This window comes from Melospiza georgiana, chromosome 2 (genome assembly GCF_028018845.1).
Source record: "Melospiza georgiana isolate bMelGeo1 chromosome 2, bMelGeo1.pri, whole genome shotgun sequence".
Taxonomy (NCBI): Eukaryota; Metazoa; Chordata; class Aves; order Passeriformes; family Passerellidae; genus Melospiza; species Melospiza georgiana.
In genome coordinates, this window is record NC_080431.1 from 942,885 (window position 1) to 1,013,416 (window position 70,532).

The 70,532-nt window shown below is 48.5% G+C and overlaps 1 protein-coding gene across 2 annotated transcripts; it reads left to right on the forward strand.

Moving 5' to 3' along the window:
• The first annotated feature begins 1,428 nt into the window (after positions 1-1,428).
• On the forward strand, positions 1,429-39,023 carry HUNK (hormonally up-regulated Neu-associated kinase). Of its 2 annotated transcripts, none has more exons than XM_058018663.1 (10): positions 1,429-1,665; positions 13,202-13,494; positions 21,603-21,658; positions 24,685-24,820; positions 25,013-25,140; positions 28,253-28,388; positions 30,743-30,911; positions 31,407-31,490; positions 35,105-35,285; positions 37,468-39,023. In XM_058018663.1, exons 1-10 carry the CDS (start codon positions 1,429-1,431, stop codon positions 38,109-38,111), a joined length of 2,064 nt encoding a protein of 687 aa, XP_057874646.1. In that variant the 3' UTR covers positions 38,112-39,023. The 2 variants fall into 2 exon arrangements, with proteins under 2 accessions (XP_057874646.1, XP_057874648.1); XM_058018665.1 differs by having other exon boundaries at positions 35,222-35,285.
• Positions 39,024-70,532: the final 31,509 nt, after the last annotated feature.

The window sequence follows — 70,532 nt, forward strand, 5'->3', positions numbered from 1 at the left end:
ACACAGGGACAATCCTGGGGCCTTCCCACTCCAGATTTTGTGGAGGAAACACCAGCGGAGCTCTCTCCTGGATGTGTCCTGCCATCAGCTCAGGCAGTGAAATGTGCCTTCAAATATATTCTCCACCTGCCCACAAGGCACCAAACCACCCAGAGGACATTCACACTCCTGTTTTTTGGTGGCCACGTGCTGTAATGCCTGTAAATGTACCCAGAACATGCACTGAGAGGACATTTTTCAACCCAAATCATTATCTGTGGGCTCTGAAGCTCTCCCTTCTCCAGTTTCTGCCTGCTGGGGCAGCGCTGGGTTTCTGTTTTTGTTTGAAATTTCATCTGGAGACATGGATTTCAGTGGAGCATGGTGGTGTGGAGCCAGCTCCAGGGCTTCCAGCCCTGGGAATGTGTTTAGCCACTGGGAAGTGAGAGGTCAGTGGGAGATGGAATGTGGTCAGTGGAGACAAAAATCCACGTTAAATGGACAGCAGAGATGCAAAATCAGATTTACATTTTTAAAGAGTTAAAAAAGAGCTTAAGAAGCAGGGAGAGCTGTGTTCACTGGTGGGAGCAGGAGATGGGATGGGATGGGATGGGATGGGATGGGATGGGATGGGATGGGATGGGATGGGATGGGATGGGATGGGATGAGATGGGATGGGATGGGATGGGATGGGATGGATGGGATGGGATGGGATGGGATGGGATGGATGGGATGGGATGGGATGGGATGGGATGGGATGGGATGGGATGGGATGGGATGGGATGGGATGGGATGGGATGGGATGGCATGGGATGGGATGGGATGGGATGGGATGGGATGGATGGGATGGGATGGGATGGGATGGATGGGATGGGATGGGATGGATGGGATGGCATGGGATGGGATGGCATGGGATGGGAGGGATGGGATGGGATGTTCTATGATGCCGGGCAGCGGGGCTGTGCAAACCTGCCCGGTTCATTCCCGGCACAGGGATGCTGCGGGATGCCGGGGGGGCAGCGGGGCTGTCCCGTTCATTCCCGGCACAGGGATGCTCTGTGATGCCGGGGGGGCAGCGGGGCTGTGCAAACCTGCCCGGTTCATTCCCGGCACAGGGATGCTCTGTGATGCCGGGGGGGCAGCGGGGCCGTGCAAACCCCGGCTCTGACCGCGGCCGCTCCCGCCGCCTGCGAGCGGATTGAATTACGGCAAATTCGAACGGCGCTGGCCCTGCCTCCCTCCCGGCCTCCCTCCCTGCCTCCGTCCCTGCCTCCGTCCCTGCCTCCCTCCCTCCCTCCATCCCTCTCTCCGCCCCCTGGCCGCCGCCGGAGCGGGGAGCAGGCTCGGCAGGGGCGGCAGCGCGGTCCCCCTGGCTCGGCCGCCGCAGGAACTCGGCGCAGCGCCGCGGGCAGCCGGAGCGGAGCCGGGCCGGGCCGGGCCGAGGCGGGCATGCCGGCGGCGGCGGGCGACGGGCTGCTGGGCGAGGCGGCGGGCGCGGAGGCGCGGCGGGCGGCGGCGGACGGCGGCTCCCTGCTCGCAGCCTGGCTCGGGGCCGCCGCGCCCCGGGAGCGCCTCCGCGACTTCCAGCACACCAAGAGGGTCGGCAACTACCTGATCGGCAGGAAGCTGGGCGAGGGATCCTTCGCCAAGGTCCGCGAGGGGCTGCATGTGGTCACCGGAGAGAAGGTACGGCCGTCCGCCGGGGAGAACGCGGGGCGGGACGGGGCTGAACGGGGAGCGGGCTGCGCTCCGTCCCTGCGGCCGGGAGGGCGAGACCCCGGCACGATGGAGGGGCTCCTCCGGCTGGATGGAGGAGCACCCGGGCAGGATCGCGGAGCTCCTCAGAGGATGGAGTAGCCCCCCGGAGGATGGAGTAGTACCCCCGGAGGATGGAGAAGTTCCTCCGGCAGGATGGAGGAGCCTCCGGGAGGATAGAGTAGCCCCCGAGGAGGATGAAGTAGCCCCCAGGAGGATAGAGTAGCCCCCAGGAGGATGGAGCAGTCCCCGGGGAGGATCGTGGAGCTCCTCCGGCAGGATGGAGCAGCCCCCCGGCAGGACGGAAGAGTTCCCTGTGAGATGGAGGAGCCCCCGGGCAGGATAGAGTAGCCGCCGGAGGATGGAGCAGCCCCCGGGGAGGATCGTGGAGCTCCTCCGGAGGGTGGAGCAGCCCCCCGGAGGACGGAGCAGCCCCAGGGATAATGGAGGAGCCCCCGGGATAACGGAGTAGCCCCCGGAGGACGGAGTAGCCCCCGGGATAATGGAGGAGCCTCCGGGATAATGGAGTAGCCCCCGGAGGACGGAGGAGCCCCCGGAGGACGGAGGAGCCTCCGGGATAATGGAGTAGCCCCCGGGATAACGGAGTAGCCCCCGAGAGGACGGAGGAGCCCCCGGGAGGACGGAGGAGCCCCCGAGATAATGGAGGAGCCCCCGGGATAACGGAGTAGCCCCCGGAGGACGGAGGAGCCCCCGGGATAGTGGAGTAGCCCCCGGGGGACGGAGCAGCCCCCGGGATAATGGAGCAGCCCCCGGGATAATGGAGTAGCCCCCGGGGGACGGAGCAGCCCCCGGGATAACGGAGGAGCCCCCGAGAGGACGGAGGAGCCCCCGGGATAATGGAGCAGCCCCCGGGGGACGGAGCAGCCCCGTGGCTCCGAGCGTCCCGAGCCCGCCCGGCTCCAGCCGTGCCCGCCTTCCCGCGGGGCAGTCCCGCCTTCCTCCCGCGCTGCTTGACCTCCCTTTTTTTGCTTTTCCTTTAATTCTAAATGTTCATCTTCCCCCCCCCCCCGGTGTGTTTGCTCACTTTTCCTGGCGAGAAAAGCGGGGTTTTGGCGACTCTTGTGTCGCGACATGTGACGTGCGGGTACCTGGCCGTGCGAGATGCTGCGGGAGGGGGCACGCTCCGGTCCCGAGTTGCTGGTGCAGCACACGGCAGATGTGGAGATGCAGCCCGGAGGGTTAACCCCAGGGTGCTGGTTTTTGGCAAAGTCCGTGCGGGGGCTCTGCTTTTTGGTTTTTATCCGGAGCCTTTCGGCGGAGGCTCTCAGCCATCAGTAGAACGGGTGACAGCGTTATCAGGGGCTGGGCAGGGCAGAGGGTGCAGCAAGGACGAGCTCCCGACAGAGAGTTGTGCTGCTCGCGTTTATCCACACAACTTCTGAGTGCTGGCAGGAGCGGCCGGGGGAGCTGGGAAGGGTCTGGAGCCCCAGGAGAGGCTGAGGGAGCTGGGAAGGGGCTCAGCTGGAGAAAAGGGGGATCGGGGGGGACCCTGTGGCTCTGCACAGCTCCTGCCAGGAGGGGACAGCCGGGGAGTCAGGGACATGAGGAGAGGGAACGGCCTCAGGTTGGACATCAGGAGCAATTTCCCCATGGAAAAGGGTTTAAAACATTGTCAGGGGCTGCCCAGGGAGGTTTGGAGTGCCCATCCCTGGAGGTGCCCGAGGAAGGACTGGAGGTGACAAGGAATGGGAAGGGGGCACAGCCTGGGCTGGGTGATCTCAGAGGGCTTTTCCAGCATCAGTGGCTCTGGCATTCTGTGAGCTCTGGGGTTCTGCCCCTCGTGTATCCCTCACAGAGGGTTCCCTGCCGGAGCAGGGGGCTGTGTTGGTGCCATTCCCTCCCTTTGGTGTCGTTCCCTCCCTTTGGTGTCGTTCCCTCCTGCTCCATCAGGAACGTGCCGCTGTGGGTGATGGCATCCCTGCACTCCCGGGCAGTGATTTCCTCATTCCGGTAAATTTGTCACGGAGAGGAATTTAATACGTGGCTCTGAGAGTCCCATCGTGTGAAAAACGATAAGGTTTGTGGATATTGTCATGTAGGAATGCATGAAGAAATGAAATAAATAAATGCTGCTGTGCTCTGTTACCAAGCGTGCGCTTCTCCTTGGTAACAGAAACATCCAATGATCCTGCAGTGGATAAAAGGCACATGCACACACACGTCCTCCCCACCTCCACGTTTTGGGCTTGCTACATTTATCTCAGTCTGTTAGGAGGGGAAAAAAATAAAAACGATCCACCACACCCCCCTGCGTCTCAGCTCCCAGGTCTGCTGCTTGGTTCGGGGCTTTTTTCTCCCTCCGTGGTGTCTCGAATAACACACGCAGTGACAAAGTGACAAGCAGAAACTCAGCGAGTCACCCTTCCTTCCTTCCTTCCTTCCTTCCTTCCTTCCTTCCTTCCTTCCTTCCTTCCTTCCTTCCTTCCTTCCTTCCTTCCTTCCTTCCTTCCTTCCTTCCTTCCTTCCTTCCTTCCTTCCTTCCTTCCTTCCTTCCTTCCTTCCTTCCTTCCTTCCTTCCTTCCTTCCTTCCTTCCTTCCTTCCTTCCTTCCTTCCTTCCTTCCTTCCTTCCTTCCTTCCTTCCTTCCTTCCTTCCTTCCTTCCCATCCCTGGGGCAGGCAGGGTGACATCCCAGCTCTGTCTGTCCCAATCCTGCACTCTGGCACTGGCTCAGGACCAGTCACACACTTCCAAACTGACTGACCCAACGTTCACCTTCCCAAGTCCAGCTAATTGTGGATAAACTCCAGTTAATGGGTGGGAGAGAGGAGTTATTAATTATTTGCTTCAACCCCTGAGCGAGGCTCCTCCTCAGCCCAGGGCTGGATGCTTCCCATCCCTCTGAGGATTCCACCCTGGTGGACCCTCAGCTCTCCTGGGCACCTTGGCTGGTGTGGAGCTGACATGTGCCCAAATTGGCCCACGTTCTGTAGGATTGCCCTAAAATCAGTGTAAAGCAGAGTCTTGCTCGTGCTGAGCCTAAATCCAGTAGGATTTCCCTAAAGCAGAGTCTTGCCCCTGCTGTCTGGAGCTGTTCTGGCAGAGCCCAGGCCCTCGGGGTCACTGAAATGTCACACTGCAGTCGGGGGGGCCCCAACAGGTTTGGATTTGCAGCAGACTTTAGCAACTCTGGAGGAGTTAATGTCTCAGAAAGTGGAGTGTTTGGGGATGAAATCCCTGATTAATGAGCCCCCAGGCAGGCTGGGGTCCCTGGCGCTGACTGGAGGCATTGTGCAGGCTGCCAGAAATGTGCCATTACCTCAGGCTGGCATTTCTGGGGCTGCCAGGGTGCTCAGGAGGGAGGGATGGCACATCCTGGGGCCAGGCCCCTCCGGCAGGGCAGCTGCAGGGGCTGCCCTGGTGCTGACCTGTGTGGGATGGGGCTCAGCAGCTCCTGCCAGCCGGGCAGGGTGAGCTCAGGTGAGGCTCTAAACCTCCCCTCGCCAGGTTTCTACTGCTGGGCATTTCATTTCATTTTATTTTATTTTATTTTATTTTATTTTATTTTATTTTATTTTATTTTATTTTATTTTATTTTATTTTATTTTATTTTATTTTTACTTTATTTTATTTTACTGGCCTGTCGTTGTTTTCTGTGCTTGGAAAAGCCCTTGGTGCCATCAGGAGCAGGAGGATGTCGGGCAGGTTATCCCTGCCGTGGCTTAAAATATATAAATAATATATTTATATTTATAAATAATTTATATATTTATATATAATATTAAATGATATTAAATAATATCATTTTTATATATTTATATAAATATTATTACTTATATATGTATATGTTTTATATTCCATATTTTTATATATTATTTATATTTATACATTTTATATTCTATATATTTATATATTATTATTTGCATTTATATATAAAAATTTACATTTTTATAAAACCTCATCCTCATGGGAAGGAGCCACCACATTCCCCCAGGGAAACCACCTGGGAGAAATGAACAAAAAATAAGTGTCTTTTATAAAAATACACTTATTTTTTGCACTCTTAGTGAGCTGAGAGTGCGTTGCCATCACTGTGCTGGGGTGATGTGAGGCTCTGTTATCACACCCTGTGTTATCTGTTTGTTATCAGCTGCAGACCCCGGTAACTCTGCACAGCACTGTGCAGTGACAGCTCACTGACAATCCATTGTTCCTGCAAACAGGAACAAGATCCAAGATTTTATTTAACTGCTTTGCAGTGTGATCTTTGGCACTACAAAAAAAAAAAAAAAAAGGCAAATTGACTCATTTGCTTTCTCATCTAGGGAAAAGTTTGTTTATAATTTCCCTCAGTGCCATTGTTGAGCAGGAACAAGGTTCGTTTTTAGTTACACTTAGTCAAGAGCCTTTCAGCATCAGTGGGAAGCAGTGGCTAAAAATACAATTTACCAGCTTTGCTACGGAGGCAAAGCAATTAATATTAAAAGTGGCCTTTTCACAGAAGATTTCACGTTCAGAATGCATTTCCTTATTAAAGAGGCAGAGGAAAACCACAAAGAAAAGGCATGTTCGAGCCTCCCCACCACGAGGTGCAGGGGTGGGTCCCTGCAGAGGCCTGGAAATGCCTCTTTGTGCCACAGAGTTCATTTTGCCAGGAGTAAATTTGCCATTTCCCTGCCTGTCCCACCACAGGCTGCAGGGAATGGAGACTTGGTGGCTTTTGGGTGCATCCCGTGCTCAGTTCTGGGATCTTTACCTGGGTCAGCAGGTTGTCTCGCTGCGCACAAAAGTTGATTTTCCGGGCTGTTTGCAGGTGTTTCAGTCCAGCCTTTTCCTTGTTCCTCCCTCCCAGGCATTGTGAGGTTGCAGGTAAAGCTGTGAGACCTTCACTGCTGTCTGGGCATCCGAGGGTTAAAGCTGCAGGATTGTGGTTGGAAATTTGATCTGCTATTTTATTTTTTTTTAATTTACTTGCATATCAGTTTCCTGGGTGGGTTTGTTCTCTCACTCACATTTAGTCATTTTATCCTTACCTGCTCCTCAACATATTTTCAGATTTTATCTCCATCAAAAATTTTTTTTTTTTAAGCTTATTTTGAAAAGTGACTCCTCCCGACTGTGAATCTTTCTCCAGGATCTGCTCCCCTTTATTAACCAGCTGCCAGCTGTTGCACCTGGCTGGATGTGCCACTCCTCATCACATGCACCGAGGAAACAGAGCCAGGCTGTTCCTGCAGCCTGCATTTCTGACATTTTCCTCCTTCTAGGTGTTTGCTTTCGCAGCTTTTCTTTTTTTGGTGTCACAGTTTGTGCCGAAGCCGCTGCAGGCACACTTCTGTCAGCGTGCAGCCCTCCAGGAAACGTTTTGGAGAGCAGAATTGTGCCTGCAGGGAGCAGGACCAGCCTGGGGTGTGTCACTGTGGTGCTCCACAAGGTGCTGTGGAGCTTGCAGGAGCTGGAGCAGAAGGCAGGGTGGAGGTGGTGTCTGAAATTGGAGAACAAACAGGTGAAAACTGGGTATGAAGCCAAACTCTTCACTCTGTCCCTGTCCACAGGAACGAGCTGGGTTCGCTTCTGCAGAGCACACAGATTCACTTCACGCTCCCCATTGAGCAGCTCGTGTTCTGCAGCGAGCTCAGTGGGTGCACATGGGGCAGTTCCTTATCCCCTTGGGATAATCTGCCCTCAGCTCTGCATTCAGCACTTTGGAGGATGCCTCCTGTCAGCAGTGTGCTGCTTTTCTTTCCTTACCCCGGCAGGATGGGGTGAGGTTTGGGTGGAGCTGACACCGGGTGATGCTCACATCTTGTCCCTGAAAGTTTTGTGGGTTTAACTTGTCCCATGGCATGGGAGGCTGTGGATGAGCAGCACAAGGATGTAACCCTTGTTTCTGGGTATTTCAAATGCCAGGAGGGTCTGCAGGGGCTCCTTCACCAGTATGGAAAGAGTGAACAGTAGAAGAAGTCAGAAATGAGCTTGCATTGCTTTCAGTAATGAATTGAAATGCAAACTGAAATCTAGAAAAGGTTTCAGGTGAACTGGGGCATGGCAGAGCTGCTGCTCACCTGGCACTGTGGGGCACAGGTGCTGCTGCTTTGGGCATGCAGAGCCAAGGAGAAATGTGTTTTATGGGGGTTTCTTTTCAGAGTGGCTGGGTAGGGGCATTGTGTCACCCCACTTGTCCAAACCATCTCCTGCTGGTGGCTGAGCTCTAGCACAGAACAAGATCAAACCTCATCCTCATGGGAAGGAGCCACCACGTTCCCCCAGGGAAACCACCTGGGAAAAATGAAAATCTGCCCAAAATCTCATTTTTCTGTCAGCGTTTGCGCCTTTGGTGCTACACCCGTGCTGCTTCTCATTTGCCATGTGAGATCAGAGGCACACTGAGGAAAACCACTGCAACAAAGAGAACTATAAAAAGCCAAGTTATATAAAATAAAGTTCCTTTGCTCTCTGTCTGTTGTGGAAGATTGTCATGGAAACATTTTTTTTTTTTTTTCAGAGAATAAATTCGTTTTCTGTGAATAATGTCCACAGAGCTGAGGGAGAGAGAGTGTGTGTTATTTATCTAGAAAATCTTTACTGGAGACACCTTTTTTCCTGGCTCCTGACAGTTGTAAATGCTTTATCTGCTGTGTTTTAAATCACTACAAAGGAGGGTTTTACCTGGGCCTCAGGAGCAGTAGGATGGGCTGGTTGGGTTTTTCTCTTCCCTAAATCCAGAGAGCTGAGTTGGCATTAAATCAGGGCCTTCTTTAACTCCAGTTCTAAAATGTGAAACAGGGGCTGTTTAATGGGAAGCATATCCCACAAGAAGATGGGAGATGGGGAGATGCTGGCTGCTGGAGTAAGGAGGGGGAGTTATGGATTATTTTCCCTGAGGAAAGTTTTCCCTGATAGCTGCTCCCACCTGGAGTTTAGAGCTTTCCCCCAGGGCTTTGCCCTGTCAGGAGTGAGGGTGAAAAAGCCCTTTTTGTGAGGAAACAGGGAGATTTTGGGCAGCAGGGCTCTGTTTTTGCACGCAAAGCCGTCTGTGGCAGGCGCTCAGGGACAAAACTGCTCCTTGCAGGAAATGTCCCCGGCCTGGGGGCTGCTTTTGACAGGGATTTCTCTGGGAGCCTCTGAGTGCATCCTCGTGGATGTCTGTGCCTGCCTTGCTGCCACACCGCTTCCATCAGCCTCTGCACAACCTCTCCTGACTTGTGCAGATATCCTGAGAGGCCAGCCAGGTGGAAATGGGAAATGTGCAGCCCTCCCTCACATTAGCTGGCTGTCCCCTTAACGAGCTGACACTGAGAGGGTGCTGGGGGTGGTTTCTTTCTGCCAAAGGCCAGACAGATCCCCTCTGTGACGCCCTCAAGATAAGCCATGGATCAGGTTCCTTCCCATGGATGGGGCTGTGCTGTGCTGTGCTCCCCAGGCCGTGTCTGGCGTCTGTGCCTGCTGCAAATGCTGCTGCTTTGGACATGCAGAACCAAGGGAAAATGTGCTTTGGACATGCAGAACCAAGGAACAATGTGCTTTGGACATGCAGAACCAAGGAACAATGTGCTTTGGACATGCAGAACCAAGGAGAAATGTGTTTCATGGAGGTTTCTTTTCATATTGGCTGGGCAGGGGCACAGTGTCAGCCCCATTGCCCCCAAACCATGTCCTGCTGGTGGCCGAGCTGTGAAAGCCTGGCTGTGCCAGGGATGCTGAGAGGTCAGGATGTGTCTGTCTGTCTGTCTGTCCTGTTTGAGCAATGAGATGGGAGGGAAAGGGCAGCTGGCTCTGTGGAAACAGCAGAGCAGAGCTCCAGGGAAGGAAGGATAATCTCAGTTGCCTGTGGAACATGGCACAAAGCTCCCCATAAATATGATGTGATGTTGAAGAGGAGTAGCCTGAGTTTGCCCAATTTACCTTTTGGGATGTTCATTTTAATTTTGTTCAAGAGCTTTCTCTTATCAGAAATCTTTGCCCCATGCAGGTGCTTGCAGGAAACCATGGAGTCAGTGCTCAGCATTCTCTTAATTAAATGTTTTGTAATGTCAGCTAATCCAACAAGCAGTTCTTGGACCTCAGACTGCTCTGAAGCTCTTCTCAGAACTCTTTCCAAAACTTCAGCATAAATTTTTAATTACATAATTTAATTAATTTATTCTAAGAATAGTCCCCAGTGCCTTGGACAGGTGTAATTAATACCTTTTCTTACTCACCAGATACATCCTGCTTATGCTTTTGGGGATTATGTTTAAGTTGGCTGTGCCACCAAGAGGCTTTAGGTTCATTTGCTTATCTAAAGCCCTCCTGAGTCCCTTTCTAGCCCTTTCTGTGTGTTTGGGCTGTAGGGAATTGGTGGGATGCTGGTTTTACCCCCTGGCACTCAGATCCTTTCCCTGCAGGCCAAGTACACGAGTGAATGTGCTCAAAGTACACGAGCGAATGTGTTCTGAGCCATTCTCTTGTCTGGAGGAGTTTCTGTGTCTTCAGGGGCTGATTTCCAGCTTTCCTGGCTGCCTCTGGCCCGAGGCATCCTGCCTGCTCAGACATTTATCCTGGGGCTGTGCATGGCTACACCCCAAAATCTTGGCTTTGTCGGGAGGAAAGGAAGCATCTCAATGACTCCTCCCCACCTTTTTGATTGCTGATTTTACTACAGTTGGAGCAAATGCTGGAACACCCTTGTTCTGCAATGCTTTATTTCCCAGGATCCTGGAACTTGCTGTATAAAAACCCCACATTCCTTTACTGAGCTGTAAAATTTGCCAAGCTGTAACAGTTTAGAGAAAAGAATAAACCCTACCCAGAGAATGCAATTGGCATTTTCTAGTCCTTGGAGTTGGTTGTGATGAACAACTTGTTCTGTGCCTGGCTGGGTGGTTGCCCAACATGAGATGTCCTTGAAGGGGTTGGTTTTGGGGCTGTTTAATGGGATTTGAATTGGCCACCCAGACCCACCAGCTGCTTTTGAAAAGGGAGCTCAGATTCTTGTGGTGAGAACAGTGGGGAATACAAAGCAAGCTGCAAGTGAAGCCAGACAGCCATGGCTGCAAACAAGAGAGGAAAGAAACTGAATTTATTGCTGCCTTGGGCACAGCAAAAAGAGGAAAAAGCTGGAGATGGACTTGCAGGAGTGATGGCTGCAAAATACCTCCATGGTCTGGCTCTTTGCCTCATTCTCCTGGCTGAGGCCACAGGGGACAGTAAAGGTTTGGGATTTGCGCTTTGTTTCTCCTCCCGGCCCTTCCCTCACCTGTGTCCCGTGTGCTGCAGCCCGTCCTGGAGGGGTTTTGGAGAGCAGCCTACATGTTGCTCATAGGATGTGTCACAGCAGAACCTTCAGGAAAAGGAATTCATTCCAACAGTGTGATTCTAGGACTCGGGAACCAAAAATATGGGCTCTTACTCATCTTTGTATCTCATAACACAGAATAACCTAAAGCATTTACCTATTTACACAGCACGGCCTTAGCCAAAAAGCAGAGTGTCGAGAGCTGCTACATATTGAGAGTAATTACTTGCTTTATCGTTTATTTTTTTTATTTCTGTGCCCGTGTTGGCCAGGAACTCGAGTCAGGGGCCTTGAGCTGGGCTGATGCAGGGACCCAGAGCCCCTCCTTGGAGCTGGGGAGAGCAGAGCTGAGTGACTGGCGTGTCTTGAGTGGGCTGTGAAAGCTCCAGCAGCGTGTTTGTTTGGTGATTACCCAAGAGCCACAGTATTGTCTCCACCAAATGCTTTCCCCCTTCTGCATGAATGGAATTTCCAGGTGCTTGCACACACATCCACCCTGCGCAGGAGGCTCTGTGTGTTGGGTGTGTCTGGGCACATTTGGTGCTTGCTCCACCTCTGGATGAACTCAGAATCAGGGATACTCAGCTAAGTCAGCCCTGGGGTGACTCTGTGCAGAGTTTGATCCCTAGAACGGGGTGTTTCTGGAATAAATCTGCTCTTCCCACCTTGCTCAGCTCTGCAGGGGTTCTCCTGGGCCTGAGGGAAGGGGGAAAGGTGGCTCAGAGCTGGGGTGAATCCCAACACTGCCCTGCTCGTGTGCTGGCATTGCTGGGGTGCCTGCCAAGGCACCTGTCTAAATTAGGGGAAAAGTTTGTCCTGAAGGCACAGAAACCTCACTCTTGGTGGTGGTGGAGGAGTCCTCCAGTATTCCCATGGCTGGATCTGTGTTATGTGGACATGTATAATGTGATTTTTGTGTAATGTGCTTTTGTATAATGTGTTTTTTCCTCTCAGTGAATTAGTAATAGATTGCTGCTCCATACTGCTACCTCTCCATGCTTTGTACCTTGCAGCTGTGATAAACGCCAGCTTTTAATTTATTTTTTATTTAACTTTAGCAGAGATTGTGTTGTGCTGCCAACGTACAGTGTGCTGTCTCCTGTTTGTGTGACCTGTGCATCTGTTTGTTCTCAGCAGAGTGACTCCTGTGCTTTGCTGTCTAAACACTCCTCTGTGCTCAGCTCCATCTCATCAGCTGAAAGAATGCACTAATTTCAGTCTGTTTCCTTGGTGAATCACCTGGGGCTCTCAGAAGGGCTGAAATCCAGCTCTGATTTACCTGTTGTTTTACCTGATGGCTGAATGGTGTCTCTTTGGTGTGAGCAGTCAGCAATGCCAGGTGTTGTGGTCCTGAGGCAGCTCTGGAGCGTGTGTTCACCTCACCTCTTTATCAGGATGATTTTTCCGTGGCAGGAGCACATCCAGCCAGCAGCACACTCAGCACTGTTGGCTCCTGGCTCCTAGCACACACTAGGAAACCCAAATTCCTGCAGTTTTACCCTCCAATTCCAAGGCATTCATGTTCAGATGACCCTGAACATTTCCAGGCATGGAGCAGCCACATCTTCTCTGGGCATCCCGTGCCAGGGCCTCCCCACCCTCACAGCCAGGAATTCCTTCCCAATATCCCACCTAGCCCTTCCCTCTGGCAGTTTGAAGCCAATTCCCCTTGCCCTGTTCCTCCAAGCCCTCTCCAGAGAAAAAGCAGAAAAAAGAAATGTGCCAGGAGAGTGGTACCACAATGGGTTTGTTTTCCACGGTGTGCTTTGATGCAAATCATGCAAAGCCAACACTTGACTGTAGTTTAAGGAAATTCTAATGAAAGGATATCATCTCCAGTGGTGTACTGGAAGGCAGAAAAAGCCAAAACAGCCCTTAAAAGTTGTAAACACCATCCTGGAGGCTTTCTGAGCGAGCAGCTGCCATAAATGCCCAGCCTGAGATGTGTCAAGTGTTTGTGGGTGCTCAGTGGGATTGTCCCCTCTCCTTTGCTCCTGATTTCCTTGCAGGGATTTTGGAGTGTCACTGTGCAAGGAAATAAAGGGAGGAGCAGTCAGTGGGGCTGGAAGAGCAGCTCTTCTCCCTGTGAGCTGTGCAGCTGTGCCCGAGATGCTGCAGAGCTGAGAGGGCACATCCTTGTGACCTCTGGTTGTTTCTGCAGCCTTAGAGCAGCAAACCGTGGCTGTGGCAGCTGACAAAGCTGACAGCCCCCTGTCCCGCTCCCTCCCCAGGTGGCAGTGAAGGTGATTGACAAGAAGAGGGCCAAGAAGGACACCTATGTCACCAAGAACCTGCGGCGCGAGGGGCAGATCCAGCAGATGATCCGGCACCCCAACATCGCCCAGCTGCTGGACATCCTGGAGACTGAGAACAGCTACTACCTGGTCATGGAGCTGTGCCCTGGGGGCAACCTCATGCACAAGATCTACGAGAAGAAGAGGCTGGAGGAGCACGAGGCCCGCAAGTACATCCGGCAGCTGATCCTGGCCGTGGAGCACCTGCACCGGGCTGGGGTGGTGCACAGGTGAGATGAGATGGGGGCTCGGCTCCTCTCGGGGTGTTGGTGTGTGCTGGGGGATCTCCTGCTGCTCCCCAGTGCTTGGTGGCTGCTGCTGGTGCTGTTTGGGTGCTGTGCCCTTGGGCTGTGCCTGCAGGAAGCGCCAGCAGCTCCACGACCCTCCGTGGTCCTCGTGGATCCCTTCCAAGCCAGGATTGTCACCCTGATTTTTTAAGATTTTCTAAGCCTTCTGATGTTTACATTCTTGTAGTGAACTTTCTCACACGCTCTGTGTAAATAACTCATTGCTTTGCATTCTGTTATGGTGGAGGAGAAATTTGGTGGGGTGTTGGTTTGTCCAGTGCCATTGGAGAGGTGGCACTTTCCAATCCACTGTCACTTCTGGAAATCTATCACTATTCGAGTTAAATATAAAATATATATATAAATATATAAAATAAAATATATAAAAATAAAAAAATATTAAAAATATAAAAAGCTTTTACCTTAGAAAGAACAGCATTGTGTTGTTTCGTGTCCTGTAGTGACACAAATATCCTACAGGATATTCTGTGGTTCTGTGCCACTAAAGAGAAGGTACAATCCAAAAGCAGGGCCCTCTCACTCCCCAAAGCTCTGCCCCAGAAGGAGAGCAGGAGGAAATAATGAATTATTCACTATTTCTTGGAGAGGGTGGTTGTGCAAGCCCCTTGTGCCACTGGTGGAAGTGCAGCAGGGTAGGGGCTGAGCTGGTTTGCCCAAAGCCTGGCAGTGCTTAAAGTTAAATAAAAAATCCCCAGCAATCCCTGGCTCCTGCTTCCCTGCTCTTTGCACTTCTGCATCACCTCAGCAGGGTGGAAATAGCCAGAGCACCACCTCCTTTCCTTGGCACCTTCATCCACACAATCACAGGATTGCTGAGCTGGAAGGACCCCCAGGGATCAGCCCAGCCCTGCTCAGACACCCCAAAAATCCCACCCTGTGCCTGGCAGCGTTTTCCAATGCTCTGGGCAGAGTTAGGTGATGCCACATCATCCAGTTTGCCCAGAGTGCCACAGGATTCCTCATTTGGTACCTGCTGTTTGACATGTTGCCTTTGATAATTATTAATTTTAAGCCTTTTCCAGCCACTCCTTGACTCTGTGCATGAGCATCTCCTGGCAGGGGATGCTGTGGAGCTCACCTGGGCTCAGCAGGGAGGAAGATGATGAATACAGAGTGGCTGAGAGGGTGCAGGTGGAGATGTCACCGGTGCCTGTCCCTTTGTGCTCTGTGCTGCCATGGAGCCGGCAGGGCGGTGGGCAGGCTGGGCCTTTGGAGCCAGCACCTCTCCTCCCCTGTTCCTGGGTGTATTTATAGGGAGCTGTGCTAAGAAGGAGGCTCTGCTTGCTAAATTTGGCCCAGCTGGTGCTAAGTCTGGCCTCCCACACAGTTCCCATCCGAGGCTGAGCGAGATGTGTGGGCCCCATCCATCCCTTCTCCCGGCTCCTGTGGGCACGCTGCAGGAGCCAGACATCTGAAAATGCTCCTGGGGAGCTGCCCACAGCCAGCCCCTCCAGCTGTGCCCAGCTGTGCTCTGAAAGCTGCTTCTCCTTGCCTTGGGGCTCTGTGTGCTCCCCGGGATCCACCAGGGATAACAAACTGCCTCTGCTCCCACCTCCAGCTGCGTTTCAGGTGCCACTGCCACAGAAACATTGGAGCGGGCACCAGGATCTCTGTCAACCTCAAAACTGCTGATCTCTTTCGATTATTAAGCCCACAGCTTGAGGCAGGGATAAGGAAGAGGTTTTACAGCTTTCAGGGATCAGCTGATACCCAGTGTTTAGACAGAGGGAGAGATAAAGGAAATAAATCTGTTAAAATCTGTAAATCAAGTTTCTGAGATGGGCAGAGGAAAACCAGGCAGGAACAGATGAACATGATGAGGTTTTAGGAGCAGGATTGGGTGAGCAGGAGCAATTCCTCTCCCTGCAAAATTCACCTTCTGCACAGTGGCCAAGGCATTACAGGGGGCTGGCAGGCTTGCCTTTGGTCCTGCTCTCTTCCAGAGAAAGACTCAAACCCACATTTGGTGCAGAAATAGCTTGTTCCCTCAGCACAGGCTGGAATCAACAGGCTGCTGTGGTGAGAGGGAGGCAGGGTTTGGGGCCAGGGAGAGCCTGAGTTCCTCTGGGGATGCTGAATTTCTGTGTGGATGCTGAGTTTGTGTGTGGATGCCGAGTTCCCCTGTGCAGATCCTCAGTTTCTGTGTGGATCCTGAGGGGATGCTGAGTCCCCTGTGGATGCTGAGTTCCCTGTGGATGCTGAGTTCCTGAGTGGATGCTGAGTTCCCTGTGGATGCTGAGTTTCCTGTGGATGCTGAGTTCCTGAGTGGATGCTGAGTTCCCTGTGGATGCTGAGTTCCTGAGTGGATGCTGAGTTCCCCTGTGGATGCTGAGTCCCCCTGTGGATGCTGAGTCCCCCTGTGGATGCTGAGTTCCTGAGTGGATGCTGAGTTCCTGAGTGGATGCTGAGTTCCCTGTGGATGCTGAGTCCCCTGTGGATGCTGAGTCCCCTGTGGATGCTGAGTTCCCTGTGGATGCTGAGTTCCTGAGTGGATGCTGAGTTCCCTGTGGATGCTGAGTTCCTGAGTGGATGCTGAGTTCCCTGTGGATGCTGAGTCCCCTGTGGATGCTGAGTTCCTGAGTGGATGCTGAGTCCCCCTGTGGATGCTGAGTTCCTGAGTGGATGCTGAGTTCCTGAGTGGATGCTGAGTCCCCTGTGGATGCTGAGTTCCTGAGTGGATGCTGAGTCCCCTGTGGATGCTGAGTTCCCTGTGGATGCTGAGTTCCTGAGTGGATGCTGAGTTCCCTGTGGATGCTGAGTTCCCTGTGGATGCTGAGTCCCCTGTGGATGCCAATCCCTGCCCCACAGGCAGCCTCCTGCCTCCACCCTGTTTCTCAGATCACTCCTTGGGAGGTTCCACACAATGAATGAGCAGGTCTAATTCTGCCCAGAGTGATAAAACCTGACAGAATCACATCTGCCAGCATGTTCTCTGCCTTAACCCATTCAATGAGCTCCCTTCCGCAAGCAAAGAGCGGAGAGGCTGCAGGAAAAGCCCTGGTGGTGTGATCTGGGTTTATTCTCTCTGAGCAAACGAGGGAGGAAAATCAACAATTACCTCAGGAGTTGTCCTTCAGCATCTCGGGCCTCTGGCTGTGGCAGCTCTAAAAACAGGCTGCTCAATCAGCTCCTGAGAGAGGGAGGGAAAAAATAGTGCAGGAGGCTGATTCATCCCCTGCCTGGCTGCAGGGGCACTGTGCTCTTGTTGCTGTTGTTGTTGTTATTTTTGCAGCAGGTAAAAATGCCAGCCCTGCCATGTGAGTGGGGATGAGGGGGTGTTGGGTTTGGCCGCGTGTGCAGCAAAGTGCAGCATCCCCAGCCAGAACAGGGGCTGCTGGTTCTCCCTCTAAATTCTTCCCATGCAACGGGGCAGGGCCCTGGGAAGATTTTTGGTGGCATTTTTTGTTCTATTGCAAACAAAAAAAAAATAAAAAAAAAATCTCAGGTTTTGTCTGTGTTATTTGGGGGGTGGTGTGGATGGCTTAGCCTGTCCCACTTGGGGTGAAAAACCCCAGATTTGATGAAGGTGGCATGAAATTTGCTTGTGTTGCTCAGAAAGCTGCATGGCTTCCAGTCCAGACTGGGCATGGCAGATCACTGCTCCTTGGAGAAGAGCAGGCACCCAAAATTCAGTGGAAATGCTTTTGTTATGAGGCACTGATGTGTGAGCAGCCTGAAATTAAAGCACTTCAAAAAGTCTCATTTTTATTTAGAGCTGTAAAAATACCCCCAAACTCATTTCTGACTGTGTGGATGTGTTTTAAAGCTCTAAATATGTCATCTGCTGAGGTGGGGGAAGTCTGCAAGCTGCAGGGTGCAGGAGCTGCTGCATTTTGCTGAGGGGTGCCCAGGGTTCAGAGCTCCTGGGCTGCTCACTGGAAGCAAAAAGCCACAATTCTATTTATAATCCCATGCTACCATTTGGGTTGCTTTCCCTCTATCAGGAGAGCTGCTAAAAATACGCTTGCCACAAGCTCAGCTGTGAATCAGGTAGGAATATTTATCTTTTCCTCCCCCTGACAGAGGAAAACAGAACCAAATGGCAGGCTCTGGTGGAGCTTTCTCCTGGCAGAGGGTGTTTACACAGGTGCTGGTGCTGTCACAAAGCAGCGTGAGCAATGAGCCCTCTGGGAGCACAGAGACAGCAGGGAAAATGGAGTGAAAGCCTTGGTGCATCCCGCAGGAGACTCTCAGCCACCCTTTTAAAGTGATTTTAGCAGAGCTCAGGCCCATTCAGGGCAGTTACTGTCGCAGGGAAGCACTGGGTGGTGTGTTGGTAGCAAAGGTGGGTCGATGCATTCCCCTTTTCCTGCCCAGCTCAGGATGTGAAGGAGATGCAAAGCCCTGGAGTTCTGGGCATGGTTAGGGGATGCCACACGCTGCAGTTTGCTCAGAATGCCACAGGATCCCTCCTTTGGCACCTGCTGCTTGACATGGTGCCTTTGATACCTTCCTGCCCGTTCACTGTGAGTGCCAGCAGCCTGGCTGCTCACGCAGCATTGATGGCAGACCCTGCTCTGCAGAACAAACTCTCCTTTTGGAGCCTGGGGCTGCTGCCTTCTCTGCTTGATTTCAGATCTCAGAACCACCTTTGGCCATTCCTCCTGGTGAAACAAACTAAACACCATTTTAGTGGGGATAATGGGCCAGATTCCTCTTTTACAGAGGCAGCCACATGGAATCCAGTGGCAGAAGAGTTCGGCTCAATGATATTTGGATATCAAAGCCTTTGAAATGTGTATTGGTACATAAATGTGGTGATGAACCCCAATCTCTGCAGCCTCTCAAGGCCTGAGGCCTTGAGATTTGATGGTTAAAAAGTGATTTTCTGTGATTAAAAATAAGCTTCAGGGGAGAGCAGCCAGCCACTGCTGCTGTGCAGCTGCTTGCTGGTGGAACCCTCCCTCTCATCCTGCCTCCCCCAGACAAGAAACAAAGTGTGAAATGCAAAACTTGCCTTTTGCAGCCCGCCATGCCGTGGGATAAACTGCTCTGGGAGCAGCCCCTGGGGTCACCTGCCCTGGGACTCACTTGTGTTCCTCTCTCTGGAGGCTCTTGGGCTTTCCAGGGTGGTCCAAAGAGATAAACCAGCCCCAGGGACAGCAGGACAGACTCCCAAAGGAGCTCAGCCCAGGGAGATGGAGTACTTTAAATGCAGGCAGTGCCAACTGTGTGCTGCCAGCTCCAGAGCTGAGGAGACAGAAATATCTGCTGTGGGAATGCAGCCTGGCCCTCCTTGCCTTCATTTCTCCAGGCTTTGGGTAATTTCTCCCATAGTTAGACACCCTCAGCATCAGGGAACTGATCCCTTAGGCACAGGTGGCGCTTCTTGTTCCTTTTGCTTTTAATGCCTGACACCGGATTTAAGGTTTTCAGCAATGAATGCTGAGAATTGGCTTATGGGGGAAAACCCATAAAATAATCCTTTGGTTGTGCTGGTTTTTTGGTTTTTTGTTTGTTTGGTTTTTTGGGATTTTTTTGTGGTTTTTGTTTGTTTTGATTTGGGTTATTTTTGTTTTGTTTATTTGGGTAGATTTATTGTTGGTTGGGGTTTTTTTTTGTTTGTTTGTTTGGTTTTGTTTCTTTCTTTGTTTGTTTTGGGGTTTTTTTTATTTTTGTGGGTTTTGGTTTTTTGGTTTTTTGCTTTGTTTTGTTTTGTTTTTGAGGAGCTATGACAGTAAAGGAACCAGATCAGATTGACTTCAGGTGGGGGAAACTGAAAGTGTCCAGAGTTCCTGCTTTGCTGCAGTGGAAAAATAAACAAAAATAAACACACAAAGTGTTTGGAGACCTGCATTTCCTGCAGTGTGTGATAAAGGGTTTGGGACATTAAAAGCAAAAACATTAAAACTCAGTGAAAGGTGGTGAAGGGTCTGGAGCACAATCTGAGGAGCAGCTCAGGTGAGCCTCCTTTTGCCAAAGACAATTTGAGTTTGTATTGGACAGAAGTGGCTCAATAAAGCGTTTGGGATGTTGAGGGATTTGGGCCCTGAAGCAGGAGTGCACCTGAGAAATGTGGCAAAGCTCCTGCGGTGCTGGTGCTGCTCCAGAACCCAGATTTCTGCACTTGGGGCGGACACAAAGTGGTGCAGATGGGCCATGAGATCAGTTACCACTCCGTGCAGATCTGCTGGGAACAGCCAGATGGGCAAACAGCTTTAACCAGCTCTGACTGCACCCTGTGCTGAGGCAATATTTACAGTTCTGTCTCCTTCCTCTGATGGCTTTCAGATGCCCTCTAATATTTACCTTGTGTTCCTTTACCTTGGATCCTTTAAAATGCCTTTTCTGGTGTTTGTGGTCAGCCCCCCTGTCACCCATTTGTTATTCTGATTGCCTGGATGGCTTTTCTCCTTCACTTACAACTGCTTTTTTTCCCCTTTCCTTGCCTTTAAAGTCTTCCTTCTTCTTAGCTAATATTTCATATACTCAGAGCTTCCAATGCTGATTCTCTTTGCTTTGAGGTGCTGTACTGAGCACTGCAGTGCTCCTGTTGATTCCAGTTCCATTTGGGGGTTTAGAGGTGGTGAGGAAGGTTTGTTTTGTACTTTTTTGTCTTTCTCAGACTGGTGTTTTTTGGGGTTTGTTTTTTTTTTTTTTGAAGTCTTTTCTGTTAAGTTCCAGCCCTGATGTTTTCCTGGAGCCCAGCCCCACAGTTTGTGATCCTTGGGGAAGATGTGCAGGAAGCCCTGGGACGTTGCCAGAGGAGGGGATGGAATCACAGAGGGGCTGGAATGGAATCTTGGAGGGGTTTGGGTTGGGAGGGACCTTAAATCCCACCCAGTGCCATGGCAGGGACACCTCCCACTGTCCCAGGCTGCTCCAAGCCCCATCCAGCCTGGCTTTGGACATTTCCAGGGATCCAGGGGCAGCCACAGCTGCTCTGGGCAACCTGTGCCAGGGCCTCATCACAATCCCAGGGAGGAACTCCTTCCCAGAATCCCCCCTCACCTTCTGCTTTTACATTACTTTAAATTAAATCCCTCCTGTGTAGCTCCTTGTGGTCCCTCTGATGAAGTGAGGGTCATCCTTCATCCTGCCCACTCCTCTGCCTCTGCTAGTTTGAAACATGGGCGTAAATTGAAACATTTTCCAAAAAGAGGAACATTTTGGGAAATGCTCTGAGTCTTTCCTTCACAGATCCCTCCCTGTGGAAGTGCTTGCCTTGCTCTGCTTGGGCTCCTTGTCTTGTTTTATTAAGATATCTCCATCTGTGAAGGAGGTGTCTTCCATCACTTCCAAAGGCAAAGCACCATGGGTGTCACTGACTGCCCATCATTACAGCTGATGCCTTTATTATCTGGATTTTTTCCTTTTTTTTTCTGCTGGGAGAAGCATCTCTGTGGATATCCCAGTGTGCTGACTGTTCCAGATATCCCCTGTCTGGATGGGGGCAAAAAATCAGTGTAGTGAAGACTTAGCCAAGTGCTAGAAGTCATGGATGAGCTGTGGAGCAACCACAATTATATTTTTCACATTGTGCTTCATGCTCAGGCTGCACAGCTTGGGCTTTTGGGGTGATTTTATGGGTGGCATTTCCATTTCCACCCCTCAGCCTTGGATTTCACCTGTGGAGCGTGGGAATAGCTGTGGTGAGCTCTGCAAGGAGTTTGGGTGACATCTGACTCCCCAAAACTCAGGTTTATCCTGCAGCTGGGGCCTTTGGCTGTGAGGAGAAAGCAGAAATTGACCTCCAGTTCCCAAAACGTGCTCAAAGTGTTTCCAGTTTGTGAGTTTTCTGTAAACTTCCAGTACTTAGGGAACTCAGAGAGCCTGGTTAATTACAGGATGTACTGACAAGTGCTTGTAATGTCATTTTGTGCCTGAAGAATAGGTGGGAAGCGGAGTGTGAAAGCAGTGTTAATTTTGGGCAGGATGCATGGGGCTCTCTGCTTTCACTGTGGAACTGTGTGTGCTGCTTTCTTTGTACATTTGATTATAGGCAAGCCTTGCACACACACACTGATGAGAGTCAGGCAAAGCTGCTTCATTATTTTGGAGACTGACTCAAAATATTTTCTTTCTTTCAGAGACTTGAAGATAGAAAATCTGTTGCTAGATGAAGACAACAATATCAAGCTTATTGGTATGGAACCAGTTTGGCAATTCCAGTAATTAAAATTGTTAGTTTTATAAAGAGAGTTTTTTGAGGCTTCATAATCCCCCATGTGACAACTGCTAATGTTGCTGCATGGAGGAGCTGAGAGAGTATAGATAGCAATCAAGCTGTTCCTGACAGCACTTTGTGCAAAAAACCCATCCAAATAAATCAGATTTAACTGGGTATGGGAATAATCCTACATCTCAAACCCACATCTTTCGTACTCAAATCGGGAGCTCGGTACAGGATTTAAGAATTGACACCACAGGAGTGCTTTATTTTATTATCATGAGCATTTCTTATTTGCCAGGGGCTGCATTCTGCCCCCGTGAACATATGCTTCCACTGAAGTCAGTGGGAGTCGCTCACATTTTTAGCAGCTGGCAAAATGTGCTCCTATATTTATATTTGTTCCATTTGCTTCCAGCACCCAGGACAAAATTGCTTGAGAGGGCTGGTAAGGAATAAAAAAGATCAACGGTGGAGCCTCGATTGTGTTTAGGTCTCGGCTGTGTGTGGAGCTTGATTCATTCAAGCTGTGCAGGCATTTCAGATTAATCATTGCTGGGGATAGTCTCTCACTGCCTTGCAGAGCTCCCATTAATGTTAATGTGGGCATTGAAAAGAAAATATTCCTCTCATGAAAGAAGTGCCAAACATCTGTTTGTGCTTCTGCCCGTGCCTACACTCAGCAGTGTCTGTGGCTGCGGGCTTCAAAACCCAACTGGCTCTCCTCAAAAAGTTCCTGCAGGCTTAAAAACTCAGCTTGCTCTCTTCAAAAAGTTCCATGGGCAGAAAAGTGCTGAGGAAAACACTTGGCATTCAAAGAGCCAGGTCAAATGGACACTCACTGTGAGGTTTGCAGTACCAGCAAACAGGGGAGGATGATTAGGGAAATGTGAGATACTCAGCTTTTGCCTTGGGAATTCAGGGGTGGAAATTGACCCCGACTGCCAGGGATTGCTGTGCAGCAAATCTGCCTTCTGGGAAGATAAGAGCAGAGAGAACTGTGTGTTACCTCAGCTGAGGGCCAGGAGGGCACTGAGAAAAGCCATGAATCATTCCCCAGGGCTGATGGAGAGCACCCATGGCCCTGATCCAGCAGAAAAGCCAGACCAGATGCTTTGCACCACCGACATCTGGTGGATTTTAAGAACACACATCCCTTCTCTCCTACTTTGGAGCTTGGCACCCAAACCAAGCCCTTCCCAGATGATCTATGCACAGTTAAAACTCATGAGCCAAAATAAAGGCTCCAGCCCTGCTCCTGCAGTTTGCCTTGGCTGCATGGAGGGGTCTCCTCGCAGTGGGTGGTGGGGGAAGGATAAAGGAAAGAGAAGTTTGGTCTTCCAGAGCCTCAATAAATTGTCCTCATGATCTGAATTCTGTCCCTTGCTGGGCTCCTACAAAGGGAGAGGCAGGCAAGGTTATCAGTGCTGGTGGTCTCACTGCTCCCACCGAGATCAGCAGTGCATCCTTAATAAAAACAATAAAAAGCACACTGTGATCACCATGTGCTGACACAGTTTGATAGCAATATCCTCATTTCCATGGCTGTGGAACCCCTGTCCCCAGCACGCTTCCATTTGCACAAATTCTGCATTTCAGCAGGGGGAAAAAAAGGCACAGGAGCTGAAATGAATGAGCTGAACAAGTGAATAAAAGGTTGACAACTGAAGCAAATAAGAGAATGAAAAGCTCTGGTAGAGCACCTTCCCCTGATGCTGGTGAGGGGCTGGTGATTGACCAGCACAGAACACAGCCCTTGTACCCTGGCACTGTCAAACATCACACTTGGAGCTGGCCTGACACAGCAGGCTGAGGACCAGCAACAACTCTATGTGCAGATGTTATTTCCACGAGTTTCTAAAAGTATTTCCCAGCTGACAGAACTCATCTCAGGCCACAGCTAATGAGCACGTTAATTAAGGTAATGGATCCTCTGCAGAATTTGTGGAAGCCCCAGGGATGATTAAGCAGTGCCCAGAGAGAATTGTTTCTCCATCAGAGGCAAATTCTCCCTTCAGTTGTGACAGTGTTCTCCAGGAAAACCCCATTTTAGCTGTGAAAGATGGGATTCCTGTCCCCCTGGGCCTGCAGGGCCCTCAGGGATGCAGGGATCCACACGCAGGGATGCAGTTGCCACCATTTAGCCACTTCCAGTCACTGTGATAATTGCATTTTTTTGGTAGGAGTTTTGTATCTTCACCTGGTTTCATGAGGGAGTTAAGCTTATGTGTCTGCCCTGCTTCTAATCCCTTGAGGAGCTCCTCAAATTTCACCCAGATTTGATTTTCACTGGGGTGAAGGCTAAAGGACAGGCCAGCACTGCAAGTCCAGTGCAAATAAGTGTGCAGGTAAGGAAAAAAAGCCACAAATTAATTCCTGAGAGAGGATATTGAGGAGCTAATCAGGTGTCAGTGGTGGTTTTCAGAGATTCACAGAATATTCTGAGTTGGAGAGGGCCACAAGGACCCACGAATCCAACTCTTAATGAATGGGATTTGTTGTTCCTTGAGCCCATCTGAGCCTGCAGCCACAGCAGGGCTGGAGCAGACAGGAGGGAAATTTTGGGAGCACCCAAAATGTGTTCCAGAGCTGAACCCTCTGTGTTCGTGCATCACCCCAGCAGCCCTGGAGTTTTCCACCTGAGGGCTCATTTATGCTCAGATTTTGAAGAAATCCCCCTAACCTTGTCCCTGCCCAGCATCCTGCAGCCTGAGGTGGCTCAGGGGCTGGGACAAGCTCAGCTCTGGTTGTTGCCATCCAGCTGCTTGTGTATGAAATGGAAAATTTGGCATGTTCTAAGGCTCCTCTTATTGTTTGTTGGTTATTTAGCACCTCGGGGAAGCAAATGGCATCAAATTTTTGCATGTGGATGAGTTGGGTTTTTTTCTCCTCAGGGAGTTTGTTGCTTTTGGGGAAAAAAAAAGTTATTTCTTTTTAACTTGTGCTCTAGCCCAGTTTGAGTGTGTCTCTTTTTCGTAACTGTGTCTCTGTGCCTTTTACAGACTTTGGATTGAGCAACTGTGCAGGAATTTTGGGTTATTCTGATCCCTTCAGCACCCAGTGTGGGAGCCCAGCATATGCAGCCCCTGAACTTCTGGCAAGGAAGAAGTACGGGCCCAAAATAGACGTTTGGTCCATGTGAGTTCCTCCTTGGGTTTGGAATTTAAAGAGCAGGGGCATCTCCAGCTGGATCAGGGGAGATGCTCTCAGAGATGGGGCATCAACCCTGTAATAGCTGGCAGACATTAAAGATGAACTGCAGACTCCAAAACCCAAATTTTCCCTCGTTCCTGATCATTCTGGTTTCTTTTCCTGCCTGTTTTCTTTCAGTGGGGTGAACATGTATGCCATGCTGACGGGAACACTGCCCTTCACTGTGGAGCCATTCAGCCTGAGAGCCTTGTACCAAAAGATGGTGGACAAAGAGATGAACCCCTTCCCCACCCAGCTCTCCTCAGGTAAAGCTGTTCCACGGGATTGTGGCTCCTCAGCCATGCTAATTGGCAAAAGCTCCTTTCTTTTTCATTGTGGCCTCTGCAAGAGCTGCAGGAGTTGATGTAGCAGAATTCCTTTTGCTTTGACTCCTGGGCAAGCACCAAGTTGTGCTGGTTATGAGAGGAGGAGCAAATCTGTGAAATTCTGTGGGACTGTTTTTGCAGAGCAGTTGGTCACTTTTGCACATCCAGGAGGTTCTAGCATGGGGTAAGGGTGGATGGAGAGATTATTTTGGAATTACAGATTCCTGGGCATTGTCATGACTGGGGTTGGGTGACAAATAACCTCAAATAACCTGCCTCAAATAACCTCACATTTATTATGGAATAATGAGATGTGCTCAGAAAGTTATTTTGGGACAGCCACCTGGGATAACCTCTGTGTGTTCACAAAATGCAAAACAGTTGATGTATTAGTATCAGAAATATTAATTCCTGCTTCAGAGCCACGTCACTAGGCAACAGAATCACTTTCCAGCTTGCAGCAAGGCCAGCATTTGGAACAAGCTGGGGTTTATTTTTTCATGCCAAATCTGTTGTCCATGGAGAGCTCCTTCCTTCCCTGGCAGCCTGCTTGCAAAGGGCTTTTGATAAAATTAAAAGATGCTAAATGCAAAAAGGGAACGGAAACCCTTGGGAGTTGAGTCACAAGGTGAATTCTCCAAGCACAGATTCAGGGTTCCACCTCCCTCCCTGTACAAGGCCAGCCAAAAAGATAAAATTGCTTTTTAGCAGGCTTGCTTTTGCTGTTTCACCCATCCCACCATTTGAGTGGAGATCAGATTTTCTCCATTTTCAGCTCACTGTGTCCTCAGGGAAGGCAGGATTCTGTTTATCCTGTGGGAGCCTGGACTTGCAGAGGTGATAGCAAATGAATGGAGTGGATTTAAAGATGTTAACCTTTGCCCAAAAGGAGCCCATCAGTCCCTGAGCCCAGCCCAGGGACAGGGCACAGTGTGATTTAAGGTGACATTTCTCCCTGCCACCTTAGCCTGTGGGTCACTGGGCAGCAACTCTGCTCTGGGAATTGCAGTGCTTGTTAAATTCTTGGGTTTGTGGACCTTTTATTTTAGTCAGGTCCTAATTTCCATAAATTCATCTATAAAGCAGAGAATTTTCACAGTGAAAAATTCCACTTTTACATGCCCAGTGGGTTATCCTTCAATATTTAATTTCCTGGTTACTGAACACACAGGCCCCACCATGCAGTGTTATCTCTGAGCAGGAAAACACTTTGATTTGTGTGACCCACAATGCCGGCTGACCCTGAGCACCCAGAACAACCTGTGCAGCAAAACAGGGACATTTTGGAGCTGCTGTTTGATTTTCCCACTTGGGAGCCTGTTTCTCATGAAGCCTCTTGAACAGCAGCTCTCTGGGTATTGATTTTAGCTGAGCAGAGGTCAGTGGGTGTTCACTTTGCATATATTCATTTTCCTTCATATTTTTTCCCTGGGGAAATCATTTTGCATGATGGATGGATGGAAACTTCCAGGAGGGAATTTTCACCCCAAAATTGGCTTCTCCCAGCCTGAATCTGTTGGTTTGTGGCACTTCACAAGCTTCATTTAATTTGCTTGCCTTTTGGCAAGGGTGGGGGTGGAGAAGTAGGATTTTTTAAAGGAGATTTTGGGTGATTTGGAGACCAAGCATGGTGGTGGTGAAGGAGGGAGTGTGGGTTTGGGGAGAGGGATTTTTGTGGCTCAGAGCCAATGGGATGTGTGAGGTTTTTAACACAGATGCTGGAGCAAGAGGGGATTCAATGGGAGAACAAGGATTTGTTGTTTGCTGGGATGGGGTGAAGAATGGGCACCCCAGGCATACAGAGAGCAGCTTCCAGCAAGTTTGGTAATTTGGATGTAGGCTCTTCCTGCTGCTCTGCCTCATGGCTGCTGCAGGATAATAACAAAAAAGCTGGAGAGTATTCAAATAAAGCATCTCCCTTAAATCAGTGGTTTGTGAAGAGAGGGATCAGGAAAAAACCCAGCCGAACAGGTAAATACAGAGTAGGAAGCCTCTCTTGCACATGTAAGCTTCTTGACACAGAGTTTCTCCAGCTGAAACCTGATTTTTGCAGGGTATTGTACACTGAGGTTGCTCAGGTTGGTGGGTGTTGTCACTTGTTGGGTCTAACCCTGATTTATTTAGGGAGAAACCCTCCCTTCCTCATCCTCCACCCTCCCCATCCTGTCCTATCCCACTGTGGTGTCACCATGAGGTGCTTTATTCTCCTTAAATTGCACCTAGGAGCAGTGACATAATTGATAATTGATAATTTGATAATTGAGGATTAATAATCCTTGATAATTTGAGGAATAAAGACCGGGCCTAGCTGAAACAGAGTTTATTTTCAGCTCAGGGGCTCTTCTTGTGAGCTTTCAGGCAGATCACTTGATTTCTTTGCTCCTAATCAAGTAAGAAGCACGTGGCTTAAAAATTGAGTGTTTCTGCAGGAAACTCAGGAGGAGTGGTTGAATGTCATTGGAAGTTGAAGGTTCAGGAGAAGAATGCTAAGCCTGTTAATTTTGCTGCACTCTTTTTAATTTGGCTAAAACCTTCTGCAGCTGATTGTAGGTGGGATGGGAGCCAGAGAATTTATCCTTGTCACGTCAAGGGGAGCCAAATTTGCTGTGTCTTCCTTCCCAGGTCTGCATCCCCTCCCTCCACTCACCCCTGGTCCTTCTCCTTCTGCTTTGATCCAGGGATTTGTCTCTGACCTGGCTCCAGCCTCTTGCCCTCATGTGGGAATTAAATTAATTAACAGTTGGCTCACCTGCTCTGAAACTTCAAATGAGCTCTGAGCCAAAAATGCCTTTTCTGCTCTCATTGGATATAAAATGAATGCATTAAATAATGTCTATAAATCATTGTGGCTGTAAATCATTGTTTGTTTCAGTTACTAATCCCTTATCAGTGCTCCCATTTTCCCAAGGACACGGGAGCATGCAGTGAGGGAATTGTTAATTTTTAGTGTGCTCTTGCTCAGGGTACACACCTGTGTTAGCTCACCTCCTGTGCCAGTCCCAGAGCAGATGACAGAGCTGATTTTTGGGGTTTTCCCTCCATCTCTTCACAGCTGCCATCAACTTCCTGCGCTCTCTGCTGGAGCCAGACCCTGCCAAGAGACCAAACATCCAGCAGGCCCTGGCAAACAGATGGCTCAATGAGAACTACCCTGGCAGGGCACCACCCAATGTCACCTACCCAAACAGGTACAGCAAGGAGGGGAGGGGAGGGGAAAACCTGCCAGCATTGCCCTGGTGTTCCAGCTCCACTTGTGTCACACAACCTGGGAACTGTGAATCCCATCCTAGAAGTCATGGAGATGGATGATGGATGGATGGATGGATGGATGGATGGATGTCAAGCAGCTTGGATGCCTAGGGGTATCACTGGACCCATCCCCAGAAATGTGGGCCTGTAATCCCCAGGATATAAAGGTGGCCCCTGTAATGAATTGTTTCCCAAGGGATGAGAACAGGCAGAGCCATTCTCTCAATATCACTCTGTTGTATTCATATTTCTAGAGTCCCACACCTTTTCTCAGTGTTTTCTTATGGCTGCAGATCCTCACAGCACAGGCTCCTTCTTCTGCACATGGTTCCTTCATAGCCAGGACTCCTCCAAGGCTGTCCCTGCCTGGCCAAGCCCACCCCCTTTTATCCCAGTTATCTTCATTAGCCACAGCTGCAGCCCATCAAAACAACTGGGACCTACCGGGGCAAGGCCTGTACACAGATATTCAAGTACAATACTGATATTTTACTAGGACTCAAAGGCCACCTCTACTATATCACTCCTCTCCAAATTTAGGGGACATGTGAATCTATAAAGAATAAAAGCCTTTAAAGAGATTCTTTCTCTCATTTAAAAAAAATAATACTACTTTTGTTTCATTAGTTGATGTCCCATGCTTGACTTACCTAGGCTTTGTCATACTGGAGCTTTACAGGGAGAAAAACCTGCAAAGTTTTAAATCTTTAAAGGTGTGGCCTGGCTCCTTTTGAGCTTGTCTCAGAAAGCACCACTGGAGTCAGCTTCCATGGAATTTCTCCAATTTTTCCTTAGTGTGCAGCTATGGATAAGATGTGGTGAAATGGTGTGTGAAAAACCCACTGCTGAATTTGCAAAGGATTAATTCCTCTCTTAATCAGCACATAAGATGTTCTTGCAGTGCCCTTCCACTCCTATGGGGTAACTCCCATTGTCGCCAAGACAGGAGCGTGGCAGGAAGGGAAGAGCATGGAGATAAGGTGGGAGAACAGCAGAAGCTGCATTTTCAGGAGAATATTTTCCCAGGCTTTTTATAGGCTTGCTTTTGTTGAAGAAATTCCCTGAAGGCAAGCAAAATTTTTCCCATTTTGCTGAGCGCTTCAAGTCGAAATTGCTTGGATTTCTTTTGCTGCCCAGATGTCTCACCGTGCAGTGGCCAAGATAAGTTTTGCTTTTGAACTTGTGAAAAAAAGACACAACCCCATTAGGCATTCCTTAGGGGCAGAAGGAGTGTTCACAGGCACAGGGAACAAAGGGAATGAGTTATTTGAGATTTCCCAGGCTGTGTTGGACATCTTGTCTGAGTCCCGTCCATCAGAGCCCGGGCAGGAGTGGGAAAAGTGGGGAGGAATCTTCCAAAATATCACCCTCTGATATTAGGCTCGGTATTAGGAGTGAGGAATATCCTCTAGGAACAACTGGAACCCAGTTCTCTGGAGATGGCTGGGAGCTGGTGGTACCTCTGGGAAGCTGGCCAGCCCATTTAGAAGTCTAAATAGGAGCAGAGCTCTTTGGAAAAATCTGCTTTTAACTCAGGCTGAGCCAATGCTTTGGCATCTCCACAAGACCTCTGTTCTGCTTTTCTCGCCTTGGCTGAGGCTGCTCCAGACTTTAGAGAGGAGAGAGACATAAACAGGGCTGTGACAGCAGGGAGACAGCAGTGCTGCCATTCTGAGCTGCAGGAATAATCCTGTGATTCCCTTTCTCCAGCAGGAAATTCCCTGGCTAATTAGGGCAGGGACACTGCAGCAGGTAGGGAAGGGGGTGAAGCTCAGACCTGTTTGATTAGGAGAAAAGGGCTTTTCAGAGAGCCAGATTTTTGGCTGGATTTTACCTCTTTTCCTTCAAAACCAGCTCATCTTCATGATTTTCAGTGGTCAGGTGTAGGGGAACAAATGGCCTGAGCATCAATCACGGTGCCATTTCCCATCAGGGATGGACAGAGTGAACAGAATTCTGTTCATTCCTGCAGCTCCTGTGCTCCCAGATTATCTGTCCTTTCCCTGCCTGGCTTTCCTGGGTCAAAACATTTGCCCTCAGGTCAAATGCAGTGTTCTCTTGGGGGGTCAGAGCCTGTCAGCACAGAAAGTCTCAATAACCAGGGTTATTCTCAGAAACCAGGGTTCAGTAGGGTTCAAAGTCTCAATAACCAGGAAATTCTCAGCAACCAGGGTTCCAACACCTGCCTGCTCCTGGGAGAAGGGAATTAATCACCCCCAACTACTGAGCCCCTGGGGTGTTCTGCCCTGGAGAGGACACCCCAAAAACCCTGCTGTGCCTCTCCCCTGTGCAGGATTCACCTGGAGGACCTGAGCCAGAGCGTGCTGCTGCACATGACCGAGAAGCTGGGCTACAAGAACAGCGATGTGATCAACACCGTGCTGTCCAACAGGGCCAGCCACACCCTGGCCATCTATTTCCTGCTCAACAAGAAGCTGGAGCGCTACCTGGCCAGCCTCAGGGTGAGCCAGCTGCCCCCTGCCACTGCGGGGGGACGAGGGGACAACAAGGCTGCAGGTGGCCTGGCTTGGTGGCATTTGGTCTCCCAGGATTACAGAAAATCCCAAGGACCGTCCATTAGGAATTGCCCCTGTGCTGGGTTAGTTCTGCTGCTTGGAATGCCAGTAACACAATTTATGGAGTCAGGACATCAAGAAGAAGCTTAAGAGCTCTTAAATTTATTTAGGTTGGAAGTGAAAAGTCAGCTGAAAGTTTTACCTGAAGCATAGCACAGACCTTCCAATCTGACAACAGCATCTCAGTTTTTTCCCTCCCTCAGTCCTTTCCACATTGCCACAATGATATTTACAATGTAATGGACCAAATCCATCATCCCTGTGAGCTGAAGCCCCTCCACTGAATGCCAGGAGTGGGTGCAGTCCATTAAGCAGTAATTAAACCTTGGTGCTCTCTAATTATCTCACATATCTGACTTTTCTGTGCTTTTGTCTCTGCAGAAGGCTGAAGGCCAGGACAGTGTTTGCCACAAGAACCAGCTGTACCAGATAGAAAAATACAAGGCCAATAAAGACTCCTATGAGGTAAAGCTCAGCAAAGCTTGGTGCAGTGCTTTGAGAGCAGATTGAACTTGAGCATCCTTGGTGATGGTGATTAAAGTGATGGGATTGTGGAGAAAAGAAATAGCTGTGGTCTGGCCTGTGCAGGACAAATAAATCCCTTTCAAAGAAAGAAATAGTGACCCCCAAGAGAGGAACTAGAAAGGGTGACTTTCAGGGTTTTTAAAGAAATTAAATGTTTTTAGGTCTCTGTTTGGCAAAATGATGAAAAACACAGGGGGGTCCATAGCTTCATTCTGGGGTGCAAAAATATGAAAACTGAGTGTTCTGGAGGCTCTGGGACCTTGGTGCTGCAGGACAGAGAGCTGGGTGGCAGCCAGGGTGACCCTCTGGTGTCCTGGGCCAACCCTGCCTTGGCTGCCAGCAGCAGTGAGGCTGGACTAGCACGGCACTCTGCAAAGTCAATTTTCTCTGCTCCTTAGCAGAGGGGACGTGGGCTCAGCCTCTGCATCATGAAGGAATTCCCCTGGGCAGACACAAGATTTAACCTTTTGCTCTGTCGCTCTCCAGTCTCCTTGCCTGCAAGCAGAGAAGGTATTTTGTATGAAATCCTGGCTGGATTTCTCTTCCCTGGCTGATTCTTTGCCAAGCACTAAAATTACAGGAGTAATGTGAGCTGTGCAAGTGTTCCCTGCCAGCACAAAGAGCAGCATTCTTGGGGAGGCTGCCTGTTCCAAAGGCTGCTCCTCAGCCCTGGATTGATTATCTAATTGCAGGGGCAGATCTGTGTCGGGGCTGGTTTTGTTTATTATAAAGGCAAGCTGAACTGCAAGCCAGATGGAAATATCAGGGCAAAGCACTTACTCTTTTCTCGAATAAATCAAAACCTTCTTGCTGGGAATGGACCAGCAGTGGGTAGACCAGATGAATGTGACATTTCACAAAGCTCTCACAACTTCCCCAAGCTGTTCCCTGGAAACAGGGGCAGCAACTGGGGGCTGAAGGCTGCAGATCCTGCCTGGAGCACCCTGGCAGGGGCTGGAGATGGGCTCTGGGGTCCCTCTCACCCCACCCTCTGCTCCCACAGGGGTTTCTGTCACTGCAGCTGTGCTCACAGGAGGAATTGGGAGCGCTGGTCCCCAGGGAGCAGAGCTGCAGGTTGCCATGGGAATGGGAGGGGGAGGGATGGTCAGCTCCAGCTCCAGCTCCAGCTCCAGCAGAATTCCTCCCACCTCTCTCCAGCCATGGGAAATGAGGATTTGGCTTCAGGAGGAGCAGCTGGGCAGGCAGGGGGAAAAGGGCAGTGGTTGTGTCCTGCCCCTCTTCTCCTGCTGCAGGGTGGGCAGGGGCAGGCAGGCAGGACTCTGTGCTCTCTCCATCTCTTTATTTGTGGAAGGGGTCTCGGGAGGAATGGCTGTCCCTGCAGGGGAGCTCAGAGGGCTCACAGGTGCAATTTGCAATTTTGAACAGCTGCTGTCCTTGTCCTATCCCCGTGTCAGACGTGGCCAAGGCAAACACCCTTGATCTGCCTTTCAGATCCATTGCTGGGGCTCGGAGCAGGTTTGAGGGTCAAGGTCAGGACAGGAAATAGCAGAGGATGATGTAATTCCCAACCTATTCAAGCGCAGCATACCGGTGCAGCTCCTGCATTGTGGGACACAGCAGTGCAGGGGGAACTTCTGCAACCCCCCTGAATGAAATCTTCCTTCCCTTTCCAAATCCAACTGAGTGGCACCTTGGGATTCAGGTCCTGAGCCACGTTAGCGCTTTCAGAAACACCCCAAGACCATTTGCAGTGCTCATCCAGCGTGAAGAAATTAATTGGCAGCACCGGATATGTGAATTTCCTTTGCCAGGGCTGCTTTCATTGTGTGGAGTGGCTGGCTCAGAGAATGTGCCAGCAGGGTGAGGGCACAGACAGGAGCACTTGGCAGGTGAGGAGCTGCAGCTTGGCTCCTGCGCCATCAGGCTAAAAACACTGCAGGCATGGAACATCCAGAGGCTCAGGATGAGCTGCACACCTTCCCCCTGGCTGCTGGGGCAGGTGATGTAGTGCTTACCAATAATAATAATAATAAAAATCCCACAGCATTATAGCAGTGTTCTTGCTGCTGCTGGTTTTGGTGCTGTTGCCACCTCACCCTCACCAGGAGTGAGGTGCCTGATCCACGCTGTGGCTCCAAGCATGGCTCCAATGGATGGGCACCTCCAGAGGTGGGCAGAGGTGGGCAGCTCCACCAGGGGCTCCTTGGTGGCTGTGGAAGGGTCAGGCAGCTGCAGCCAGCCAGAGGGAGAGGAATTGCAGGGGATGAGGGATGGAGGGGGGCAAAAACACACAAGCACAAAGGGAGGCTCCTCCAGTGAGGAGGATCTCAGGTTCTTCTTCTCCCAAGTCAACCATTTCACTATTAAATCAAAAAGCTTTGGTCTGTGAGTCACTGAAGGTCTTCTTTCCAACTCTGCAACTCCTGAAAGGTTGGTGAGCCCAGCAGTGCCAGACATGGTCCATGCAGGGAGCCAGGCTCCATCTGAGCTGGGAATGTTCATAACAGGTCCAGATTTTTGCCTCTTCATGTCCATCTTGCTTCCAGAGCTGTTTAGTGGTCCAGAAGAATCTTCTGCATCTTTCTTTTCCTCTCTCAGGTGTTTTTATGCACTTCACTTTGAGGGTTTTCATAGACTCCACATCAGTGAGCTTGCAAAAGAAAATCAAGAGTGGCAGTGCATAATTACCAGACAAAACAGGCACATAATTGGGGGAAGGAACTTTCCTTCACTTTTTAAAAAGACTTGTACTTGCAGTGACCTTCTAATCATATGAGCAAAACATGTTGCTTAAATGAGAACTGTGACCAGAAAAACAACCCCAAACCAACCAAAACATTTTTTTTTAATGTGGAATAAGGCTTTGAGCTCCCCTAGAAATCAGTGGCAGGTAAAAGGTGTTAAGCAGTTTGCTGAATCCAGTGACTGAAAGAAGAAACAATGAATTTTCCCTGTAAAACAGTGCTTTGAAAATTGGCTTCCCCTTCAGAGTCCTACTCCCAGGGTGTTTTTCCTGTCATCACTGGAGATCAAACCTATCTTCTTGCAATTCCTCCTCCAGCTGCCTTCCCCATCACAGCCAGGAGTTATGGCTCAGAGAAGGGATGGCTTAATAGTTTTCTCCCCTTCCATCTCTTGTCCAGTTGCAGAGATGCTGTAAAAGCAAGGGCTGGATTCCTCCAGATCTTGTCTGGACAGAACAGAAATGACTCAAAGGCTTTAAACTTCTTTAAAACTTTGCAGCTCACCTTTTTAAATCTCAGAGGGAGTGGAGTAAAGAGAAATCAAAGGGAGTTTTTTGGTGCTTAAGTAGGGTATTTCAGGTATGGAGGAGCACAAGCCTTCACCTGCTTTCTCCAAGAGAAAAGTTTTCCTTTTCGTTTAATTTTCTAAGACCTGCCTGAATGTCAGCGCAGATGGGAGCCATGAAATCATGGCAAACTGATCAGAGGCAAATGAGACATGGAGGATTTAGTTACTCTGAGATAAGTTCCTTGTAAATGCATGGTACTTAATCCACCTTGTAGGTCTGGGGGTCACTGCAACTTCCCTTGAGTAAACCAAACTGTTCTTGTTTGTTTTACAACCTAAAGGACAAAAAACTCAAAGAGCAAGAAAAGAAAGGGGAGATCCTTCACCGTCAGCTCCCAAAGAAAACTGAGAAAAGTCCAGTTTCATATAGACAGCCTTCTTCCTGTCTTATCTCACAGATCCAGAACACCAAGGCTCTGCTGAAGGACCGGAAAGTCACCAAGGCCGGGGATCCGGACAAAGGTCAGTGGGAGAAATGCCACAGTGGGTCTGTGTCTGCATGTGAGGTGTGGTGTTTTTAAACCTGTCCTGTGTGGTGTGGTGGTTTTGAGCCTGTCCTGTGTGCTTTGCTGGTTTTAAGCCTGCCCTGAGCTGTGTGTGTGTGTTTGTGAGTAAAAACTCCGGGTTTGCCTTCCCTGCCGCTCCGGGGGTGGTGTGGGAAAGGAGCCTGGATAATGTCAGCACACGTGGAGTGAAATGCCCTGAGGAATCCATGGTGGTGCTCAGCAGTCAGGAGCCCTCCCTGTCTGTGTTTGACAGGATTCCTGCAGTGCTTTAGCAAGGCAGCTTCTTCCCCTGTTTACACGTCCTCACACGAAATCCTCCGCGCTCACGCTGCTGTTTTGAAAGCATCACCACCCACCCTGGATCAGTGAGGAACCAGAGCTGGTAGCCAAGCTCCTTCCTACCAGCCCCTGTTTTCCTCAGAGGGGGCTAAGGAGAATCCCTGACCTCCCTGAGGGGTCCCTGAGAGGAATGGGGAAGGGCAGCCTCAGGGAAAGGCTGCAGGTGGGACTGCCAACATCAGCATCAGCAAAAAGAGGGGGGAAATGATGAGCAGGGAAAGGAAAAGATGTGACAGAGGAGAGCACAGCATTAATCACAAAGGGCAGCCTGAGAGGGCCGGGTGAAAACTGTTGGCACAGAAAGGAGTGGAGGAAAAGAGGAGTCAGCAGGAAAAATGGGCAATGCAGACCTGGAGGGGACACACTGAGGAGCAGCAAGGTGATGTAGCCTCTGTTAGATAGGGAACTAAATGAGGGGAGATGGAAACATCCACAGTGATGGAAAACATTCACTGTGGTGTCAGGGAGTTATTCAGAATGGTGGTTTGTGATGCTTTCATGCTCATTGCCGTGACTTGGTCATTTATCATTTGTTGTGCTCAAAGTGAGAAAAAATTGTCCAAGTCGTGTTCGTCTGGCAGCATGGGAACCTCTGCTGCAGGGTGGCAGGAGTCCAGAGAGCTGGGCAGGAATGGGACAGAGTTCCTTTAAAAAATGTAAAAAAATTTTTTAAATGCTCATTTTGCTGAGATTTGCTGTTCCTTTTGGGAGGAAGGCACAGGGGGAAGAAAATCTAGTTCATTTTTTTCCCTCTTTATGTTTCTCCCTGCTTTTTTGTTCTGAAAATTATGCAGATCTCAGCTAAAGCATATCTCTGCTTATGGAGACTATATTTTGGCACATCTTAAATAATTTCTGCCAGTTTTAGAAAGAAACTGGACAGAATGAACTTCTTTCTACTTTTCCCAGACAAGTGTGAGATTTCATCCTGTTCATCCACAAGACCATCCCTCCACAAGAAATACACCTGAGATTGTGGCTGGGACCTGAGTGCTGGCAGAGCTGAATTATTTCAGGTCCTTTTTGGATGATTTGAGACCCAGGGAACTGATGGAACAGCTTCCAGTTAATTCAATTAGGGGGGCCTGGCAGTCAGGTTCCTTGGACAGCTTTCCATCAAGGCAGCAGAACGTGCTTGCTTGTGATGAGCTTGGCATGAGGCAGTGCCAGCGTTCTGCAGGAGCTGGGCAGATCTTCTCCACGAGCTGTTTTGTTTGACTGGGCCAAATCCTGCAAAGATTTTGTGCCATTTCTTTCCAGCCCTTGCTGGAGGAAGGTTCTTGCTGAAGTTGGTGCAGCAAGTCTGTTCCAACTGTAACAGGCTGTGCTGGCCAGTGCTGCTACTCCATATTTACATGTGTGAAACCAGGGACAGATTTGGTTCCAAAATGCAAGGAGAGCCTTCAGGGATTAACTCACTGTGCTCCCCTGTGTCTCTAGGTGTGTCAGGGAATACAGGCCCAGCAAGAGCCACACAAAGTGGTGCTGACAAAGGAGAAACGTGAGATTTCCCAGCGTGTGTGTGGTGGTGTGGATATAATTAATACAAACAGCTGGAGACATCTGTGCTTTTCCTTCTCAAGTGCCTGTTTGAGTTTAAGCACTTTTCCTGCCTGTGAGGAGGAGGGCAGATAAATCACCTGGGAAGCAATGGTGTTGGTATTGGGGGTGAGGGAGGTGGGTTGTGAGTGCATCCCAGACTGTTTGCTGCAGCTGGAGCACGCCCAGGTCCCTGTGGCCGTGGGCAGTGCTGGTAACTGCAGTGCGCTCTCCTGCTTCCCTCTCCCCTTGCCTTGCAGACTCCAGTGGCGCCGTGAGCCCTTTCCACGAGCCCCTGGCAGCCAGGACTGGCTGTGTGACCTCCAGCTCCCTGGAGTACCTGGAGGTGCAGCAGGCTCCCCCCAGGACCCCCCGGCTGCTCAAGAGGCAGGAGTCCCCGCAGCCGGAGCCGTCCCGCATCGGGGGCCGCCCCAAGGACTCCCCCCTCATCCTCAACATCGTGCACTCCTTCGAGTCCGTGGACAGGGAGGAGCAAATAGACCAGGTTTCCCCCTCTCACCAGTACAGAATTTTGGGCTCTCCAATGAATTTCCCTTACAAAAGCTCCAGTGAAAGGACACTGTCGCCGCTCTTTCCCCCGGGGAGCACGTCCCCCGTCCACCCCACCCAGGTCTCCTTCACCTATGAAGAGAAAGCATATACAGCAAAGGAAGAGGCTGTGTCCCCTACCCAGCTGGTCCCCAGCAACCCCCTGGGCAGCCCAAACTGTGTGAAAAGCAGGGGCAGGTTCCCCATGATGGGGATCGGACAGATGCTGAGGAAGAGGAACCAGAGCATGCAGTCGGCCAGCGAAAAGCCCCTGGAAGCCAGGATGCCTCAGCTGCAGCAGATGAGCCCCACACAGATTTCCTTCAACACAGAGGCTCTCAGCGGCCAGTGTTAGCCTGACATCCTGGGATTTGCACTGCTCTTCTCTGGGATCTAACCTTTTTCCCCTTTGAGCAAGAAGGGAAAGCCACAGGCACGTTGCTGTCACCCCGCGGTGGTGCAGCACAGGAGATCGGAGGTTTGCTTGAAAGGAAGGCGCTGTCCTGCATATTACAGTTGAAAGGAAAGGGCTCTGCTTGTGCTGTTAAGAAATATTCACATTTGGCACCTGACTGTACAGTAAAACACCCTGCAAGGCTGAGTGGATCTGCATTTTCACTGCTCTCACCTGGGTGGAAGAACCATGAGCACCGAGGTTTGGTTCCCCCAGGGAATCAGTGCCAGGCCAGGATCTGTGCTGAGACTGTCCCTGCTCCACCTGCCTGTGCCACACAGCCCGTGCTGCTGCTGCAGGCATTGCTCCTGGGCCAGGAGAGGGGCAAATGCCAGTACTCTGTCCAAAGTGAGCTTGCTGACAAGCCCTGCCGAGAAGATGGAGGTGGTAGAAAGCTTGAGTAAAGACACGAGAGGTCTAGCTCAGAAAAAGTGGGAATATTGGGATTCAAAGCAGATTTTGCTGTTAATTACATAAAGTAGGTAATAACACAATCATTTTTTTCATTAAGAAAACTGTGATTATTTAAAAACAAGTATCATCATGTGGAAATTCACTGCATTGGTCCCTGTTGCACCAAGGCAGCTTTGGACACACCTGAAGGCTTCTCTGAGGCTGCAGTGAATTAAAGAGACTAATAAAGGACACCTGAGCCTGTACCAAGTCCATTTTATACTCTAAGATTGGTAATGTAGTGGTTACCAAAAATTGGGTATTGTTATCAGCAGTGGAGATTGACTTTCTTAAAAGACACCATGTTCTGTATACCAGTCTTGTTTTTCTAAGTAAATGATACATCTGAGAGGTTGGCAACATCTCTTTGGTTCTGTCTCTGTCCTCAAACCATTTCCTATAAACGAGAAGGTTTAGCCAAAGACAAGGACTGCTCTTTTCTCTCCTTTGTACCACCCCTGTGTATGTGTTATATGTTCAGAGCGTCTCAGCCCACTGAATGGGCTGCTCAGTGCTGGCAAAAGCAGCAGAGTGATGCCCAGAGCATTTCTCTCATCCCTGCAGGTGGGACCTTCCCTCAGCACTGGGCTTTGGCCCTGGAGAGCCCAGGAGCATCCTGGACCCTTCAGTGGGGTGAGGAGTCCCACCTCTGAGGGAGTGTGTAAAATAATACACATGAAAACCCCAATATGATGAGAAAAGACAGCCCTGGAATAGTTGTATCCATTTTCAGATCATTCTGTTTATGGAGAGCACCTGTTCATCCCAAGGGGGCCATTTTAACTCCTTCATTTATAAATGTCAGAGCATTTCATTCTCTTCATGCTAAGAACACGTTTGTGCTGCCAAGCCAGTGGGCAGGGACCACTGAAAAAACAGGGATCACTGAAATCAGGGATCAATGAAATTAAGGACCACTGAAATCAGGGACCACTGAAATCAAGGATCACTGAAATCCCCCCTTTGTGTTCATCAGACTCCCATACCCGAGCAGATGGCAGATGCCAACTTGAATTGCAAACTCAGGTTTATTTGGAACCCAATAAAAGGTTGGAGGAGGCAGGAAAGAGACATGTTTTGGGTTTTTTTTTTTTTTTTTTTTCATTTGTGGAAACACAGGAAATATGTGTAAGGATCAGAATGAAAACAAATGTGAAGTATTTTATTATATTTATAGAGAATATATGAGTACTACTGTGCTAAAACATAACCGTATATTCAGCATAGTCAGTAGCTATGTACAGCCCAACTGCAGTGACCACAGAAGGGACCTACTGAATATCACAGTGGAAATTCCAGGGGGGAAAAGCTGTATTTGGGATCATTATTAAATATATGTACTTTTGGAACAAGATTGCCACAGACTGCTGACTTTGTTTGCCAGGTCACTGCATAGGAAATATAAAAACTCAGGACAAAAAATACAAGGATGGTGCTTGGAGCAGCCTGGTCTAGTGGAAGTTTGAGATCTTTTTTTGGTGTTTGTCTCAGTCTTGGCACCAAACCTGTCATGAATGTGTTTGACAGCTGAAAATACACCTTACACTTCAGGCTGGGTGTTGGGAAAAGAGCAGTTCTGAGCTTTGGAATGGAAACACCTCTGTGGGGCCTTTCTGAGCTGCTGTGAAGCGCTTACAGGAGGGTTTTTGCAAACTGGCTGATCACTGGGCAGCAGTTCAGGAGCCAGAGTGGTAAGAGTGGTTTTGTTCAGGCTCTTCTGCCTGGAAAAACAGGTGTTGGATTTATTCAGTGAGAAGGAGCAGGAATCAGCAGCTGTTGCTGAAGGTGTTGGTCTTTGTGCTTCTCCTGTAAATGGGCTGCTAAATACTGAAAAACTTCACTGCTTGTAGCAGCAAGCTCACATTGGCCATGCTTATCCAGAAGTGAGCAGAAAATCCAGAGGCCCTGCTGCTGTGGCAGGAGTTGGGGTTTGGCATGTCTCCTCCCTGATTTTTCCATCCTCTGTTGCTACAAATGGCCAATTTCCTCCTGTGTATCCCCCCTCCCTTGGAGCTTCACAGAGCTCCTCAATATCTCATCCCAAAGGAAGCCTGTCATAAGATGACTGAGAGAAATCAGAAGAATAATGGGCTTCTGGATAGAGCCTAGAGTGGGTTTGGAGCTTGCAGGAGCATCTCTGGTTCTCCCTGCCAGCTGAGAAGAAAATAAGATGTTTATTGAGTAAGGGTGAGGTGCTAAGCTTGTTTTAAAACTGAAAGAAATATATTTATTAATGTTGTATGAGGAGCACTCTTCTACCTATGCAAGGAAAAAAACTCCAATTCCTTGTATCTCTTACAAGCAGAAAGGACAAAATCCAGAACAAAGAAAGGTCACCAGAGGCCTTATTTCCAGATGGCTGTTGGATAAAATGAGGTTTTTCTCTCCCATCTCTGCTGCTCCCAGACAATTTGCCATGTGTGGAACCATGTTTCCTGTGCATCCCAATGAACTCATTGGAGTTTCCTCTACTTGGTCACCACTCCTCACAAAACCTGGGAAATGTCTGATTTCACTCTCCCTTTGGTCAAAAGCAGCCAGGAGGGCTCAGGCTCTTTTTTCAGGAGGCTGAGGGGTGCTGGGAGGGGATCTGTGACAGGTTCTCCCAGGCATGACTTTTCTGACAGCTCATGAGCAGAAACCCAAGGATTTTTATTTTGTTTAAGCACAAAGGGGATTTCACTTGTGACAGAACTGATCTGCAGTGGGTCTGCCTCAGAATTCCTGGCCCCAGAGACACAAGATTGAGATTTTCCAGCCTGGGAGAAGGAGGACAGAGCAGGCTTGTGCAAAGCTGTCACGCAGTTCTCAGGGACAGGGCTTGGCTCTGTCAGCACACGGTGACAAAACTGTCACAGGCCACCAGCTCTCCTGGCCTGGAAGCTCCCAAGCAAATCTGAGAGGTTTCAATGTGCTGTTGACATTTCTGGAGCCTCAGGGCTCTGTGGGAAGTGCAGCTAGAATTGATGTCTGGGTGCAGAGGCCTGGATGAGAAGAGCTGGATGCTTGTGCAGGGAAAGTGCTTCAGAATGTGAGGCTGGGGAAAACCAAGTGCCTGCAAACCCAGATTTAGGTAAAATGGCATCTGAAAATAGCCCTATGTTAACCTTTCCCCTTCCTAAAGGAGCGGAATGGCGCTGTGGAGAGCAGGCCTCAGCCCTGCCAGCAGCTGTGTCGGGGTTTCTCTGCTGAGCCAGCACTGCCAGCAGCCCTTGCTGAGCAATGTTCACTCTCAGGGCTGCTGCCACAGCTGAGGGATGGAAAGGAGCTGCCAGGGAGGCTCTGTGCCAGGCAGGGCTGCCAGGAGAGAGGCTCAGGCCTGGCCCAGGCAGAGCTGCTCAAATCCCAGGTGCTGTCCCTGAGGGCCTGGGTGCCTGTGTGAGCAGGAGAGGCCCGCACAGAATCCCTTTGGGAGCTGCCCAGTGCTGCTCACAGCCCAAACTGCACCGTGGGCAGCTGTTCCAGTGTGTTTTACTAAGGAACTCCTGGGCCTTGGGGCTGGGCAGTGGCTGCTGCCCTGAGTGAGCACCTGCAGAGATGTCGGGGGAGCAGAGCAGAGTGTCTGGTGCCTTCCCAGGACAGTGGATCACCACAGCCCTCTTCCAGCACTGCATTCCAGTGTTTCACTGCAGGGAAGGGAGGATGTGCTGGGCTCATGGGCTCCTGGGATTGTGGTCCAGACTGGGAGCCCTGCCGTGGGGACCTGAGGTGACAATGGCCCTGCATGGACACTCCTGCAGACCTGTGGTTTCCAGTGATTTCCCTGCCTTTGATGGACCCCCTGAGCCAAGGCTTTACACACGCTGCAGGATTTTCCATGAGGTTAAAACCCTTCATTAGCATGAGGGCTGGGAGACCCTTCAAAAAGCCCAATCCAGCCATTCCTCTGACAAACAGCCCTTGATTCCCACCATGGCAGGGACCTGCTCAATGTCAGAGGGACTTTCCAGCCTCAGGAAGCCCCACCTGTATCCCCACTGCTAGCAGGGAGGGAAGAGCCTCTCCTTGCCTTCAGGCACTGCACACCAGTGGAAAAATCTCCTTCCAAAAAGGCTCCCAGCGCTGTTGCCTAGTGCCGGGCTGAGCCCCTGAGCCCAGCTGGGGCTTGCACAGTCTCCATAGTGATGAATTGCATCTCTGCAGGCAGGCCAGGGTGGCCTGGGCTGCAGGAGCAGGAATGAGCCAGGCAGAGACAGAACCTGAGCTGGGCAGAGCTGTCCTCCTGTGCTCCCACAGCCCCTCCTGCTCTGTGTTCAGGGCCAGCAGGGATGGAGAATTCCCCTGCCACCCAAACAAGTGATTCCATGGAAAATGGGACTTCCCTGGCCACCAGAGCTGATCCAAATGCAGGAGTGATGGGGCAGAGGATGAAAATCCTGCTGGTGTTTATAATGCTGGCAGGAACCACGGACGTGGCACCCACTGAGCCCTCTCAGGGCCTGTGCTCTGGGGTGCCTGGGGACCTGCATCCTGTGGGACTGATTTAGGGCTGCTCAGCCTTACAGGGAAGGCAGGATGTCAGGAGACAAACACTTTCCTCATTTGTGTCCTTGCTGGGAGAGCCTGACGCTGTATGCTCACTAATTCCTTCTTTTCCCAGCTCACTCTTTGCTCAGAAGATTTTCCAGTGAAAGAGAGCAACTTGTGTGGACAGGATCATCCTTATTGAGTTACCTGCAACCCCTTTGAATGAAGACACCAAACCCCAAACCACTGCCAGGCTGAGAACCTGATTGCTTGCTTATTTATTTATTTATTTATTTGGTTATTTATGTACCTGTGCCTCCCATGCTGAGGATGGGATTACACAGCAATTAGGAAAGGTCACACTCACCTCTTCAAAGGGCTGCTGGCACCTCAGAAACAATTCTTACAGGGGCTTCACACTGCCCATCCTCAAATCCTTTCAGGCACGGTGAATAAAACCTTAAAAGGCAACTTCTTCAAGCCATTGTGATTTGTACTTTGTGCTGGGGTGATGAGGGGCAAGAAAGGCAAACTGCGGGCAATTACCCCTGTCACAGTGTCACACTGCCAGCACCATGGTGACAGCCCTGCTCAGGCCCAGGTGCTGACCTGGAAACATGAGACGGCTCTGGGGGGGTTCTCATCTTTGAAAGAAAAAGTAATTGATGCCTTGGAGTGGCTGCTGTGCCTTCAGAAACTCAAAGAGCTACTGACTGTGCAGTATTTTTTAATAACCAGTCATGTAACCCAAGGGTTGCAGTCATGAATTCATGTATTTTAATAGACATGAATCTTATTGCTCCTTAATAGCTGAAAAGCCCTGTGCTCAACTCCCCCCTATTTCTTCCAGCCTTCCCAAAGCAGCTGTGCTTGAGCAGAGGGCTTAGACAAAAAAGAAGTATTAGGGATGGCTTGTCTTGGAAAAAGCAGGACAATGCTTTTGCTATCCTTATCTTTCCCTTTGATCCTCTCTCCAGGCAGTGGCTGATGCTGGTTTTGGTGGCTTAGGTGGGTCTGTGCACCACTTGAGGGTGGAAGGGCTGCTCCTGTCACATCCCTAAAGGCACCACAGGACTTGGCAGGACTCCTGATCCCCAGTGGTTGGTGGCATTCATGTACGTGCAACTTTGTCCTCAAAAACTGTGCCTTCTGCAAAATTGTACAAAGCTTCCTGATTGCTGCTTCCCCCCCTGTAATTTGTGCACATCTGAAGGATAGTTATACTCCTGGGGTTGCATGAAGTTTATATTTTAAAGTTCAAAGCTTCTGCTGAGATGCTTTAGCTAAGAGAAGCAAATGTTGTTGGCTGTGATGGTGAGAGGTACAAGGGGGCAGTGAAAGGAGGCAGGAGGGCTTGGGGCATGGCAGATGTGCTTGTCTGGGGCAGGGACATGAAGGGAAGAGCAGCCACAGGTTGTAAAACCTCTTGCAGTGACAAGCAGGTTGCTAGAGAGCCAAAATGCAGGAGAAATCCGTGGACAGGCTGCTCTGTTGCTAGGTGATGGATCTGTTATCATGCTAATGACAGTGAAGGATGATACTGCCACCAATAAAACATCTTTCATCTGAGAATCACCAAGGGTTTTCCAGACAGCAAGGCTGTATTATTCCCATTTACTAGAGGCACAGACAGAGATGAATTGATTTGCCAAAGGTCACTGACGGATTTCGGAATAAGAAATTGCCCTATTTGAGTTTTATTAGGCTGGGGACTGCCATAAACCCTTTCTTTGCCATCAATCCTCTCCCCTCCCCTCATCCATCACCCCCATATCCCTCTCTCTAGAGGGGACATGCTCCTGCCTTGTTTGTCACTCTTGTCCTGTTTAGATCACAGGATCCCCTGGCTCTCAAGCGTGGCTGGGCAGGGGGTGTGGAGGGCAGAGCAATTGCACGGACCAAGCTCAGATGTTTTGGGCTGCATGAACAAGAAGAAAACAACCATTTCTCCTTGGGAAAATCCAAGGGGCTCCTCAGGGACAGTGCTGTCACTTTGGGGGTGCAAGGCTTTGAGGTTCCCCCCTCAGACACTCACCCCCAGCCCAACCCATGAGAGGCTGAGGCAGAGTGAGGAGAAATGCCAACTCTCCTAAATCCCCCAAAACCATCTCTCCCTGAGTGTCTGCAGGGCTCTTCCCAGTACTGGGAGTTCTTAGGTGTGAATCAGTGCAGCCATGAGTCAGGCATCACTTTTTGTTAGAGATCGTGAGGGAAGCACAGGCGAGCCTGGATTCTGGCACTTGGAGCAAAATAACCATTTGATTGCAGCTGGAAGAGCAGCATTTCCATGCTGATGAGGAGCAGCTGCATTCCTCCATGAGCTGCTGTGGTCTGCGAGGGGAGCAGGGTGGGAACACGGGGAATGCCTGCAGGAGAGGTTTTATCCTTGCCTGGGGTCAGAGCTGGGAGTGTGTCCCACCATGTGCTGGCTGTGTGTCCCACCATGTGCTGGATTTGTGTCCCACCATGTCCTGGATGTGTGTCCCACCAAATCCTGGATGTGTGTCCCACCAGGCCCTGGATGTGTGTCCCACCAAAGCTTGGATGTGTGTCCCACCATGTGCTGGGTGTGTCCCACCAGGTGCCTCCTAAGATGCTTCCAAAGCCACAAACCCAACAGCTTCCCCCATCTCTGAGAGGAACTAGGCAGGAAAACAGAGCTTTTACAACCTTGATTTCCCTTTCTTTGATGTGTAAAATGGGGAAGCATCTCCTCTCTGTCTGTCACTCTGAGAAATTACCTGGTCTTCCTACAATGCAAATTGCATTCAGGGGAGGTGTTAAGCATTTGAATGACTCTGCTCCTGCTTTTCCTGCTTCCCAGAGTACTGGCAGGTCTCCTCAGCTCACTTCAGGGCAGGAGGACACAGGCCCAGAACAACTGGAGCACAGGAGCCACCCAGCAGCTTTGTGGGATTTGTTCAATTTGTGTAAAAGACCAAGACAATTCAAAACCTCGGGGCAAGTCTGTCAAGTGGATCCTACTGGGCTGCCACATCCTCCTAATTGATGTAGGGCTAAGAAAAAAATCTGTGTTAGCTCCAACCCTGAAAAACATGAATTTAATGTTAGCAGGTGCTCTGCTGGATTTGGGTTGCTTCCCTTCACCACGGGAGAAACAAAATCAATCATAAAAGTCCCCAAATCCAAGCCCAGAACCCCAAAATGTGAACTGACACTTTCTGAGGTAAATGCACACTCAGGGCAAGCAGGGATATTAGGAGCAGGGCAAAGTGAAGCAAGGAAAGCCCTCGTGGCCCCCACAGTCTTAAATTTTGGGTTGTGCTTGAGCCTGGCTTGCAGGAGAGCCTGGAAGCTCTGCACTTGATTAACTCCTTCCCAAAAGTCACTTCAAAGCAGGGCCAGGGAGCAGCAGGAGGGAGGCACAACGAGCTGATCTCAGAATTGTTTAAAACTTGGCAGCTGGGCCAGCCTTTGATAATGAAACTCCCACCACTTCACTCTAAAATCGTGACTGAGAGAAACAATGCTTATCTTCAAACCTGCCCTGCAGCCCTGATAAGGGCTGTGTGCAGCACACTTTGGGGCACCAGGAGGAGCTTAAACAGAACAAAACAACCTTAAACTGCCATTTTGTTATTCTCATATGGATAGGAAAAAAATAGACACAAACTGAGCCCGAAACCTAACCTCACCTCAGCAGCAATGGATGGCTGAGCTTTGGATGCTATCCAGAATCACAGGGTTTGGGAATCCTGGCACTGCTTTTTGGGAAGGTCCCACAAGGTGTGGGAAAGACAGAAATTAAAATATTGCTTGCTCCAGTATTTGGAAGGAAACAAAGAGAAGAGGATTTCGGAGCAATGGGCAATGCACCCCTGTCCCAGCTAAGCCGAGTGAGGGAGAACCTTGTTGATTTTATAGTGGCTGGAGAGGAGCAGGATAACAGGGGGTTAAAGTGTTGGTTACTGTGATAATCCTCCAGAAGTGATGTCTGTTGTCTGCAGGCCCTGCAAAAAGGAGCATTTGCATGGGGGTTAGGAGGAAAAGCCTAAATTAGTTTTGCAGATGCTTAGAGGGAAATCTCCCCTCAAATCAACCAATATTCATTTATTAAGCAGGAACTCCGACACTAAAAACATCCCTGGTCAGGTCAAGATCCACCCAAGTAGAAAAGAGCTCACAGCAATAACACAGCCACAAACAAGAAGCTAGATAAATATAATCTATTATATTAATATATAATTTCAGCTATTATATGGATTATAAACCACATTTGTTTCAGTAACCTGAGGCCTTGCACAGCCAGGCTGCCTTGAAAGGGAATGGTTACAGCCTCAGCCTCCCCAGCAAGTGATGGCCCCTGGCAAATGCTCCTGAATCCAAATATCTGCTGTCACCAAAGCCTGAAAAATCCCTCCGTGGTACATTGTGTCTCTGTGTGCCTCTGGCTGGCTTCTCCAAGCTGTCTGTGATTTCTGCTTCACATCCTCATCCTTCCCTGGCTTTGACAGGTGTGATACAGGCGCAGTGACACCTTTGGCTGATTCTGCACTTGACAGGAGCATGCAGGATTGCTCTCTGTGGGCTGGAGGGTTTTGTTATTTATTGTATTTTTGTTATCCTTTTGCCTTGGAGGAGCAAGGGTGACAATTCCAACAGCTTGCTGCAGTTCACTGTTTGGGTTCTTTCAGTCACAGATGAAGGTGGGGGGCTCTGATATTTTCAGATGGCCCTAGAGCAGGGCCTGGCTGGAGGCAGCTCAACCACCAATGCTGGCAAAGGTTTCATTCCCAAAACCTCCCTGGGGAGGAGGTTTCTGTGTGGTCCCCTCCAAGACAAGGAGGTGTTAAGCTGCTGCATGTGAAAGGTTATTTTGGACAGCACAGTGTGGCAGGAGAAAGGTCAGAAGCCGTTTTCAGAGCTGATTTTATGGTGCTCCCCCTCCAAACATCAGATGTGGAAAAGTCATTTTCTTCATGCTCAGCACAGGGATTTTCGTACAAAGTGGATGCTCCTCTATATATAGGTATGTCATGATGCTTGTAGGACATGTTGGCATTACACATCCCACTTGACATGCCCTATCAACGTGGGCTGAGCAATTTCAGGTTGTGTTTAAATAAAAGTGACTATATTTCTCCTGCAAGCACAAGTCAGTTAAAAATATCCCGTGGTTACTGCTTTGAAAATGCCTTCAAAGCAACTTGCTCCTGTCAGGGCGATGTGACAGCCACACTGCAACACTCACTGCAGAGCCAGATTGTCAATGGCAGCAGCCCTTGCCATCAGGAGGGGTGGGGGGCCTTTCCCTGGCCACCACTGCCACCAGGAGCTGCCCCTGCTTCTTGCTGGGCTGCTGGCAGGACATGGCCAGTGAGAGCAGAGACGACACACAGGGCAGATTCTGCCTGGGGACTTTGTATTTTTATATATTTATATTATATATATATATTCATAATTTTTTATTTTTATAGATTTTATAATTTTATATGATCATATTTTATATATTTATATTTTATACATTTTATGCATCTATACATTTATATGTCTATTTTTACATATGTCTATATGTCTATATATTTATATATCCACATCCTGGCAGGCTCTGGAAGCCTGTCCCAGCCCTGTGCCAGCAGGCATGTGACACTGCAGCTCACTCTGACACGGAGAAATTTGTGTGGTTCATGTATCTTCTATGCATACACGGGCATATTGAGGAAAAATGAAAATATGCCCTGTCAGCTTCTCACACAAAGATGTGTTAATTCACACTCTGGCTCTTCAAGCACAGCCAGGGTGACAACTGAACAGCCCACCCCAAACAAAGGATGTCTAGCAGCTCTTTAAAAAAATCACAGGAGTGGCCAAAGCCCCTCATGTCTTTTTATTTCCTCACACACATTGGCAATTTGCACCGGACCGATTGCTTTGACTGATTGATTTCACTGCTTTGAGACAGCACACATATGGAATTATTCAGGAGGCTGCTGTGTGTAACACTATGCTGGAATAATTGTTCCATTTAGCTTTTTTCCCTATGCTTACAAAATCTTTGAGGAACTTCAAATGCTCCTAACATTTGTATGGGCACGTTGGCATGCTTGGTTTGTGCATCTGAATGACAGGGAAAAAATGAATGTAATGCTATACCCGAGGCAGATTCTATACACAGAAGTCAGGAGAATCCAGATTTAATACTCTTGCAGCATTGTTCATATTCTAAAGGTACAGGTCTCCTCAGGATCCACATCTGATATCCTCATTTGGATTCAGCGCCACTTTGCTTGCAGAGTTGACTTGCTGTAAACACCAAGGACTACATCCTGCCCAGTTTGCCTGTCAAAGAGTTAAGGGGAAAAAAACAGTGATGCTTTAATAGACAATGATGTAAAACTCAGCTTATTTATAGAAGAACAGGAAGAGGAAAATACACACAGACCATCTCTCCTGTGGCGAGTTGGGATTAGGTTCTGCACAGTTAAAGAGGAAGGAAAAGGGTGTTTGCTCTTGCTATAGATTTTGTGTGCTGAATGAAGATGATGTCAGGCTGTTTGTTTGGTGTGTGTGTGGGGAGGGAACACAGATCTGAGAAAATAAAAGAAGACAGATCATACCTGTTTGGAATGGTTGGAGCTCCCCAGTTTGTTTGCCCTTTCTTTGGGGCCCAGGGAAATGTGTCTGACCCCCAGACTTCACTGTGGAGGGAGAAAAACTAACTAGCTGGACACCTCAAAAACTAGTGTCCTGAATTTGTCAGAAAGGCCAGCAGATGAGAGGAAAGGCTGTCCATGACAAATCCACTGGCATTTTCAGCACCCAGCACTCACTGTCACTGCAGCATTTGGCTGGGGAAGGCCTGCCCACCATCCCACCTCTAAAAACAGCCCAAGCCAAAAGGCTGGCGTATTTTTAGTTGGACAATAAAGAAGGAATGTTTGTGAAGTCTCTTAGGAGATTTAAATTGTTCCAGCTCCTTCAGCAGCCATGCCAAGAGAGGATGTGCCAAAATGTTGGAGTTTTAAGTGTCCATCACCACTGGAGTTCTGGATTCTTTCGCTCATCCAGAGCTACCCAGTTGTTCTGAGGGGTGACACGTGTCTGTGGTGGAAAGGAATTCATGAAGGGCCAAGGAAGGTCCCTTGTGCCCCCAGTCCATCAGCCCTGTGCCAGTTCAGCTGCATCTGGGTTGGGAACCAGAGGAAAGCCATTATTTGGTGCAAAGTGCATTCCTCATCAAAACCTCATCACCAGAACAGAAGCCAAGCACTCCACAGCCTCCTCACAGCTGGTGGGCTCTCCCACTGCCATCTGATGAAGTACAGGAAAAGGAATTATCCCTTTTCTCCCTGCTTCTATTTCCAAAGGATTTGATTAACATTTAAATAGCAAGTTTAGCAATTGCCCCGTGTTGTGCATCATGCACATCTGCAACCACCTCCTGTGCAAGGCTGTGGACTGCTCAACCTTTTGCCTTTCTTTTTATGGATCTCTTGGTAGCTTCCTTACCTCATTAGGCTTTTGAATCCCGAAATAAAAACTTGATGCCTGACTTCTCTGTCTCACGTTTGTTTTTAAAGCCCCTTTTGAGGACATTAAATCAAGATCAGGGCCAATAACATTCTGGTTTAGGAGCACACAGTGACTATTTAAGGTGTTTGGGACCTCCATGTGATCATTTATCACAACATTATCCCAGTTCAAATGTTTAATTATGGCATATTTTCAAATCCCTTTCCAGGAGCTCTATAAATACCTCAGCAACATCTAAAGACCAATTTAGCTGCCAACACCTAAAACTATCTTTTTTTTCACCCAGCCTGGCCTGTGCTTTCTCTGCTGCTGCAGGAGATTCTGTTTACATCTGTGTTCTGGGAGCCCATTAATGCTGTGTCCCTTCTCTGGCTGCTGTTTGCTGAATATTTTGTTTTGCAGACGTGGCTCTGTGGTTTTGCTCCTCCAAGGGGGAAAACAAAGGTCCTCCAAGGCAGATGAAGGTATCAATCGAAGGCTTCCCACATCCAAGCTATGATCTCCACATCTCTTACTTGTTTTCACTGCTCAGAGTGTGGGAAAACAACTTAAAATAGACATTTAACACATTGGCTAAGTGATATTCAGAAGATTCTGTGCTAGACGGGGGCAGAGACACTTATATATGTATTATAAAATAGTAAATTCATTGAAAAATGTGCCCTCAGTCTTTCTGGAATCATCAGTGTCTTGAGAACTGTCTGTGCTGGTACATTTATTTGGGGAAAATCCATTTATTTCAGAAAAAGATTCCTAAAATTGCCTGAAGGTTGGGAGATGGGAGGCAATTCTGCTCAAGCAAAATAAAAAAGAACTAAATTTACCCACATCCCAAAGAGTCCTTGCAACCCTGAAATGGGGAACATTTCTTATTGCAGATTTTAATGCCCTGGTTTTCTTTTTGTTTGTTTTTCCTTTCACAAGGTCAGAAATCAGCATTTTGCTCAAGCTGAAGGCCTTATTTTGTGCAGAAAATAATGCCTTTTTGAGGGAGTTGAGTTTTTTCCCCTCATGGAAGAAACGAATTTGAAATCTTTGATAACTTTGTACACTTCAGAGGGATTTTGAGCTGATTTGCTTTGTTTGGCAGATGTACTGAAAGATCCCTTTTATTTTCTCAGCCCTAAGCAGCATCCAGCCAGCTCTTCTGAAATGCTCTTTATCTAATCTTGCTATTTGTGATAAAATCCCAGAATGGTTTGGGTTGGAAGGGACCTTAGAGTTCATCACATCCCACCCCTGCCATGGCAGGGACACCTCCCTCTACTCCAGGCTGCTCCAAGCCCTGTCCAGCCTGGCTTTGGAGATTCCAGGGATCCAGGGGCAGCCACAGCTGCTCTGGGCACCCTGTGCCAAGGTCTGCCCACTCTCACAGGGAATTCCTTCCCAAAATCCCATCTAACCCTGTCCTCTGGCAGTGGGAGCCATTCCCTGTGCCCTGTCCCTATAATTTAAACTCTTTATGTTTAAATTTTTCCCAACCTGGAAATGAAAACTGGAGATAGTTTTAGTAAGGAGGTAACATAAAAGGGGATCTTTAATGAAGGCCTTCAGAGGCAGTTATGGAAAGGTAAACCCGGGGGTGAGTACATTTATATGTTTTAGGAAATCAGTATAATTGATAAAAGCACCAATAAGGAAGACAGGTGGTGATGCAATTCCCTCCCAGGTCAAGCTGTGCTGTGCTTTGACCATGAAATATATCTCAAAGAGTTGCTTTCATCCTTGGCTCCCAGGAAGAACCAAGGGCCCCAGGTCTTGGACCTCTGGAATTTGTTTCATCTTTCTGCCAAGGGAAAAGCCATGGAAAAGCAGTGGCAAAAGTAGTCACTAATACAGCAGGCTACAAATATATGTGTGAAGAATACAGAGAAAATGTAAAAGGAAAAAAGGTAAAACACAAACAGCCTCATTTGAAATGTTTTTTTCAGCCCCATGGTAAGAGTGAGTAGTGGGAGGCCCAGCTGGAAATCCATGGACTGGGAAGAGCCCTGCAGGGATACAGGGCACAGCTCAGCTCAGCTGGAATCAGGCTTTGGCAAGAGTTCCAAAGTGCTGCAAAATCCATAGGCACGTGCCCAGCCCCTACTGAAAAAAAAATTAAAAAAAAAATTTAAAAAGCTTCCCTCCTACTTCTAGGAAAATGTCAAGCTGCTCTGCTTAGAACTTCAGCTTTCTGCTGAACACTAAGGGGATGATAGCAAAGCCTTACACCCACCTCACACCAAAATACTTCAAGGTAAGTGTCAAAGCTCAGTGTGTGGGCAGGTCCCACAGATATCACACTGCTTTGTTTTGTGATTCTCAAGACTCTTTCACACACCTTTGGGAGAGTCCAAAGCCAAGTTTCCTCCTGGCTGGGTGGCTTGGCAGGTGTGACACCTCCTCTTGGGCCTGCTCCTGCTCTGTTCCTTCTTTCTAGGAACTCACTGTGATTTTTCTGCACTGCTTTTCCACCTGGCAGGTGGAACACCTCAGCCCACGGATCTCAGAAAACGAAGGAGATGTTTGTGTTGAACTGCAGAATAAAGAGAAAAAATAACCCTTGCTGGAGAGCCAAAACATGAATGTGTTGGAGTCAAGGATGACACCATCTCCTGGCCCTACTTCCACTGGCTCTGCTCCAAGACCACCCACTTTCAGTTCTTGGCCTACATGGTTGGCCAGCACCCAGCAGAACTGCTTTAAACCTCTAGCCCCCTTTTCTGCCCCCCTAACCTCCACCTGACAAATAGTATTAAAATTCCCATCACTAACTCTGCAGTTAACCATAACAGTGAAGGCAGGTTCCCTTTTCCCCATGCATTTGGGGACCTGGAAAGAGCCCAGGTCATAACTCAAGCATTGTCCATTCTGGTGGTCCAGGGCAACCTGGAAATGAGGCCCCCAGTTTTGTTGCTTCCCCAAAATTCCACCTAATGAGCAGCAATTTTCCAAAAGTCTCCACCTTGATATGTGTGTTGCAAAACCTGTTTGGGGTTTAAAATCCTAAAAGAGACTGCAGCAAAGGCAAAGGGATAGATTAGCATCTCATTAGCATATTGCGGTGACTTTGGTATGTACAGCTGCCTGATTGCAATTAAAAGTCATTTCTATTTCTGCTTAAGCACATTCAATGTATGATCAGATAGATACAATCAAGATTCCAAAACTCTGTGGTGACTTTGAAACAACTCTGAGTTATTTGGCTGCTCCAGTGCTCACAAAACTTGAGACCTGTAAAGATACCTGATCTCTGGAACTGCAAACACACCCCTAAAATATCACCAGAATTTATTTTCTTTTTTTTTTCTATTTTTTTCATTTTCTATTATTGTTGATTTAGTATTATTTAATATAATTTTACATTCAGAACACGTATGACTTTGGAGGATTAAACCTCCTGAAGCTGCTGACTGATGAGGTTATTTCCCTTCCTCCCCCTGTTGGCTATTTGATGAAAGTTCTCCTTCAGCTCTGCAATATTTTAACCAAAACTGACTGCTTTTTGGAGTGTTCTTTGTGGGCAGGCAGAGCCCAACACAAAAAAGGGTCTTTCTAAAGTAATGATGAGCAATATTAACTCTTTTGGCATTAAGAGGTCCTTTAGTCTTAAAAAAAAAGAACAAAAACCAAATGTTTTCCTTTTGGAAAACCAGTGTCCTTCTATAGACTTGTCTAGAATTAGAACAGAAAAAAATGTCCTTGTTTTCACCTGAAGTCAATTTTCTGCAGAGAGAAGAACAATCTGAATTAGAGAATAGATAGATAGATAGATAGATGATAGATAGATAGATAGATAGATAGATAGATAGATAGATAGATAGATAGATAGATAAACAGCTGCCATATGGACCTTCAAGTGCAGGAAATGAATGCCAACTCAAACCCTTTTCCTCTCCAATTTCCTCTCTTAATGCACATGAACTGGTTGGAGTGCACAATTAGGAGGAGGCTGCCTGTTTTCAATTAGGTCAGAGGAGAGGACCTGCCTCTCTCCTAAATGAATTGCAGATAAAGCTTCCCAGGAGTGGGCCTCCCTCTCCCAGGGCTGGCAAAAATCAGGGAATGCAGCAGCCTGCAGCTTTCCCCCAGGGAAAGCAGCAGGGTCCAGCCTGCCCACGGGGCTTATCCAGCCCTGGAAAGGCATCGTGGTGTGGCCAGGAGAGCTCTGTCCTGCTTTTCCTCACCATTTTCCAGCATTTTGTGTTTGTGATGATGAACACAGCTGGGTTTCATTCCCTGCCTTGGGTCTGATAGGAGCTGGGGGAGGTGGTCTCTCTCCCAAAGTCCTTGTCAAGAAGATGGAGGTGCTGGAGCCATGTGAAGGGGAAGCTGAGTTATTTTTGTTGACAGGATTTCAACAAGTAACAGTTCTGGCTAATTACACTGTAATTGATTTGGCATGTTAATAGAGACTTCCAGGGAATCTCGGTACTTTCTTGTCCCTTACAAAGGGATTTAAAACTCTGGGCTGGTTTGCTTTAAAAGCAGAAACACAGCAAATGAAATAGAGCAATTGAAGTAATTTGCTGAAGTCCCTCAGGCACAGGGAACAACAGTTACTGCTGAAAAACCAGATACTTCCATAGGAGGAGCTTTAGGAAAGCAGATGACCAGGGCAACTGGGCACTCAGCATTAGCAGAGCCCTAGCAGTCACCAGAGAGATTTTTCTGTCCTTTTAATGCTCTAAAACCTTTGTTCACAACGGTTTTTTTTCCCTTGATGATGTTTAATAGGAGAGAGAAAACCTCTGCATTCATATGGGAAACAAAACCCACCATTTCAAATCTGCATTAAGGGGAATTAAAGTGCAGCCTCACCCCTTCTCTTCCCCCACATGCTTCAGAACTGGGGCCAACTGGTGCTTCAAACTAATGCAGGGAAAAACGATTTCCTTCTATCCACAATGCTCTAAAATTGTCCAGCCCTTGTTCTGCAGCATCTGGCATCGGTCACTCCTTGGAGTCAGGCTACAAAGGATGAACTGGAATATAAAGGAATGGATCAAAAGCTCTGCCTGTATGAGGATGTATTAACATTTTTTCCTATAAACCATGAGCTTTCCAGTGCAGTAAAAGTCCCATCTGAGGGGCTCGAGGTGTTCAGCCTGAGCTGCAGGGACAGGAGCACTTGAGTGCACCATGATTCACACAGACACAAAACAGCCAAGTCACCTCAAACACCTAAGGCCAGGATTATGCTTTCCTCTGATAATTAATGCATTTAAAAATAGGACATCCAAAAGCTGATTTGCAGCATGCCTCACAGAGAACTGTGATTTTAGTGTGACACCATTACAAGTGATACAAGGTGCTGATTTACCTTTTTCCTTAACTGGCACCATCTCCCAAACACTCCCATTTCTTTTGTGGGAAATCTGTGCCCTGAAATTTGTGGGAAGTGCAGGAAAAGCTGCAGCTCAGAGCCCTTTGGAGACCATTTAGTAATGCAAGGTCACCACTTATTGAGATGAGCTGACCCAACACTGTGATAAAGGCATGGATCACACTCCATGGGCTCAGTACTGAGTTAAATCTTACACAGAGTCTCTGGAAGTGATGGATGTAAGGGACAGAAGAGATGATTGGGAGGTTTTTGTGATGTTATGGCTGAGCACCACTGCTAGGCCTCTCTGTTTGAAGGGTCTCAAAGGCTACAAGGATCCTCTGCACAGGGCTGGATTCCTGACCTCTGATTTTTCCCTGACAGAAACAATGACTGGACATGTCCCTCCAAACCCCATGGCAGTGTTGTTTCAGTGGGGTGCACTTTGATAAATTCATGCTATAAATTCTATAGTGATGGAAAAACCTCCATGGAAGGAAGTGGGCTGGGAGCCAGGCCCACAGCGAGGCCTTGTCTGGAGCTGTTACTGTGAGGGTGGATTCTGTAACAACTGTATCATAAAACACTTTACAAAGGAGTCATGAACTCTTGGAAAGAGGGAGGCTTATATATTCTGTTTAAACAGAGTGAGGCTTATATATTCTGTTTAAACACAGGAAGTTGCTCAGTGACTTGGCAGCCAAGCACGACCCCCAGTTATGGGTAACCCAAGCCAAGATCAGAGAAACCATAAAAGCAGAGAGTTAACATCAAGGCTCACATCTTTGCAGCCTGTTGCTGATTCTTGGGAGTATCTCTGAGCTGGATCTAGAGCTGGAGGGGAGGAAAATGAAAGGGCTGTGTGATGAGGGTGACAGCCTGGGCACAGGTTTGTGCAGGCTGCCAGCTCGCTGCTTGAAATTGCTTTTTCAGGGAAATCGATACCCAAACTCCCCTTGACGTCAGTGGGGCCAGAGTTTCCCATTTTTTTGTCTAATAAATGTCAGGGGGGTGAAGTGAAGTAGCTATCACAGACAGAAGGAATGCAAATATAAATAGAGTGGGGGAAAAATTAGTAGCTGACAAATATTCCTTCTTTGTTGCGTGGAAGATCTGGAAATTGAAAAAATCCCCACATTTCTTTGCATTCTGTAAAGAATAAATTAATCCCCAGGTTTCTGGTTTTGGATGATAAATAAATGTCTGAACAAAAGGAAAGAGAGGAAATGAGAGGCAGGAACACATAACTTTTCACTCAGAAGGGTCTGAATCTTGGCTAGGAGCAGGCAACAGCGTAAAATCATTTTCTTGTATTCTTGAGCCAAGGTCTGATGGAATGGAGGCTTTAGTGACAGCACTGCCTTAAATAAATGCCTCTCCTGGCCTCTAATTCCCTCTGCTGAGCAGCAGCACATGGGGTCTGTGGAGAATAAAAGCTCTGCAGGAGTGTTGGGAAGTCATTGGGAATATGGTGATGCCATCAGATTTGCCAGCAGGATCCTTGACCTGTCCTTGCAGGTTCCCTGGGTTTGCCAGCCCTCCTTGTCCCCATGCTCCTGGCCACAGGATGTGGGATGATGGGGGCAGCAGGTTTGGGACACAAGCTGTAATCAAACTCAGCCTGGCATGCAGTGTGTGAAAAACACGTTTTATTCTCTTGTAAAAATTTAAAAAGTTGAATAAAGGACAATAGGCGATAAAGACAATAAAGTAAAGATTATGGTTGGGTGCATCTTGGCACTCAGCCGAGAGCACACTTGCTATTTTGGAAACACTCTTTCTATTGCTTGTTGTATATTAATAAACAATTATGCACAATAAACTTTTCTTTAAACTGGTTATCATGCTTTAAGATTTGTTTAGTATATTTCTTTTTTGGGTTTGTTTTTTTAGAGTATGTGTATTTTTTGACTATGGTTTTATTATTACTTTTAGTTTTATTATTACTTTTGTTTTTAGACAGTGAGTGTTGATAGTTGGTATATCTGTCGTAGGTGCTTTTATAATATGCTTATTGGATGTTATTTAAGTAGGTCTTTTAACACAACTATACTTATATTAGTTATTTCATTACTATATTTAAGTTTAATTAACAACACAAACAAAAACTATCTCTTCATAGCAATGTTACTTTAACACCACAGATATAAAATCCATTTTGATATTTGTAAAAAGCCAATATTGTACTATGTAACTATAACAAGTTCTTCATCCTCCTTTCCTCCCATCCATAAATCCTTTTTCCTGTGCTGTGCTTTCTTCCTCTCCATTTCTCCACCCACCCCTAATGAGTTTTTCTTCACCTGTCCCAGCTTTGCCACCTGTGCAGTGAGTCTGGTGTTTGTGGCAGTGGTCCCTGGGTGATATTGTCCTTGCCTGGGTGATATTGTCCTTATCAGGGTGATATTGTCCCCACCTGGTGTTCCTGGGTGTGCCAACCTGTGCATCTCTGCCCTTGCATGGTCCTAGGGATTCTCTCCAGCTATCTGTGACTCCTGGCCACCCTCACTCAACACCTCCTTGGCCACCTGCAGAACCCAGCCCTTATCTGGAATTTCCCCCACCTTATCTGTCCTTATCTCTCAGGGCCAGCAGTTTCTCATGTCCTGTCCAGCAGTTTCCCACGTCCTGTTCAGTCACCTCAGCTCCAGGCCAGGGCTCAGCCAGGGGCTTTGTCAGCTGCCCACAGCTCCAAAAATAGAGGGAGGAAGAGGAAGATGGTGAGATAACACTTCTCAGTCGTTCACCATCAGCCTGGGAGGCTGCCCTGAGCTGTCCCCACAAGCACTGGGCAGCACAGCCACCTGCAGAGTGGCTTTGCAGGAGAAGTTTGGGTGGTTTAGTGGCTGCAGGATGAACGTGGATCAGTAGTGACCAACTGCTGAGAAGGAAGCACCCAGTGGTGAGAGGCACAGGCAGGAACACCATGAGTTAAGACCAACAAAAATAATCATTTCACACTGCTGGGTCACGTTGTGATGATGTTGGCTGCTCTGTCTAGGTTTAGGGACTGTTCTCCAAGAAGGATGTGAGGTGGGGGATATTTCAAAGGGAACTGGGTCTTAAAAACAAGACCTATGGGGACAGATTGGAGGCAATGGAAGTGTTCCGTCTAAAGAAAGGAAAAATGAAGGAAAAGATGCCAGTATTCTCAAAATGCACAGAGGAAAGAATAAATGCTCTTTCATGTGCTCAGGGCACAGAGGAAGCATTAATGGCCTCAGGGGAAGATCCAGGTTAATTGTGAGGAAAGCTTCCTAATGAGCTTTGGACAAAGATCTGGACCAGCTTGCCTCGGAAAGCCATGGAAAGTTTGGAGAATAAGCTGGAGTAACATCTGTCAGGGGAATTAAGCCCAGCTGATCTTGCATTAAGGTGTGGGATTGGTCTCTTGAGGACCCTTCCAGTCCTGTCCTCAGTGGGCCCATGGGATTCCCCACAGCACGAGAAGAATTTGCTCTGTATTTCCTCAGCCCTTCTGATCTGAGCCATCGGCAGCAATCAGAGGAGAAGAAACTGATGGTGGAACTGGGGACCTGGTGACATAATTATTATTATTGACAGAAACCTGTTTGTTTGGAAAAAACAAAGCTCTGTGTCACTCAGCCCAGTAGAAATCCTCCAGGAGAAGCCAATTTCTTTGCTCACAGTTTTCAGACCAAAAATATCCCCACAGGAGATTCTGTGCACTCCCAGTGCTATGTCAGGCTCTATCTGGTGGGGTTTTTACTGCCTTCCCTTTTAATTCTTTCCATCTTCCTGCCCTTCTCCTGTCAGAGACACCAAGCCTTTTCCTTCCTCTCTTCCCTTTGCATCCCTTTTGTATCCACGTTTTCATTTTGGGAGGGGATGCCTGGTGACATCCCATTCCTTTCTTTAATTGGAAGCAGAAAGCTACTTGCACATTCAGAAAGATTTAATTCAAATCAAACCAATACTATGAATGACTAAAAAACTCCCCACAACCAGTAAAACATGTAACACATGCAGACAACAAGAATGACTTAGTGTTAGTCATGGTTATGAATGATGCTTTAGGTGGAAAATTGTGCAGAGGAGCTTAAAATAAGTGAGTGAAATGAAAAAGAGGTGAATGAAAAATAAGATATTTGTTCTTATGCTGTCAGGTTCTTGAGTTTGCACAGAGTCCTGAAATGATGCAGACGAACTCTGCTTAGACTGGGAAAGGAAAAAACCCACAAAAATCAGCTACAAAGCAGTTAATGTTCATGGCAGATGCTCTGTTTGTTTAACAAGTACTTTCAGGCTTTTTTTGCCTGGAGAGCAGTTGTCTCTTTTTTTCATGTTAATGGCGATGGTTCTTTTAAAAAACACCACGTTAAGAGGCAAAGAATAAAACATATTTATTCTAAATGGAAAGGCAATTACCTCAGTGACGTTCCCCTGGGCATAAAAATCTCCATGCACTGCTCAGTGGAGCTCCAGTAACCACTTTTGAGAGTGCCTGCATGTAGAATTGAGTCGGTTTTAATTGCTTGTTGAATTACCTGGGTTCTAGCCCTCAGCCCTTCCAGCTGTAAATTGGTTACAAGCTGAAGTGGGAAATGCTGAGAAGTTGTGGGTTTCAAAAATAAGTCTATAAAGTGCTTTCCCCTACGTGTAAGGAACTTCCAATTTGAATTGGTGCTCTCCTGTTGGGAAAAAAAAATTGCTGGGGATGCACCGTTCAGACGTCCAAACAGATTTTTCATTCAGGTCTTCCCAGACAGAGGGAGAAGAGCTTTTGGGTAGCTTTGACTTTATTTCCACATATCAGAGACAATAGATTGCCTCAATGCTGTCTGCAGCTAATAGGAAGGAACAGGCTCACACCCACAATAACTACTTGTGTTTGAAAACTTCTGGCACATGAAGGGATGAGATAAAGCAGGATTTTTAATGGGTGGATGTTCTTGAGTTAACTGAGGATCTTGGTTTGGATGCTGAGAATTCCACTCTGCTCCCTGCTGTGACTTCTGGACAAAAATAACATTTTCAGCAGCACCAAAAATGCAATCCTGGAAGCTGGCCTGGGGCAGAAATGGTATCACCACAAAATGTCAGGAAGCTGAAATCCAGCTACTTGGGGCTGAGCTGAACTTCACTGGTTTGTACAGCTCAGTGACTGAAACTCTCACCAGGGCAAGGCACCAGGGGTTCACTCAGCAGCGAGAGCCCTGCCAGGAGGGAAATCTGCTGTGCTGCACCCTGCCCTGCTCTGGAGATGTGGATCTGGCTTCATCCCAAAGCTGCTGGGGTTCTGCTGCCCAGTAGGACAACATCATCCTCATTATTGAAATATCCATTTCAAACAGCCTGGGAAGCTGAGATTCCACCACATTTGTTGTCCACAAGCAACGGGGTTTTTGCAGAGGGTCAGAGTGAGCCCAGGTCTCTGCTGGAGGAGCACAAACCCCACCCAGGGAGCCTGCACAGCAAAGTGCAAGCTGAAGCTGGAGCAGCCACAATCAGGTGCTGAGCTCCAGGCTCCAGAGGGGAAAATCAGAGTCTCAGAGTGCTGCTGGTTCTGCCAAGGCAGCTCCTCCAGCACGTGCAGCACACACAGACCTTCCTGGCCCTGCCACGAGGACTCAGGGAGGGACAGTCCACTCAGCACATGCATTACATCACAATTTTCCTTTTCCCTGGCAAATATTAACTGGCTGGTTTTTTTTATTTTTTTTCCCCTGGTGCGATTCAAATACCAGGCTGAGGAGGTCATTGAGAGGAAGGATTTGCTCTGTGCTTGGCTGGCTGGAACCCAGCCTCAAGCTTCAGGCAGGACAGTGCTTGAGGAGCCAGCCAAGGCACAGAGCAGGGTGTGCAGATGTCCTGCACAAAGCTGAGGCCTCCTCTGCCCTCTGAAGGACACAGGGCATGGGGTTTTGTGCAGACACAACAGCCCTGCAGCACCCTCAGGTCTTGACTTCTGCTGTTCACGCTGGGGCTGATTAAAACCCCATGTGGGTGCTGCTCTCCATCCACATCCCTGCTCTGCACCCAGCCCTGCACAAGTGTCCCTGTGGATGTGACAGCTGGGACATTGCAGCCACAGGGCTGCTTTTAATGCAGAAAGGGGCACTGAAAAATTCCTCTCTCCTTTCTGGTTATGTCTTCCTTACAGGAAGTTTTTGATATGGCTCTGGTCCAGCTGGCTCTCTGAGGAAAGGAGAGCCTTTCCACACATAAACCTGCCGTGAACTTTATGATTTTTTTTTAAAAAAACAACATTGACAAAGTTAAACATGTCAATTGTCAGTTGGTTTAATGGGAGCAGCGAGGGGAAAGGGGTTGTTTTAGGCATGTGAGGCTTCTTGTTCTTTAAAAACAGAATGGAAACTTAAAACCAAACAGTGCTGCAAATGGGCCCAAATGGTCTCTGCAGGCAAAGGGCCTGCAAAGAAGGAGGGTTATGTTAAGGACTCAATAAGTAATGAAATCCCCCTTCAGGCTGGGCTGATCACAAGCAAATGAACACTGACTCCAACTTCAGAGCACACAGCCCTGGGGAAGGCACAGCCCTGCCTGGCTGCCCTTTAGAGGACTTGAGGCCTCTCTGTGAGACTTAATTTGAGGACAAAGGCAATAAAATAGGAAGCACATCACTTGTGTGTGGATGTGTGTCCTTCTGTCACGGAAATCGTTCTCCCACAGGGAGGAAAAAGGGCTCATCTTCACTGGCACAGCAAGGCCTCGCTGCCAACTCTCTCACAAAGGGGCTGGAGCAGATAAAAAGCTCCAAAATCTGTCCAGATCATCCCTGCCTTGGAATGTTTTATGACGAATGAGGACTAGAGAGAGCTCTTCATAAAGGAGTGTGTAGTGCCACTGCCTCCAAAAAAACAAAAAAATTACTCCTGAGGCTGCTTTTGGTGTTGGAAATACTCATTTTGGTCTTGTGCAGCAGGCACAGATGGAGAGGCAACAAAAGGGATCTGGCTGTGACTGCAGTGCACCCATCTGGATTGGCAGTGAGGCCCTTTGAGTGGCAGAAAAAGGGATTTATTGGAATGTGGGCCTCTAAAACAGGAAAGGGCAGCACTCCCAAAAGGGAGCGATGCCTTCTCTCATGGAAACTGGGAGAACATCAAGGGGAGCCAGAGACCTTGGAGACCTTGGAGACCTTTCCTCCACCACCCCAGCAGAGCCAGAGCATTCCTGAGCTCCCCACAAGGCAGATCTGACCTTCTCTGAGCCTCTCCTCTGAGGCAAACCAGCTAATTCACTCTGCAAGTCCAACCCGAGACAGGGAATTTCGTACCTGGATTACACAACAATTCAATTGAGTTTCTGCTGGAGATTATTCCTGGAGTAAACACAATTATCTAGACACGTAACAGGAATTCAGGATGGGCACAGTGTAGGAATTGGTCGTGTTGAGGGATATTCCTGGGTGTTTCTTAGCTGCACACATATGACAAAGATGTCTAATCTAGTGCCTGAGGACTTACATCAATGTCTTCCCAAATTGAGGGCTGACTCTGAGAATTTTCAAGCCATGGAAAGCAGAGACAAATGGACAAAAATACACAATGAGCAGGCTGACAGGAATTTGTGGTAAAGCCAAATTACTATGAGTTCTGTTTTATTTTTGTTCTGCTGCTCTGCAAGTCAGATAAACAAGTTGATAGGCACAGGAAAGCCATTTTTGCTGGTCTGTGTGCAGGTATAGGTATTGCTGTGCACCTACTAATGTACAAAACTTACCCAGAACCTGCTTCTCCTCTGAATCAGCAACCCACAAGGCTCAGGGCTAAGTGCAATTTCTATTGAAGAAAAGGATAATTACAGTTCATTAGCAGATGAGGCACTCAGTTCTCTTTAGAGAACACACTTCAGAGCCTGCCTTTGCTTGCTCTTGAAGCAAGGCAAAATCAGGTTTTAAAAAAAAGGATAATCAAAAAGTGCTGTATAACTCTAAATGCCAGCAAGGAGCAGAAAACCACTTTAAAGCCTAAAGAAATCCTCTTGTTCTTTATATTCTGTGGGTAAAGCCTTGGACTTACAGAAGCCAAAGGCAAGGCTCCCACTCATTTGAGTGGGGCCAGCATTTCAACATGCTTTGTGAATTCTCAGCATGTATGGCTTGATCCCTTCTAAAGAGATTTATAGCAAGCAGGAGGAGCTACAACTCCATAAAACGTTGGTGTGTGCACATGAAGTGAATTGGTAGACACAGAAGATTTGGACACTTCAATTCGGGTTTGCAAACGGAGCCCTTTATCAGCCGGAGCAAATGCAGTGTGGTAAATCCAGATAATTCCTGGAGAATTTCTGAGCCTGGGCTCTCTGTGTTACTCCCTTTGCCTGCCAGGAGCCTGGCTCTGCAGCCAGCACCAGTCCTGTCCCAGTAAGGGCCTGCTCCATCCCTGGGTATTCCATTCCTGCTGCGTTACCTCCACGGACAGCAAGGGCAGATGGCAAACCTGGGACTTTTCTGTAGGGAGCTCAATTGATTCTCCATACAGGAAAACACCCCCTGCCCATCGAAATGCATGAGAATCACACACCTGGGTACAAGGCAGAGTTTTAAAATATCCTGCCATGAATTTTACATGAAGAGGACTGAAGGGGTCTAAAAAGTCAAACTGTGGCTTTTTAAACAAACAGCCCATATTTAATTTAATGTATCTGGGATTCCTCTGGCAATAAAAGATAGGGATCATGTTGACTGGGCTACACAGATGGACTAAAATTAATCTTGGAAAAGATTTTTAAGCAACCTAAATTCCCTCCTTCCCCACCATGGGCTCAGAGCTGGCTGGGGCAGCAGTGGGGCCATGGGCAGGTTAAAATAAAGGTGTTAATCTGCAGGGCTGCCTATGCATTCAGTCAATGCTCATAAACTGTCAGGCTGCAAAAGCAAAATGTTTTATCTAATTCCAAAGCAGATTTGCAGAACCTTAGCCCTCCATCCTGGTGGAAGGAGGACACGGTGTGTGAAACCAGGCTGCCTGATATCCAAAGGCAGAACAGTCTCAGCCCCAGGGTTTGCCACAGCCCTTGTGCTTGGGGCTGCAATTAAACTTTCCAACTTCAAAGAAGAAATGTTTCTGAAAACAAGAATGACCCTCCAAATGATCCTGACATGAGCTAGCATATTTACTTTGAATATTTCTGGGCTTTTCCAAGCAGGGTTCAAAGTGCTGTGAGAAATTTGCCACCTCCAGCACTCAGACCCAGGCAGCGTGGGGTGTCCCAGTGACACTGAGATTTATTTCCTTCTGCCTGTAGCAAATGGGTTTGCTAAGATCCCAGAGCTATTGGAACAGAATTCCTAACACTTTAACAGCCCAGGTCATGCGTTATGTACACCATACTGCCTTGCATGTTTTACAGAGGATTAAAATGAGCAGTAGATGTCAGGAGCTGCTGATACGAGCAGGATGTGCTGCAGATGGCTGAAAGGCACCAGCAGGAGCTGGGTTCTGATTGACCAGAGGGGTCTATCTGCCCTTTTCCCTAAGCACAGTGAAGTACTCTGAGAGCTGAGGAAAGCTTTCAGCCTGATCAACACTCAGGCTGGGACTAATCAATCATTAAATGAACAATGAGGGCAGGAGGAGGAGCTTTGAGTGTTTGGAAGCACCGTGGAGGGGAGGATGTGGAGCTGGACATGCCCTCCTGGAGCTCTCCATGAGCTCACCTAGCCTGTCCACATGCACAGAACAGGGTGGGAAAGGTGCTCCTTCCCCAGAACCCACCTCTGCCTCCAGGGATCAGAGGCTTAGGGAGCACAGCACACAATTTAAATCACAAAGCACGGATTGTCTTTGAAGCTTGCTCTAACTACTTGCTTTCCCCATAAATCCTTCCATATTTTTATTCCCAGGGTACTTCAATAGTTTTCACTTGTTGAACTATTTCAGTTCAATCCGAGTTTAGAGCAACAACTTCTCTGTTGCACTCCACTCCCACTTCTTGCCCTGCCCCATGAGCAGAAGCAAACTGTGATGTTGAGTGCCCCGGGTGCTCTTTCGGAGCATTTTTGTTCCTTGTTCACATGAAAATGAAGGGCAAACCTGCTGTCTGAGGGAGCCTGACCTGCCTTGGGCTGTGTGTTCACCTTGGTGCAAGCAGGGTGTGTGACTGGCCAGTTCATCCACTGAGAAAAGCTGGTTGCAAAAACAGTTGAAACTATTTGGCCTCTTCAAAGTAATATTTCTCCCTGCCCCTGCCAGGCAGGGGAAGAATTATGTTCCCCTTTTCATGACAATTTTAAGAGAAGCTGGTTCAAAGCAAACAGTAAAATGAGCTTGGGGGCCTTCCTGAGTGTGTCACAGGATGCTGTGTGTACCCAGCTGAAAGAAAGAGCTGCAATCTGTAAGAACCAACAAAAACGAAACCCTGCACCTGACAAATCATTTCAGGTTTCCTCAGGCTCCCCCTGCCCTTCCCTGCCTGGTCACACACTACTCTCACAAATTCTCTGAAGGAAGAACATTTTTGTTTACCCCATTTGCAGCATCCCCAGCACAAATGGGTTCCAGCTAAGGCTGGTGGGTGTTGTCATCGTGGAAATAATTGCAAGGATCAGATTTACAGATTTACAGTGGGGCCTCCATAGCTCTTCTTGAGGTTACACAGCAATGTTTCCCTCAGCTCTGCAGCCTGATGTGCAAACCACACTTATTCTGGGGAGTTTCTGACAGAAACTTGGCTTCTGGCAGGCACTTAAGCCCATGAGTTGTTGCTGTTACACTGGACTGAAATGCTTTCTTGAGCAGGGCTGGACTCAAGCCCACACATGCATGTTTTGCTGGAGGTGTTTTTTAAAGTCCCCATCCCTGGGAGATGTGCTGCCCGTCTCACCCCTCTCCAGACCCAAATTTTGTGGTTTTACCCTCTAAATTGCTTCCCCCAGGTGTGAGAGTTCCTCTGTGTGCTCCCGGCCACAGCATCGGTGCCCGTGGGGAGGAAGTGTGACCCCAAGCAGAATGGAGCAAACTTCCTACCCTAGGCCTTGAATTAACACTGCAAACAATTTGCATTATTCATGGAAAACAGGCCTTTCCTCAGGATCCCTTCTGCCAGCAGCAGTGGTGAGGCATCAGCTGCACTCCTCATTGGGATTGTTACTAATCTGCATCACAATGAGAAAACTGCTCCCTCTTCCTCATGAACAGAGAGGATCCAAACATCTCCCCTCTGCAGAAAACAGGTGATTCATCTCTCTAGCTGGGAGGAAAGACTGACATATGCTGAACATATTGTACCCTGGCTCGTGAAGTTACAAAGCTTCCTCTGTGGGCAAGGATCACTCAGAGGAAAGCGCCTCCCTTGGCTCTGCCTTCCCTCCAGAGGAGCCCATTCCATCCTCCCCAGGCTGCAAACAAAGCAGCCTGTGTGCCCTTGGGAAGGGCTGCTCCAGGATGGGACCTGTGCAGCTGGGACCAGCCACGGGAGAGTGGCTGGGGCTGCCCTAAATCTGATTAAAGCCGTTCCCTCGCTCGGGCTGCGAACCCAGACGAGCTAAAAATACCTCGGTCCTTTCCTCTGACTCTCATTTTAGCCTGTGCTCTGGGTTCCTTTCTGTTTGGTGACAGAAAATGTTATCTAAGGGGTTGTTGGGGTTTTTTAAAGGTATGTTCTAATCTACAACCATTTGTCTGTTGAAAAGATGCAGGTGCCTGCTCTCTGCTGGGATGGTTTTAGGCTGACGTAAAAATTCCTACCCTGCCTTTTTCCAGCATGTGACACGAGCCTGATGCCATCAGCTCAGCTTCTGCAAAGAGGTCCCAAAAGTGTTAACACCCGAATTTTCTCTTTGAGCAGAAGAAACAAAACAAAAAGAACTCAGCTCTCCCCCAGGCCAATATCTGTTAATGCAATGCTGCCGTCCCCGAGGGCTGCTCTGCTCTCATCTCTCTGGCTAATTTTGAATTCTCTAAGTCACTGAGGCTCTTAAACAGCTCAATCCCACACCCCTGTGAGCTCTTGGGTGCACGGGAGATCATGAATGCAGGGATGCACCTTGACTTGCCCAGTGCTGCACACCAGGTCACAGTTAGAGCTCAGAGACAGCCCCGGGCTCTGAAATCAATCACTGGCACCGACAGCTTGACAAAAGGGTCAGGGCAAAGATTTCAAGTCATTTTCCACAGTAGTGGCTGCTCAAGCACTGAAATCTGGCTGAGATCCTGGCTAGTTAATCACTGCCAGGGAGGCTTTAACCTTTAGGCATCAGAAGTGGCCACCCATAACTGGAATAATTTGAATTTATGCTCATATTACAATGGAGAGCTTGTGGCGCCTCCCCCCACCATTTTTATGTGCTACTGCCCTGTTGGAATCATGCTACATAAAAACTGTCAAAATACTTGCAGAGAATGGGCAGGAAAAGGAAAAAATAATTGTATTTTAGAAGTATAAATACCTTAAGAAATCAGGCTATTCCAATAACAGCTGAAACTTTCAGTCAAAATAACTTTATAACATAAATATCTCCTCCTCAAAAGCCAGAACATTTAAAGCAATAAAATCACAGAAAAATGTAGTTCTAGGTTAACCAAAGCTAGTCACAACTTCAGGTCAAAATATCCTACATTGCTTCAGTGGGGGGAAAAAAAGGAAAAAAAAAAAAGCATTCAGAGAATTTGAAATGTTTCAGCTTCTATTTTCACGCTGGCATTTTCAGCTCCTCATTTCACAATGACATTTTCATTTCAAATTGACCTTAAAACAGGTTTTCAAAAAACGAGAACAAAATATTTGGATCATCCTCAGGCATTTCCCTCCTTTCTCCTTCCGTTCTTTCCTTCTAAGGATCCAAATCAAACCCCCAAACCACGACTCCTGTTAAAAGGGGAAAGAAATCTTCTGAGAATTGGGGATATTTTCCATGCCAGGCACCTCACATTTTTCTCCTGAGTTACAGGATCGACTGGTGTAGCCACAGATCCAATAAGTGCCAAACTCATCCACCCCAGGATCCTTGCAGCAAATGCCAAGCGTGCCCTCATTAATATTCTGTGGAGGTTTGGGGATCAACAGGAGCATGCACAATAGCATTTAATGACAGCAGGGCTGATTATCAGCATGATTTGGCCTCATCTGGCCTCTGCTGGCACAATGACGTGCATAATAAGGTGTGTTAGTGCCGGGCTCTCTGGCAGGTCCTGAGGACGAGACGGTGCAGCTGGCAGCGCGGGGCGGGAGCAGCTGCGAGGGCAAGATCTGGGCCTGCACATTAGAGCATCTGACATTTGGTGTCTGAGGGGAGCACAGTTTAGGGCTAATAAATAACCCACCGACGATGACAACCTGTAATGACAGCTTTTATTATGGCCTGCTTCATCCTCAGGGCCAGCTTTGTCCTTCCAGGCCATCTGCCAGCCATTTGTTTTGCAGGGTTTTCCCTCCTGCTCCGTTAAGTGTGGCACACTCGGGAAGAAGCCGTGGCCACAGGGGTGTGGGGTGCGTGGCTGGGGCTCATCCCTGCCTCTGGCAGGGCCGGGAGCTCCCAGGGGAAGGGCAGGAGGGGGATTTGGCCAGGGATCCTCAGTGCTGCCAGGCCCCAGTGCAGATCTGAGTGAGCTTTCCTCCGAGCATCCAATTTCTAGGGATGGGGAAATGCCTCTCTCTTCCCTACATGGCCTGTTTCTGCCAGGGAAATTACAAATCTCTCTCTCTCCAACATCAGCAGCAAGGATTCTGTCACAGCCAGAAGGGATAAGAAGGCAGGGCAGTGGAAATTCCCTGTGGGGAATGTGGCACCCCTGTGTCCTCATGTCACTCCTGTTTGCTACCTTGTCAGCTCTAATAACTCTGCCTGAAAGACAACAATTTTCCCAGAAAATCTGCTAAATGTCTGGGAAACCCAGAGCAAACTCCAGAATTTGTGTCGGCACTGCCAGCAAGGTGTGCACAGTGTCCTGTGTGTCCCTTGGAAGTGCCACAGGGCCAATTTCCAGGTGCACAAACTGCCCCAGCCAGGAATGTGCAGCTCTCAGAGCAGGACAGGTGCTACAGGACAGAAACAGCAATAAAATATTATTAAAAGAGGGAAGGGTAACACCCAGAGCATCTCAGGAGATGTTTGTCATTAGCAAACAGCCTCAGAAACTTAATTTGCCAGGTTAGCATGGGGAAAAAAGCAGTGGAGAGGAGTTTGGAAAGACAGCCAGTTGAGGACAGGTCTGCAAGTTGCTTTCTCCAAAAATCAGCCTAATTCAAAGAGCAAGCTCAAACGCAGGACCCAAAAGAGGAAACACAACGAGGAGAGGCTTTGGGTGCCCCTTAAAACCAGCAGTTTGCAGAAAGGATTGTCCATCTCACTGGCAAGGGCCACACCACAGCTGCCTCCCCTGAGCCCCACCAGGCCCTGAGGAAACCACCATCCTGGGAAACCAGCATCCAGCAGAGAAGATGTACTATAAAAACAAATGCTTGAGACCAAAAAAGGAGTGCTTCTAGCACTGCAGACACGTTAAAAATATTCTTCAGCTTCCCCTGAGGAAGAAATTAAAACTTCCAGATGAATGGTTCAGCCTTCATCTGTGTGGGTTCCCTTTTGTTGTCTCATGAGTAAGATCCCAAGGAAGAAGAGTGGGTGCCCTTTTCAGAGACTTTTTTGCATGTACCAGCCTATTTTTCCACCT

What these genes read in the sequence shown, in the direction of transcription:
- HUNK (XM_058018663.1), top strand. Translation starts at nt 1,429, where the DNA reads ATGCCGGCGGCGGCGGGCGACGGGCTGCTGGGCGAGGCGGCGGGCGCG. An exon ending in CAACAATATCAAGCTTATTG is followed by an intron (nt 21,659 to 24,684) that starts GTATGGAACCAG and finishes TGCCTTTTACAG; the next exon opens with ACTTTGGATTGAGCAACTGT. An exon ending in GCTACCTGGCCAGCCTCAGG is followed by an intron (nt 30,912 to 31,406) that starts GTGAGCCAGCTG and finishes TTGTCTCTGCAG; the next exon opens with AAGGCTGAAGGCCAGGACAG.